The 72,089-nt window shown below is 35.1% G+C and overlaps 5 protein-coding genes across 5 annotated transcripts; 3 read left to right on the top strand and 2 right to left on the bottom strand.

Moving 5' to 3' along the window:
- Window positions 1–16,506: 16,506 nt before the first annotated feature.
- LOC148544075 (uncharacterized) lies at window positions 16,507–18,153 on the bottom strand. The gene has a single exon (XM_088498855.1). It carries the CDS (start codon window positions 18,151–18,153, stop codon window positions 16,507–16,509), a length of 1,647 nt encoding a protein of 548 aa, XP_088354981.1.
- A 6,503-nt stretch (window positions 18,154–24,656) lies between these two features.
- Window positions 24,657–25,419, top strand: LOC148544074 (uncharacterized). Its single transcript, XM_088498854.1, has 2 exons — window positions 24,657–24,707; window positions 24,835–25,419. The coding sequence occupies exons 1-2, from the start codon at window positions 24,657–24,659 to the stop codon at window positions 25,417–25,419; spliced, it is 636 nt and encodes a 211-aa protein (XP_088354980.1).
- Window positions 25,420–40,496: 15,077 nt separating this feature from the next.
- On the top strand, window positions 40,497–43,784 carry NRPB4 (RNA polymerase II, Rpb4, core protein). Its single transcript, XM_016321283.3, has 7 exons — window positions 40,497–40,721; window positions 41,046–41,117; window positions 41,655–41,763; window positions 42,195–42,272; window positions 42,738–42,771; window positions 42,872–42,940; window positions 43,447–43,784. Exons 2-7 carry the CDS (start codon window positions 41,069–41,071, stop codon window positions 43,522–43,524), a joined length of 417 nt encoding a protein of 138 aa, XP_016176769.1. The 5' UTR covers window positions 40,497–40,721; window positions 41,046–41,068; the 3' UTR covers window positions 43,525–43,784.
- Window positions 43,785–51,818: 8,034 nt separating this feature from the next.
- On the bottom strand, window positions 51,819–57,161 carry LOC107618419 (pyruvate dehydrogenase E1 component subunit beta-1, mitochondrial). Its single transcript, XM_016320476.3, has 15 exons — window positions 56,893–57,161; window positions 55,807–55,869; window positions 55,685–55,738; window positions 55,484–55,564; window positions 55,343–55,369; window positions 55,195–55,257; window positions 54,824–54,910; window positions 54,014–54,139; window positions 53,727–53,860; window positions 53,328–53,400; window positions 53,177–53,242; window positions 52,872–52,910; window positions 52,642–52,766; window positions 52,444–52,558; window positions 51,819–52,201 (listed from the first exon to the last, which is right to left on the bottom strand). Exons 2-15 carry the CDS (start codon window positions 55,828–55,830, stop codon window positions 52,133–52,135), a joined length of 1,083 nt encoding a protein of 360 aa, XP_016175962.1. The 5' UTR covers window positions 55,831–55,869; window positions 56,893–57,161; the 3' UTR covers window positions 51,819–52,132.
- Window positions 57,162–66,807: 9,646 nt separating this feature from the next.
- On the top strand, window positions 66,808–68,214 carry LOC107624669 (uncharacterized). Its single transcript, XM_016327124.1, has 3 exons — window positions 66,808–67,449; window positions 67,692–67,796; window positions 68,017–68,214. The coding sequence occupies exons 1-3, from the start codon at window positions 66,808–66,810 to the stop codon at window positions 68,212–68,214; spliced, it is 945 nt and encodes a 314-aa protein (XP_016182610.1).
- Window positions 68,215–72,089: the final 3,875 nt, after the last annotated feature.

Below are 72,089 nucleotides of genomic sequence, written 5' to 3'. Positions count from 1 at the left end.
GTATAATTAGTTTAAAAATTTGTTATGTACCCAGTCAATTATACATTGTCACATAAAAAAGTAATGAGAGACGAAGATAGCAAAGGCAAAGGGGCCAAGGGTAAAACACAGTGAGACTAGTGCAAAATATAAGGAGAAGAGTAGAAGATGGTTTGTGCATAGAGATAAGGAGAGGGGACTTCGGGCTAGGAACTGTGATAATGTGGGCGGAGGGTTGCCTACACGAGTTTCTTTCTGTGACAATGTGGCTGGTGTAAAACTCCTCCACTGTTAGCCATGCACACATCCTTAGATGGCGAAAGGCTTGCTACAGTGTTTGGCAAGCAAGGGGATGTTATACCACCTTAGGTGACCTTCTCATAGGAGGGTAGAGTTGTAGTTTTGAAACCGTATAAGGAGGTTGTTGTAATCACAGTGCTAAAAACACTTTAATTACAGAGCTATAACGCATAAACTCAAAAGTTCTTGGTAGATAAAGGGTGGAGACATCCTAAATTTTAGGTTTGATTAGTTTCTTGTCAAATTTAACGTAATGGAGGATAGGGAGAAGGTCCTACTTGAACGTGAAATTATTCTGCTGGTCCCTATATTTTACCGAATTTTTAATTGAGTCCTTATACTTTTTTCTTTTCAATTAGATCGACTAAAACCCCAAAGTGGTCCCTGAAATTGGGTGAGTTACCCATAATCGTCCTTGACTTCCAAAATTTCCTAAAAGCATCCCTCACATTCAGCTCCTGGACCTATAATTGCCCTGCTACCCTTTCCGACGCACAGTCAGCAAACGGAGTAATGATGTGGCACCTCCCATACCATGTTGGAGCCAAGTGAAACGACTGATAATGAGAATTTGTTGTGATGGTCTAGATTTTCTTCTTAAAGAAGGGAATTACTTCGTTGTAAGCATAGCTCCAAACCAACAAACAACTCTCGCATCAAATTAAAATGTTTTGGTTGTCACAAGTAACAAATCCCAAATAAGAATTAACCGAAGTATTTAGACTCCGGGTCGTCTCACGAGGATAGCAATGAAGTGGTCAATTATTGGATATGAGGGGGATATGGGTTTGATTTGATATTGGCAAGAAAAGTAAATGACAAGAAAGACAAATCAAGTGAGCAATTAAAGAGAGCAAGTAATAAAGAGAGGCATTCATGGCAAGGGTTGAAACCATAGACTTTCTATCCTAGTCATACAATGATTAATTCATCTTGTTTAGTCAACTCCAACGAATGGAAGAAGGTATCATGTTATCTTCACATAGGGAGAAGTCAAACAGGACTAGTCAATCATGCCACAATAATAAACAAGAATTTATCTCATTACGTCATCCTCGACGATGGAAGAAGGTAACATATCATCTTCACACTCGAAGAAAGTCTAACGAGACTAGCTAATCTCAATCCAAAGGTCCTAATCAACCCACTAAGTGAATTAGCAAGAGATTAGAGTTAATGGAAACAATATTAGCTAACAATTCTAGATAGCCAATATGAGTTGGGTTTTTATGACTCAAGATTGCCTAATTACTCTTTCCAAACCAAGAATGTTCAAAGTCTACTCTAAAGACCAACCAAGCATTTTATCAAACACTTGGTGGTTACAAATGGAAAGCATAGTAAAAGTGCAAGAATAATAAATCTATCAACTACCAATTGCAAGAAAAGTAAATCCACAACTCAATTCATCAATGAAAAGAAACATCAACATCAAATTGCATTAAATGTAAACCAAATCCAACATAAGTTCATCATCACAAAGAGAGTAAAAGGGGAATTTAACACTACAAATCATGAGAATAAAAGAGTAGAGGCAAGAATTCATAAAAGAAATAAGATGAAAACATGAAATTGAATCAAGATCCACAAGATATTAAACTAATCCTAAGCTAATTCTAGAGAGAAGAGGGAGCTTCTCTCTATAGAAACTAAACTACATGATGCTAACAACTCAAACAATTGCTCCCCCCTTACTTGGGCTTCAATTCTGCATTAAATACACTCAGAAACAAGTTGGAATTGGGCATGGGTAGCTCAGAAATTGCCCCCAGCGTTTTGCCATTAAGTGAGTCACATGCGAGCATCGGCGCGTACGCGCCATGTGCGCGTGCGCATCGATTGGCTGATTCCTTATCCTCGCGGACGCGTCATGTACGCGTGCGCGTGCCTATGCGAGATCACTTTTGCGCGTGCGCGCCTTGTACACGTGCGCACCCATAGATGCTTTCCCAATTCTTGTTTTCCTCATGCATTCTCCAGTTTGTATGCTTTCCTCCTCATTTCTTCCATCTAATACTTGCCTTATGAACCTGAAATCACTCAACAAACGCATCAAGGTATCGAATGGAATTAAGGTGAGTTAAAACCACCAATTTAAGGTCTAAAAAGCATGTTTTCACACTTAAACACAATTCAAGGGAGAATTACAAAACCATGCTATTTCATTGAATAAATGTGGAAAAAAGGTGATAGAATCCCCTAAAATAAGCATAAGATAAACCATGGAATCGGGGTTTATCAACGACACAGTACGGATTTGGTGCACAATGAAAAGGAAAACGACGCCATTTCTGCATTGGAGCCCTTGAAAACGGTTTGCCTTCACCATATTTATTTGAATACTCTCACACTTCGTCTCCTTTCCTCCACTTTCAGTATTCGTCTTCCCATTCTCTCATCAATGGCACCGCGTTAACTTCGTCTTCCCCATCTCCTCTACTCTCACACTTCGTCTAAAGAGTTTAATGTTCATTTGGAGGCAAGTGGTTTCTCTATCTTCTATGTCGTTGAACTATGTGTTGGTTGAAATAATTTTTTAATTTTTTTCCTGAATCAATATACGATGAAGGTTTATCATTGCATTGTTAGTGTGTTGGGGTTGTCCTAGAGTTTTATGACTGTATTATTTTAAAGGATTTTATTTAAGGATTTTTTTAGAGCAAAGAGTTTGGTGTGTTATCCTCTGTCTTTTGGCAATGAAACAGAGATTTTTTCAATATTGGGTTAATGCACAGTGATGATGAAGAGTTGTGATATTAATTTTTTTTATAGGTTTTTAATATGATGGAGTTGTTGAATGATGTTGCAGTCTTTTGTTATAATTGTGTGTGATCTAATGGTTTTGATTTGTTGGTGCAGATGGATGTGTTGTTGGATATAATGTTTCATCATGGAGGAAACTTTGAGAAAGATGATGAAGGAATATTGAGGTATACCCCTGATAACTTAACTTGTCTAGGTGATTTAGATGAGGATACCTTGGATGTTTTCTTCATAAGGAATTATTACAAGGAGTTAGGCTATGACAAGATGCAACATTATTGGTAGCTAGTACCTGGGAGGACTTTAGAAACTGGATTAAGGAATCTAAACAATGACGACGAGCTAAGGGAGATGTACTTCCTTGCTCACAAGAATAATGGATTGGTGGATGTGTATTTTGAGCAATGGGTGTCATCTCCAGATTATTTACAAGGTCAGGAGAAAAAGGTATGCATGAACAATAAAAGGAGTGGATGTTGCAGAAGGAGAAGGTGCTATGGTCACTCCTAATGACACAACGAGGAACCCCACTAATCAATCCCCCCAAAACAAGCCAAGACCTGTCAACACCATGGACAATCCAAAAGCTCCTATTAATCCAATACCTCCAACTAATCCAACACCTCCAACTAAGCCAAAATCTCTCACTAATCCAAAACCTTCAAGTCAGGAGAAGCCTCCTGCCAATCCAAATGCTTAATCTCAAACAAAGCCTCCTAGTAATCCAAAGCTGAAGCCTCTTACTAATCCAAAGCCAAAGCCTCCTACTAAGACTAATCTCCCTAAAAGTGTGTCAACTGCAACACCCAAACCCACACCAAAGTTTATTGAAACATCCAAATTCACCATCAAGACGAAAACGACAACAACCACCCATAATTTTAGGCCTTATATGAAGAGTGTTGCTAAAGGAAAGGCAGTGATGGAAGCACAACAGGAAGTAGGTCATGAACAATCCTCTGATTCATATGATAGTGCCAAAGATAGTTTGTATAATCCAGGGGTTAAAGATAGTTCCTCTGATGATGATGATTATGCTAATGATGTTTGTGAGACTAAGACTGTTAAAAAAGACATCAGATTTAAGCATGCTCCTGCTGCTGCGTTTGCTACGGATAAAGACTAAGTTATTATTGATGATGATACATTTATTGAAGAGGTCTTAGACGGGTATATGGACCTACGCTTTGTGGGAGGAACAGGGGATGATGCATATTATGCATACGATCCAGGGGCTGACTCAGATGGGGCAAATTCGTGGCATTCTGAGAAAATGAAGACTCCTCCAAATTTTGAGGATGAGGAGACAGATGAGGAGTCTAAAGATGTTTGTCCAGTGTTTAGAGAAGGTATAAGGTTTGGAGAATTACAACTGAAAGTTGGCATCAAATTCAACACAAAATGAGACTTTAAGGAGGCTGTTAGGGAGTTCACAATTCAAGAGGGCAGATGGATTAGGTTCACGAAGAATGACAATATGAGGATGAGGGCTACTTATAAAGTGAAAGGATGTCTATGGGTGGTGTCTACATCAAGGGATCATGAAGATACTTGTTGACAAATAAAGACCTTCGTTAATGATCATACGTGCCCAAAGGAAGATAAGAACAAGGCAGTTATCAGAAATTAGATGGCGAGCAAACTAGTCAAAAAGGTTAGGAAGTACCCAAATTTTAGGCATTGTGATACTGCTACTTACTTCAAGTCAATGTTTGACTTGTCCTTGAACAAGAACTCAATATTAAGGACCCTCTTTGATGCAAGAAATGTGGTGTACGGGGATGAAAAGGAACAATACAAAATGCTGAGAGATTATAGCCTTACACTTTTTAAGACTATTCTTGGATCAACAATTGAAATTTGTTGCACTCCCAACTAAAATCTGATCCAGTGTTTGAGAAAATGTATGTGTGCTTGAATGGATGCAAAAATGGTTTCAAAGCCGAATGCTGACCGTTGATTGGATTGGACAGTATTTTCCTAAAAACTCGATTTGGTGGGCAAATTCTATTAGCAGTGGGGTAGGATGCTAATCACCGTATCTACATCATAGCTTGGGCAATTGTTGGCATAGAAAACAAGGAGAATTGGAAGTAATTTCTTGAGTTGCTATACCAAGACCTTGGAGACTACAAGCAACATGGGTGGTATTTTATCTCTGACATGCAAAAGGTAATTTGTTATTCATGAGTATGTATGAAAAAGGTGCATTATTATTCATGAGTATGCATGAAAATTTAATAAGAATTGATATTCATGCTTAGTTATTTAATTCTTCCATGTGTTGAACATGTATGCTGGATACTCATTAGTATGTATGCAACAAGTATTTTGTTATTCATGCTTATGCTGAATTTTATCACTTAGGATAATGAACGATAGATATAATGGACCTATATGAGTATCGATGGTTAAAGTCAGGGACTATTATGTGTAACTTATCCAAAGTTAGGGACTATTATGGTGAACGAAAACGAGAGTTAGGGACTATTATGCTGATGTTGTATATGGTTTTGTACCCAATTTGTGCCCAGGATTTGTTGCTGGGCAATGGAAGAGGTGATGCCATGTGTGCATCATTGCTTCTGTGTTTGACACTTGTGGAGGAATTTTAACAAACAATGAAAGGATTTACAACTAAGATCATTGCTGTGGGAGTGTGCATGAGCCACCACGTATCAAGAGTTTAAAGACAATATGGACAAGATCAAGCGCATCAACGAGGATGCCTGGGCATATCTATCGCAATGGGGAGGAGAACATTGGACGAGAAGTCAATTCAGTCACAAGCCGAAGTTGGATAGCATATGTAATAATGCATGTGAGGTGTTCAACTTAAAAATTAAAAAGGCCAGGGCCAAGCCAATCATTACTTTACTTGAAGTTGTGAGAATGTTTGTTATGAGAACAATAGCCAAGAACAAGGTTAAATTGGCCAATCATGTAAGTAAGTTGCCACTGGTAATTCACAGTCGATTGGAGAAAGTAAGAAATGAGTCAAAACATTGGCACCCTATATGGACAGGTGATACTGGTTATGTGAAATTTGAAGTACATGGTTACCCGGCTAACCATGTTGTTGATCTAGGAAAGCGCCTTTGCACATGTCAATTTTGGATGCTGACAAGTAGATTTTATTTTGTGAAAAATAACATTTATTCATACATTACTAACATACACTATCTATAACCTGATTCACTGCTGTTTGGATGTAGGAATACCTTATGTGCATGCCTGTGCTGCACTAGCTAGGGTGAACAAAAGTCTAGAGGATTTCTTCCATAAACTAGTTACTATAGAATCATATAGGGAGACATATCAGCATCATATCAATCCCATTCTTGGGTAGACCTTCTGGGAGGTTTCAGAATTTCTTAAGCCCCAACCCCCAAAGATCAAGAGGAAGCCAGAAAAACTACAACAAAAAAGGCGGATGGACACAGATGAAGCTAAAGGTGGCCACAAGAAATCCAAACCCACTTCTACCAAGGACAACACAAACCTAAAGAGGTAGCTGGCACCATTCACATGCAGCTTTTGTGGGGAGAAGGGCCACACAAGGAGGGGTTGTAAAGAGAAAAAATTAGTAGATGTTGCTGCTGCAGAAACAGAAGCTGCCACTGAGAAAACAGGTGAAACTGAAGCTAATATTGTTGAAGATGTTCTAAATACTGTTGAACTTGACCCTAATGCTGAACCTGACCCGAATGCTGCTGACGACACCAATATTATTGAAGATGCTCCAATTGACTCTACAAACACTAATGTCCAAGTAGTTGAAGTTGAGCTTTCTCAACCAATTTACTCTGAACCAGAAGAGTCACAGCAGGTAATCAATTTATTTTTTATCTAATAATAACTTGTAGATTGTTTAGTGCCGTGTAATTATAAAAGCATCTTCTGATATATTACAATTCTTTTAGGCTGCTGAAGTATGTACCATCACTAAGTCAAGACCGGATAAATTGCCACCAAAGAGAAAATCGTCTAAACCGCCAATTTCTGCCCATGTGCCAGTTAATCCCATGCAAGGTGCTAGCTCCAGAACAGCTGCAAGACTTGGTAGTATTCAAGTTCGTTCCCACTCCAGGATTCAAGGCACCTAGGAAGAAAAATTGAAGACTTTTGTATAACATACTTGTTGTGTTGGGAGTTATTTTGTATAGGGCAATTTGAAAGTTTGAAAAAAAAAAACTTATTTCCTTTGTTTATATTATGTGGCCCTTTCTTCTGTTAGGATACCTTTGTGTTTATGACTACTTTGTTACCAGACATATAGTTATGTTTATTTTGTTAGTAGCACCTTGCGTATGGCTTTGTAATCTAGTCAAAACTTATGACTAATTTTGTTGATTCAATTACTATATTTTGCTATTGCTATATATCCAGATTACCTTTAGTAGTACAAAAACATTTAATATCTCTGAAAGGTTGGCTAACATAGTTAGATATTCAACAACTTTTTTTCATTCATAAAAACATTACACATATGATCTCAATTGCATCATTACTCAACATTGAGTTCAAAGTTTACAAAATACCACTAGTAAGAACAATAGCATTACAGAAACAACCAGAAACAACAATTGGATCATAAACTTTTGACTTTTAACATCAGATTCTAATTTTTCTAGCCTCCAACCTTCTGTGATCTTTTGGTCATCATTGTAGTTAACACTTTCTGATTTTGCAGGCACGGCCTCTTGCCCGACATCTGCCCAAACAAACAAACCACACCATCTTTTTTTTACCAATTGTCTGCAATCAATAAATGATTCAATAACCAAATTAGAAGTTGGGGAAGGAATGAAAAATCAGTAAAAACAACAATTACAACTAACATTGTAATTTAGGCACCCAAAAAAGGGGCTTATTTGGGTTGGAATTTGTCCCAGACCACTGGAGAACAGGTCGGCAGCCGTAACCACACCATTCTAGTACACGCACAATCCTGCTATGATTTTGTAGCTTCCCCCTGTATCCATTGCTTGTTAAGCGTATCGAGCTCCCACTAGCTTGCCCTTCACCTCCAAACATCGCTTCAGAGATTTAATGAAATCTCTGTTAAATCACAACGGTGGACCACAATTATGGGACGAAGGAGAAGGGAAGAAGAGATACTGCATACAGTAATGATTCTTAGCTTTTAGGGTTTTAAATGGACCAGGACCACATTGGATAGAAAATAAAGATTTTCCACGTCAACTAGCCGTTGCTGACTCCAGCATGGCATGGGAGGTGCCACATCATTACTCCGTTTGCTGACTGTGCATCGAAAAGGGTAGTAGGGCAACTATAGGTCCCGGAGCTGAATGTGAGGGATGCTTTTAAGGAATTTTAGAAGTCAAGGACGATTATGGGTAACTCACCCAATCTCAAGGACCACTTTGGAGTTTTAGTCCAATTAGATCCCTATACCATTTATTTTTTTTAATTAAGTCCCTAATATAAAAAAAAGTATGAAAGAACAGAATATTCTGTTTAAAAAATGAATATTCTAAAGTTAAGGATAGAAAACCTAATTCAAAACACCTCAATATTTTCTAAATTCCAAAAATACTCTTATCATTCTCCCCAGACTTAGAAACTTCAAACCATTGCTGCATTTTCGTTGAGCTCTAATGCTGGGTGTGGAAACCCTCACCCTCTCTAGCCCCTAACCTGCTTCTTCTTCTTACAAATAACAAACCTGTCGCCTCACTGTGTTTTGCCCTCCTTCCCTCATCCCCACTCTCACCTCCTCTCTCTCCCATAACCCACTCTGTCCATTTTATAGAGTCTGAAGAAGACGACGATAAGCACATACCGACAGAAAGCTTTGTAGAACCAATAGAGACAAGAAGATTTATGGAAAGCGGATGCAAGTGGTGAACCAACGGTGGCAAATATGAAGCAGGCAGTGGTTCAATGACAAAGATGGAGGAACAACCGTCGTGAGGGCGGCTGGGTCTCTCTCTCTCTCTCTCTCTCTCTCTCTCTCTCTCTCTCCATGCACACTAGCCATATTGTGCACTTTCGTCTCCACCTTCCCATTCATGACGGCGTCGTTTCTGGGCGTGCGTCGCGCGCCATCGTCGAGTTGGGTGATTTTGCCGCTGTGGACGTCGTCGTCTTCCTTAGCCGGTTTTGTTTCCAACACGTAAGATCGCCAGCGTTCAGAGCTCGTGTTCCCTATTTAGGTAGGTTGGTTCCTAAATCAGAAGCTCCAATTGCAGATCTGAAATTGTTGTTGTGAGTTGAATTTGTCATGGTTTTGTCGATGAACCTAGAATTTGGAATTTGTATAATTAAATTGTTAATTCTGGATCAGGAATTATTAACTGTAATTTTGTTGATGATTTTTTTATATGAATCTGTTGTTGCCAAAGAGGAATTTGTATACTTAATTGTTCATTCTACTTTTGCTTCATTCTGCTGCTTCTACTTCATTCTATTTTTATTTTTTGCTTAATTTGATTGTGCTGATTATGAGTTCTAATTATATGTTTTGTTTGTAATTATTTTATTTGTAATTAATTGATTATGTTATAGCAAAAATTATGCTTTTGGTTATGCTAGTCTGGATTTGTGTTGATTAGGAAACAAAAATAGAGATTTAACTAATTAGGAAACATGTTGGTATTGGAAGGGTGGTGACGGAGGAGGAGGGTGAAAAGATGGTGGACAAAGTGGAGGGAGTGGTGAACGGTGGTGAAGGTGACAATTATAAGTGTAGGGTATGGTAAATAAGTAAATTCACACTTCACTAATGCTTTTTAGACGTTTAACGTCAGTAGGGACTTAATTTAAAAAAAAAAATAGTATAGGGACCCAATTGAAAAGAAATAAAGTATAGGGACCTAATTAAAAATTCGATAAAATTATAGGAACCTGTAGAGTAATTAAACCTATCTAGATTTATGCAGCAGTGAACCTATGGTCATCAGACTTTTCGACCGTGAAAAATCTTTTGATTCTACACTTGTGTGGATAATGATCTAGGGGCCGAGCATTTATTACTATCATGAAAATGACTATCAAAAAATCCGATCAAGGTTAATCTTGCCACTAAATTGGCGGATAGAGAAAAATATGCTTGAATGTATATAAATTAACTTTAGCATTCTTATAACGCGTAAGTTGGAGGTAGATGCATTCTTGTAAAATATTGAGTACAAAATTTTTATTTTGATAAGTGACAAGTGGAAATGCTTTGGGCACGAATCAAGTAGTTGTAGAGTGAATTGTAACAAGAAAAAGCCAGTCACGATATCAATTCCGATTGAAGAAGTGATGTAAGGAAGAATCAATGAATTAAGATTAAGAGGAAGAAAAAGAGCAAATGCAACATTTCATCCTAAACTGACTCTGCTAGAAAAGATGTTGATGGAGCATCTTCATTTAAACCTCGAGACTCGGACTTGAAGCAAATCAACATGGATCATGCACAGCCGAAGCTTGGTACCAAGCTATGCGCAATACTGAAGATAGAAATTATCTGATAGGATACTGTTACGACCCAGTCCAGCTGAGCAGGGTTACCGCCCGACCCGCAACTGACCGGCCTACATGGCCGGGTCGGTGTTTACAATCCGCCCGGACCCAGGACCCGAACACGCGTCCTGACTGACAGCTGCTTGGCAGCTGGGGGAAGCGAAGCTTCCTGGAAGGTGGCCTCCCCTTGCGGGGACCGTCCTACTGACAGGGTATATAAGGGGAGGGTCCTACCCCTCCCCCAAGGTACGTCATCATAACTTTCCTCTTTTTCCACCTGCACTCCACAATGACTTGGGCGTCGGAGTATCCTTGCAGGTGACACCCCTTTAACCCATCGGGAGCTCGGAAAGTCGGCCGACAGCGCGAACCGTTCCCAGGACTCAAACCAAGGCAGGACCCATCTTCGCATATAAACCGTCCGGTAACTCGACATACCAAACGTTGGCGCCGTCTGTGGGGATCTCCCAACATGGATTTTGTTTTGGTTTCTGGCGAGACCGACGGCGGGGTCGGGACTCGTGGAGAGGGGATAGATCCCCGAGGCAGTGGAGTAGCCGCCAGAGGCCCCGTTTGCGAAGGCAGCAGATCTCCCTTCGACATACAGAGGGACGACCCTTTGGAGGGACAGGTAGCGACAGCGCCAGGATAATACAAAAGCTGCGCCACAGGGTGCAGAAGTTGGAGCGAGAAGTAGCCAACCGTGAAAGTCGTCAGCCCACCCCTAGCCAGGAGCCTTCCCGATCCACTCAAAGGGGAGAAAGGAGTCTCCGGAGGAGTCGCTCCAGGCGCACCTCGACCCCCTTGACAGAATAAAAAAGCCAGGAGAGCAGAGAGGTGCCAAGGAGAAGGCGAGACCCGCTGGTCTACAACCGATCGCCAACGAGAGACACCGAAGAAGAAGACTGGGAAAGCGACAGAGGACGAAGAAGAAGAAGCCGACCACATCAAGTGCACCGCCAAGAAAGGATGAGGAGAGGCCGGCCTAACAGAGAACACAGCAGGGAAAGGCAACCGTTGGTCATGGGGGCAACCCCTTTCCACCACTCGATCCTCAAAGTACGACTATCAAAGCACTTTGACAAGCCGACATATATGAGGTACAACGATACTCAAGATCTCCAGGAACATCTAACGGCCTTCGAAGCCAGGATGAACCTGGAAGGGGTAGGCGACGAAGTGAGATGCCGGGCTTTCCCGGTAACCTTAGCCGGGCCGGCGATTCGCTGGTTTAATGCCCTCCCCCAGGGCTCCATAACCACGTTTGCCGACATCAGTCGTTCTTTCTTGGCCTAGTTCACTACGCGCATCGCCAAAGCAAAACACCCGATTAACCTGCTAGGGGTGACGCAGCGAAACGGCGAACCGACCAGAAAATACATGGACAGATTCAATGATGAGTGCCTCGAGATAGATGGCTTAACTGATTCGGTGGCCAGCTTATGCTTGACCAACAGTTGCTAAATGAGGATTTTCGAAAACACCTCACCACCAAGCCCATCTGGACAATGCAGGAAATTCAGAACGTAGCCAGGGAATATATTAATGATGAAGAGGTAAGTCAGGTCGTGGCAGCTGACGAATAGATTTTTGATGGTATAGAATTTCACAAATGAAATCTCGTTGCAAGTATAGTTTCTAAACCAATCACTAATCCTTTCATACAAAAAGTTGTTTGTCACTAGTACAAACCCCTAAAATTTATAAACCGGAGTATTCAAACCTCGGGTCGTTCTCCCTAGGAATTGTAATGAAGTGTCTTGTTATTGGTTATGAGTTATTTTGGGGTTTTGGATAAGAAGCATGAAAAGTAAATGGCAATGAAAATAAACTAACAACTATAAAAGGCTCTTGGCAAGGTATGAAAATTAGAAGTCCTATCCTAGTTATCCTTCTCAATTGTGATGAGAATTGTTCATTGCTACCACTTAGTTAACCCTTACTAATTAAAGGAAAGTCAAGTGGATGAATTGACTTGAGCCACAAGTCCTAGCCAACTCCCAAGGAAAGACTAGCTTTAGTGCACTCCAAACCAATTAGCAATCTCTCCAATTATCAATCAACAAAGGAATTAGATAACTCAAGTGTCACTAATTACTCTACCTAGGCCAAGAGGAACAAAATCTACACTAAAACTAAAAGAGACATTTCAACAAACACATAGAGTGCAATAGAAGTAAACATTATTAATTGCAAGAATTAAAGGAATCTACAACTACAAAGGCAAGAGATCAACAATAGAGAAGCAAAGAAGAACAATTATTATGAATTACCTCTTATTAAATTGGAAGAAAGTAGAAGGAACAATACTAGATCTACAACAAAATATAAGAACAACATAAAGGAAATTACAATAAAAGAATGGAAGAAGATGAATGTAGCAACAAAGAATTGAGAGATAGAAGGAGATGAAAGCATGAATTAAAACCTAGATCTAAGATTATTGAACTAAACCTAATCCTAATTCTAGAGAGAAGTGAGAGCTTCTCTCTCTAGAAACTAACTCTAAACTAATCCTAATGAGTGTGTATGATTGGAATCCCCTTGCTCTTCAATCCTTGGCTTTAAATAGCATCTTTGGCGCCAAAATTGGTTGGGATTGGGCCCCATAACCCTTGAGAATTCGTTGGTCACGTTTTCATTAAAAAATCATAAACCAGCATCGAGGCGTACGCGCACAGCACGCGTACGCGTCCATGGGGTGATTCGCAGGTGCGCGCAAGCGCCAGGTGTGCGCGCGCGTCCATGGGCGAGTTCAACTTCTTTGACTTTTCATGATTTCTCCACTTTGTATGCTTTCCTCTTCACTCCTTTGATCCGTTCCTAGCCTTTTCAATCTGAAACCACTAACAAATATATCAAGGCATCTTATGGAATCAAAGGTGAATGAAAAACCATCAAATTAAGGGTCTAAAAGCATGTTTTCACATCTAGGTACAAATAAGGAGACAATCACAAAACCATGCTATTTCATTGAATACATGTGGGTAAAAGGTGATAAAATCCCCAAAATCAATACAAGATAAACCGTCAAATTGGGGTTTGTCAACCTCCCCACACTTAAACCAAGCATGTCCTCATGCTTAAACCAAGAATGAAGTAAGGGTATGGCATTTATTCAATGGAAACTAACTAAATGCAATCTACCTATATGCAACTATCTAAATGAATGCAAGTGCTGGGTCAAAATAAATCAATTCCCAAGAAACATATATGCACAAGGGCTAAGGACTAGCAAGTTTAATCCACAATTGAATTGAGTTATTAAATATTTTTACAAACTTGCATGAAGAATGATGATCATGGGTGAAAACATGTAATTGAGCATCAAACCCTCACCGGTGGTGTTTGCACTCTATTCGCTCAAGTGTTTAGGGTTGATTCACTCAATTCTCCTCTATTTCATGCTTTCCAAGATCTGTTTTTCTTCTAACAATCAACATTTATTTCATGCATGCATACAAGTATCATGAGGTCTTTTCATTGGTTGTAATGGGGCTAGGGTCAAGGTAGGATGCATATTTGGTCAAGTGAGCTTGAAATTTGAATCTTTGATAAGCTTAAACTTCCCACCTAACCTATGACATCCTATACAATTAAGTTCTAATCTAGCTACCCATTTTTCACCTTTTCACATACTCATGCATTTTCTTTTCATTTCACAACTCATATGCATTGATCTTATTGAGCTTCACCTTGGGGCATTTTGTCCCCTTTTTATTTCTTTCTTTTTCGTTTTCTTTCTTTTTTCCATTTTTTCTATACTTTTCATATATATTTTTTTTTTGTTTTTCTCATTTTTTCTTTCTTTCAAACTATATACAAGAGTACCAATGCATAAGGTCTATACATTTAATCAATACATGAGCATGTACCCAATTCCCAATATTTACAATAATAATACAAAACTACCCTTTTGTTCACCCAATGTCCCAAGGTTCCCACACTTGAATGATACACACACTTTAGCCTAAGCTAATCAAAGATCCAAATAAGGACATTTATTGTTTTTTTCGCTTTAAGGCTTGTAATGTGCTAAATTAAGAACAAGTGGGTTAATCGTAGGCTCAAATTTGGCTAACAATGGAAGATAAAAGGTAAGGCTATTTGGGTAAGTGAGCTAAATGAAATGATGGCCTCAATCACATAAATGCATGAATACACAAAATAATGGACATAAAGAATCAAACAAATCAAAGATTACAATCATAGAAAGAGAATAATGCACACAAGAAGGAAGAATAAGTGGTTATAAGATGTAACCACACCATTAGGCTCAAATCTCACAAGCTTGTGTTCTTAGCTCATAAATCATGTTCCACAATATATAATTCAAGCAGGTTCTATGAAAAGTTTTCCACTCAAATCAATTGGTGCCCTATAGATAGAAATCCTTGAAAAATTTCATTATTTTGACTAAGCTTATTGTGTATACATATGCAAAAATAAGAAAATGAAAGTAAAAATCCTAAAATAAAATGCAAAAGTGTTGGGATTAGAAATTTGTCACCCAAAATTGCCGACCGGTCGGACGACCTCCCCACACTTAAAAGGTTGCACCATCCTCGGTGCACTCAAAGATGAGCAAGGGGGTACGGCGACTCTCCGGATTGCTATGTGTTCTTTCTTCCGCTTCCATGGTTGCTTGTGGTGCATTTGTTATGAAAAACAAAAATATAACACCATAAAATGAGAAGATATAAAAGCAAAGAAGCATACATTGTTGGAATGAGGTAGATCACTAGAATGAGGTGAGTGAATTAGTGTGACATTAAGAAATATTAGGTGTGTGAATTCTAAATTGCGCGGTTTAGAATACACATTAGCATAAAAGCTATGTCACAAAAGAAGCATGCACTTCACTTATTCTAGTGTGCTTGAGATGCTTTAAGTAAGCTTGTAAGGTAAGACAAGCATTAGAGAAGCATGAAAGCATTCAAGTCAAACATATGGATGGATATAATCATGAAATACAATGCATTAAGGTAAATGCTCAACATTATCCATCAAGAGATTGCCTAATCAAAGAATACAGTTCAAATCACATGGTGGCTAGCTACAACATGCAATTCAAAAGAGTTATAAGCTCGAAGACAATTCTCATCACTTGGTATTTTTCAAAAGGTAAGCATGAAGAACTCAAAACCAAGTAACAAAATATATCCTCAATCATAGAATCCAACAAAGATTATCTAAAAACATTCATGCTAAAATAGCATTTAGGCAATAAGGGATATAGCAATGTATAGTAAATAAAGTCAATACTCCAACACTTATGATGAAAAGAGAGAAAATAAAATGAAAACTAAACTAAAACTAGCTAATCAACTAACCAACTAACTAATTAACTAACTAAAATAAATGGTTATCCATGGTGTTTGGAAGTGTTGGATGAGGGGTAGGAGAAGGGAAGAAGAAAGGAGAAGGAAAGAAATAGAAAGAGGAGAAGAAAAGAATGTGGTGAAGGAAAGAAATCCGCGCGTACGCGCGCATGCCGCGCGCGCGCGGATGGCTTATTTCGAGAGTGACGCGTACGCGTCATGTGCGCGAGCGCGCAAATAGGTTTGTGCCAAAGGCACAACGTTGGCGCGGCGCAGGCACAACTCTCTGGAAAATGTATGGAGGTTGGAACTTCTCAATCCACGCGTACGCATGCATGGCGCGCTCGCGTGGATGGTCCAAAACGCTTGATGCACGCGTACGCACGCAGTGCGCGTACGCGTGGATGGTGCTCTGTTTTTCAAAAATTTTTTCTATGTTTTTGCACCAATCCAAGCATTCTAAACCTCCAAACAGCTACCAAAATACCATAAAACCTTATTTAACATACTAAACTACCAATTAGACTCATTAAAACAATCAAAACAAGAGTTTAAACTAATTCTACCAATATGTACAAAAAGATAAATGAAAAGAAGTTACCATGGTGGGGTGTCTCCCACCTAGCACTTTTGTTTATTGTCCTTAAGTTAGACTTATGGGGAGCTTCTCTCAAGGTGGCTTGTGCTTGTACTCATCTTGGAACTTCCACCAATGCTTGGACTTCCAATAAGCTCCATCATTCAAGATTAATATCTCCAAGCTTTGATGGAGTTCTTCACAAACCATGGGCTCCCAATGTTGATCCTCATGTGTTTTCGGATCCCATATTTTGTCTTCACACCCATCTCTAAGTTGATTATCATTAATCCATGTGGGTGGTGAGCAAGGTGAATTCTCAACAAAGTGACTAAACATCCTTCTAGACCCATGTACTCTAGTTATACACCAACCTTTGCTATCAAGCTTTGGACATGTGACCATAATGAACCTAGAAGGATGCTTCCAACCACTAACCATCTCCTTTTTACTCTTAAAGCCACTAATTTTTCTAAGTTGACCATCCGTCTCAAGCAAACCATATTCAAGGGGAATAACAAAGCTTAAGTATAAGGAATTTACCCACTTGAATGAGAGAATGGATGGTGGTGGCTTGGGGAGAGGTATCTCCAATGTGCTTGCAAGCTCTACTCCCTTGTTTGCTTCCTTGTCAATCTCCACCTCTTCATAAACTTCTTCATTTTCAATCCTTTGTTCATCAACTTCCTCTAACTCTTCAACATCACTCAAGTCATAAATGGGAGGTTGAGAGAAATCTACCTCCACATCACTTTTAAATTCATTGGGAGAAGGTTCTTCAAATTCAAAGGATTCTTCACCAAGAAGATTGGGTGCATGATCTTCATCACCAAGGGAACTCAATTCTTGCTTCATTCTCTCCAAGTCTTCATATAGAATATGCCTTGGAGGTTGTGCACATTCCTCCTCAACATCAAATTTACTCTTCTTGGAGGGATTTTCTTTGATTTTAGCTTCCCATGGAAGTTCCGCATCTCCTAAGTCTTCAACCACTTCTTCCTCTTCTTCAATGGTCATAGGTTCCTCCAATTGTTCTAACACAAAGTAGCCTTCCTCCTTTTCCACCGGAGTTTCCAATCTCTCCTTCATGCTATGCTCTTCTTGAGCCATGGGAGTTCCTTGAGTGTCCAAAAGTTGGGATGCTAACCGGTTTACCACCGCATCCAAGGCGGTCATGAATTGTTGCACATCCCTTGTCATCTCCTCATGTCCTTGAAGAAGAACACCAAGGGTTCCATCCATTAGAGGTTGGAGTGGATAAGAAGGTTCATTGTCTTGGAGAAAGGGTTCATTATAGGAAGGTGGTTCTTCTTGGTGAGGTGGTGGTGTGTATTGAAGTGGTTCTTGGAAGTAGTAATCTTGGAATTGTGGTTCCATGTATGGCTCATATGGTTCAAAAGGAGGTTGGTATGGTAGGTAAGGATCACGGTCATATGGATGTGTTTGTTGAAAATAGGCTTGTGAGTGTGGTTGAGGGTCATGTTGAGGATATGACTCATAGGCATATAGTGGTGGTTCTTGGAAATCACAAGGAGATCCACCATAGCCATTTGATTGATATGCATCAAAGAATGGCTCTTTCTCATAGTGCATTGGTGGGGGTTGTTGCCATGATGATTGATCATAAGCATATGGCTCTTCCCACCTTTGATTGTCCCATCCTTGATACACATCTCCATTATAGTCCTCATCACCTACAACATAGTTGTAATCACACTCATAGCCAAAATGAGAATTCATAATGGAAAGAGAAAACAAAAATCAAAAGATAATGGAAAATAAGAGAAATAAAATTCTACAACTAGCAAATAAAGCAAAAAGCAAGATATTCACACTATTCACATATATACTATAACCAATAACATAACACCATTGCAATTCCCCGGCAACGGCGCCATTTTGACGAATGGATTTTTGATGGTATAGAATTTCACAAATGAAATCTCGTTGCAAGTATAGTTTCTAAACCAATCACTAATCCTTTCATACAAAAAGTTGTTTGTCACTAGTACAAACCCCTAAAATTTATAAACCGAAGTATTCAAACCTCGGGTCGTTCTCCCTAGGAATTGTAATAAAGTGTCTTGTTATTGGTTATGAGTTATTTTGGGGTTTTGGATAAGAAGCATGAAAAGTAAATGGCAATGAAAATAAACTAACAACTATAAAAGGCTCTTGGCAAGGTATGAAAATTAGAAGTCCTATCCTAGTTATCCTTCTCAATTGTGATGAGAATTGTTCATTGCTACCACTTAGTTAACCCTTACTAATTAAAGAAAATTCAAGTGGATGAATTGACTTGAGCCACAAGTCCTAGCCAACTCCCAAGGAAAGACTAGCTTTAGTGCACTCCAAACCAATTAGCAATCTCTCCAATTATCAATCAACAAAGGAATTAGATAACTCAAGTGTCACTAATTACTCTACCTAGGCCAAGAGGAACAAAATCTACACTAAAACTAAAAGAGACATTTCAACAAACACATAGAGTGCAATAGAAGTAAACATTATTAATTGCAAGAATTAAAGGAATCTACAACTACAAAGGCAAGAGATCAACAATAGAGAAGCAAAGAAGAACAATTATTATGAATTACCTCTTATTAAATTGGAAGAAAGTAGAAGGAACAATACTAGATCTACAACAAAATATAAGAACAACATAAAGGAAATTACAATAAAAGAATGGAAGAAGATGAATGTAGCAACAAAGAATTGAGAGATAGAAGGAGATGAAAGCATGAATTAAAACCTAGATCTAAGATTATTGAACTAAACCTAATCCTAATTCTAGAGAGAAGTGAGAGCTTCTCTCTCTAGAAACTAACTCTAAACTAATCCTAATGAGTGTGTATGATTGGAATCCCCTTGCTCTTCAATCCTTGGCTTTAAATAGCATCTTTGGCGCCAAAATTGGTTGGGATTGGGCCCCATAACCCTTGAGAATTCGTTGGTCATGTTTTCATTAAAAAATCATAAACCAGCACCGAGGCGTACGCGCACAGCACGCGTACGCGTCCATGGGGTGATTCGCAGGTGCGCGCAAGCGCCAGGTGTGCGCGCGCGTCCATGGGCGAGTTCAACTTCTTTGACTTTTCATGATTTCTCCACTTTGTATGCTTTCCTCTTCACTCCTTTGATCCGTTCCTAGCCTTTTCAATCTGAAACCACTAACAAATATATCAAGGCATCTTATGGAATCAAAGGTGAATGAAAAACCATCAAATTAAGGGTCTAAAAGCATGTTTTCACATCTAGGTACAAATAAGGAGACAATCACAAAACCATTCTATTTCATTGAATACATGTGGGTAAAAGGTGATAAAATCCCCAAAAATCAATACAAGATAAACCGTCAAATTGGGGTTTGTCAGCAGCCAATAAACGGTAGCCTGCATACCCTAGTGCCCGCCCATCTAGTGGTGGTGAGAGGTCCAAGGAACACTCCAGAGACGGAGGGACGGCCAAGACTTTCAAACCCTTTCCCCGTGTTGGGAAGTTCACCAACTACACCCCCTAGCGGCTCCAATCGTCGAGGTTTATCAGCAAATCACTGACAAGGGCATCTTGTCGAAGCCCCGACAACTCAGGGACAGGACAGGAGGAAACAAGAACCTCTATTGCGATTATCACAAGGGATATGGCCACAAGACCCAAGACTGCTTCGACCTGAAGGACGCCCTGGAGCAGGCCATCCGAGAAGGAAAGCTGGCCGAGTTTGCCCACCTAATAAGGGAACCTAGGAGGAGCGACCGATCAACTGAGGACAAAAGCCATGCCGTATAGCAGAAACGGGAACCCGAGGAGGACACGGAGCGTGCCCTCACCATGGTGAATGTGGTGATTGGAAGGGATGTCCCTCCCAGGTCGAAGTCGTCTAATAAGAAGGACGCCAAGGTTCTAGCTATGTCCTCTGGCCCCGCGCCGACCTCTCGGAGGTTACCCTCGATATCTTTCGGCCCCGAGGATCAAAGGTTTGATGAGGTTGCAGAGAGTCCGCCGATGGTGATCATGGCCAGGGTAGGCACCGGCCTAGTAAAGCGGATCTTGGTGGACACAGGAGCTGATTCCAACATCATGTTTCGCAATGTATTTGATGCCCTGGACCTACGAGACGCTGACCTCATAGGTCACCAGCATGGCGTGGTAGGCCTAGGTGATAACTTCATCAAGCCAGACGGTGTAATTTCCCTCTCGGTCTTCATAGGCGGAGGCAGGGGGAAGAGGTTGCTAATGGCGGAGTTCGTAGTCTTAAGAGACTCGACGGCCTACAACCTCATCCTGGGGAGGAAGACCATCAACGAATTTGGGGCAGTGATATCTACCAAGTTATTGCTAATGAAGTTTGTTGCTGATGATGAATCGGTTGGGACCATCAGGGGAGACCTAGAGACGGCAGTCACATGCGACAACGCCAGCCTCTCCTTGAGAAAGAAATCTAAAGAAGCGTCCGATGTCTTTCTTGCCGACCTAGATGCCAGGGTTGATGACAAACCAGGCCGGAACCAGAGGGAGATCTTAAAAAGTTCAAGGTCGGTGATTCAGATGAGAAGTTTACCTTTGTAACCAGGAATCTGCCCCACAACCTAAAAGAACCCCTCATAGAGATTATTAGAGCCAACGGCGACTTGTTTGCCTGGACGCCGGCCGACATGCCGGGTATAGACCCCCAATTCATGTCACACCATATGGCCGTGAGACCGGAGGCAAAGCCAGTGGCCCAAAGGAGGAGAAAAATGTCCTAAGAAAAGGCGGAAGAGGTGGCCAAACAGACGGCCAGCCTAGTGGAAGCGGGCTTCATTCGGGAACTCGATTATTCGACTTCGCTTGCAAACATGGTCCTGGTTAAAAAGCCTAGCGGGAAATGGAGAATGTGCGTGGATTACTCCGACCTTAACAAAGCATGTCCCAAAGATTCCTTCCCCCTACCGAACATCGATGCTCTTGTCGACGCAGCGGTGGGTTACCGATATCTAAGCTTCATGGATGCCTATTCTAGGTATAATCAGATACCGATGCGCCCGCCAGATGAAGAGAAAACGGCATTCATAATGCCAAGAGGGACATATTGCTACAAAGTCATGCCATTCGGACTGAAGAACGTAGGGCCACATACCAAAGGCTGATGAACAAGGTCTTCAGGGACCTCATCGGCAAGACGGTAAAGGTATACGTAAACGTAGACGATATCTTGGTCAAGACCGCCAGGCTCGAGGCCCTTTTAAGTGACCTGGAAAGTGTCTTCGCATCTCTTCGTCAGCACGGAATGAGGCTCAATCCGCTGAAGTGTGCCTTCGCCATCGAAGCCGGTAAGTTCTTGGGGTTTATGATAACCCAACGAGGGGTGGAGGCCAACCCAGAAAAATGTGATGCAATCCTTTAGATGAAGAGCCCGGGAAGCGTGAAAGATGTCCAAAGGTTGGCGGGCAGGCTCATAGCACTATCCCGTTTCCTCGGCGCATCGACGGCCAAAGCTCTACCTTTCTTTAACCTGATGAAGAAGGGGATTGCGTTCGAGTGGACCCCGGCATGTGAAGAAGCTTTCAAACAATTCAAAGAAATAGTCTCGGCACCACCCGTCCTCACAAGACTTAAGAAGGGAGAAATGCTATATTTGTACTTGGCCGTAATCGACGAGGCCTTGGCAGTACTTTCAAGGACACCAAGTAGTCGTCAGGACGAATCAGGCAATCCGGCAAGTACTCCAGAAACCCGACTTGGCAGGTAGAATGATGACTTGGGTTGTTGAACTCTCCCAGTATGACTTACAGTATGAACCCAGGCACGCGATCAAGGCTAAAGCCATGGCTGATTTCCTGGTAGAAGTAACAGGGGACCCAGATGGGGCGTCGAGCACACGGTGGAAGCTCCATGTTGACGGAGCATCTAACCAAACGTTCGGAGGAGCAGAAATCATCCTGGAGAACCCAGCTGGAGTTATATACGAGCAGTCAGTCAAATTTGATTTTCCGGTGTCAAACAACCAAGCAGAATATGAGGCCCTGTTGGGTGGCTGACGATCGGATTTTTGCTAGTAAAGAATTTTGCAAATAAATTCTCGTTGAAAGTATAGTTTCTAAACCAACAAAGAATCCTTTCGTACAAAAACTTGTTTGTCACTAAAGCAAACCTAATAAAATTTATAACCGAAGTATTTAAACCTTGGGTCGTCTCTCAAGGAATTGCAGGGAAGTGTGTTTATTATTGGTTATGAGATTTTATGAGAAATTTTGGGAGTTGGAGAGTGGAAAAATAAATGATTATAAATTGAAGCAATGTAAATTAAAAGAGATTTATATATTCGGAATAAAAAGCCTTGACCAGGGGAATGATTAATTGGAAGTTCTATCCTTGTTGGATTTTATCAAGTGTAGTATCAAAAGATTGTTATTTTCACTTATTTAACCCTTACTAAATAAAGGAAAGTCAAGTGATTGAGCTAACTCTTATTCGCAAATCCTAGTCCCTTCCTTGGGAAGGACTAGCGTTATTAAATAGAGAATTAGCCAACAACTTCCAATTTAACTAATCACTTAAGCATTCCAACTCAAGGGTCTCATTTTAATCAACCCCCAAGTCAAGTTGGGAGTCTACTCCATCAACATGGATACCATCTTCGTTGTTGGGAGAAGGGAGTAGAAAAGATACATGATAATGGAAATAAAATTGAAAGCAATTAAATAAATAATAAAATTAAATGAAAAGGTATTCCTTGCATTAATAAATTCTAAAAACAATCCAATTGTAACTTTGAACAAAAATTAAGGATATGAAAGAGTAAGAGACAAAGAAAACAAACTAGAATAATGACTTCAACGGAGGTAGCAACTCTTTGTAATATCCAACTCAACAGCATAAAACTAGGAATCCTAAATCCTAGAGAGAGGAGAGAGACTCCCTCTTTAGAAACTACATCTAAAAACCTAAAATTATGTGTATGAAAGTTGTCTGAATGAATGAATTGATTCCTCCACTTTATAGCCTCTAATCTGTGTTTTCTGGGCCGAAAACTGGGTCAAAAGTAGCCCAAAAATTGCCCCCAGCGATTTCTGATACGTCCAGCATGCGGCACTGTCAGGCGTACGCGTCGTCCACACGTGCGTTGCCTAACAGCATGGCAACTATGGCAAATTATATATCATTTCGAAGCCCCGGATGTTAGCTTTCCAACGCAACTGGAACCGCCTCATTTGGAACCGCCTCATATGGTCAGTTAAGTACGAAAAGGTCAGGGCTGACAGCTTTTCAGTTCCTTCAGCTTCGTATATTCTTTCCACTTTTGCATGCTTCCTTTCCATCCTCTGAGCCATTCCTGCCTTGTAATCTCTGAAAACATTTAACACACATATCATGACATCGAATGGTAATAAGAGAGGATTAAAATTAGCTAAATTAAGACCAAAGAAACATGTTTTCAATCATAGCACAAAATCAAGAAAGATAATGTAAAACATGCGAATTATATGAACAAGTATGCAAAGACTTGATAAAAACCACTCAATTGAGCACAAGATAAACCATAAATAGTGGTTTATCAGCGGCCTAGCTCTAGCAAGGGAAGTCGGAGCCACAAGACTGGAAGTGTGTAGTGACTCGCAGGTCGTTACTTCTCAGATCAATGGGACCTACCAAGCCAGAGACTCACTGTTACAGAAGTACCTGGAGAAAGTCAAAGAATTGAGCAAGCAGTTTGAGGAGGTCACGATCCAACACGTTCCGAGAGAAAAGAACACACGGGCAGACCTCCTGTCCAAGCTAGCAAGCACAAAGCCAGGGACTGGCAACCGGTCGCTCATTCAAGGTTTGATGAAAGAAGCAGCAGTGGTGCTACAGCTAACCCAGTTCGAACCTTGTTGGATGGACCCGATCATCGAATTCTTAGAAAAGGCAAGGCTCCCTAGCAACGAGTAGGCGGCCAAAATAATAAGGTGAAAGGCGGCCAAGTATGCAATCATACAGGGCCAGTTGTTTAAAAAAGGACATAGCCAACCACTGCTGAAATGCCTGCGCCCCGACCAAACGGAGTACGTCCTCCGGGAAGTCCATGAAGGATGATGCGGTCACCACATCGGAGGGAAGGCCCTAGCTATGAAGCTCATCAAAGCCGGATACTAATGGCCCTCCCTGATGGCGGACTCTAAGGAGTTCGTGAAAAGGTGCAAGAGATGCCAGAAAAACTCCAGCTTCCACAAAGCGCCAGCAACCAAACTCAGCTTTCTCACGACTTCCCAACCTTTCTCACAATGGGGAATTTACCTATTAGGACCCTTCCCGGTCGGGCCAGGACAAGTCAAGTACCTGATAGTGGCGATTGACTATTATACAAAGTGGATAGAGGCAGAGCCGTTGGCCAGCATATCCTCAGTGAATTGTCGAAAGTTCATCTAGAGACAGATAATAGCAAGATTCGGCATCCCATAGGCCGTCATCTCGGAAAACGAGACGCAGTTTGCCGATAAAAAATTTGGAGAGTTCCTTGCCGGTTTGGGGATAAAGCAAAAGTTTTTGTCAGTAGAGCACCCCCAGACCAATGGACAAGTGGAGGCTGCAAACAAGATCGTCCTGCAGGGCCTCAAGAGGCGACTCGACCAGAAGAAGGGAGCGTTGGCGGATGAACTGGCCTCGGTCCTCTGGTCTTACCGCACAACCCAACAATCGGCCACCGGGAAAATGCCTTTCCGACTCACGTATGGGGTAGAGGCAATAATACCTGTGGAAGTCGGGGAGCCGAGCCCACGACTACTCTTAGGGAGAGTCGAAGAGGCCGTAGAAAAGGACTTGGTGGATGAAGCAAGGGAGATGGCCCATCTATCAGAAATGGCGCTAAAGCATAGAATGGCCCTGCGCTACAATGCCAAGGTGCTCAAAAGAGAATTCGAGCGGGACGACCTGGTCTTAAGGCGCAATGATGTTGGGGTCCTGACACCTGGGGAAGGAAAGCTAACGGCTAACTGGGAAGGTCCTTATAGGGTGAAAGAGGTGATTGTAAGGGCGCCTACAAGTTAGAACGATTAGACGGCAAGGAAATCTCGAGAACATGGAACGTGAGTAACTTGAGAAGATTCTACTCATAGAATAGACTCGCCAATTTAGTAAGAACGCTTTATGACGAATTACTTGTCAATTTTTACTTTCACATTTGCTATCGTGTTACATTCAAATCAGTTACCATTGCTATTCGCCACCCCTTTATTATTATTATTTGCTTTTCACACTGCTTGTTATTAAATAAGGCGCCATAACGAATAAACGGTCTCGGGGCTGATCACCCCAAGGACCACAAAAGCGTCAAACGCCACAATGTGCGGCTGCTAAAATGGTAAAGGCCATAACCCGGCTTCGTGAGTTACCAACTAAATGACGAAACGTTCATGAACAAATAAGTTAATGCCAACAAACGGTAAAGAAAATAAGGAAAAATAAACGCCGACAAGACGGGAAATAAACACTCGTCAAACCAACGGCGAACAAATTCAAACAGTTTCACAAGATTGTAAGGAAAAACTACAAGTCACAAAAGTACATGAGTTACAAAAGTACATAAATCACTTCTTCGGTATATCAATAATTTTGCCATCCCTGATGGTCTTAAAAATGCCAACGGCGGAGGTGTCGAACTCGGGGGCCAGGAGCTTTACTTGTGCCTTTAGAGCCTCCTCGGTCATCAAGATAGCATTCTTTCCCTGCTTAACTGTGTCCTTATACCTCTTCTTGAACTCAACAGCTTCATTATAAGCAGTCTTGGCTGAAGAGAGAGCCTCATCACGCTCCTTCTCTAAGGCGACCACTGCACCCTGAGCAGCATTAAGCTGACTTTCCAAAGTAAGCTCCCGCTCGATGAGACGCGCCACGGAAGCGTCAGCAGTCTTCACCTTTTCCTCGGCACTCTCGGCTTCCTCTTTAGTGGCCTTAGCCTTCTCCTCGGCCGCCTTGGCCCTCTCCTCGGCGGCAATCAGTTGCTCCCGAAGTAGCTTCACTTTGTCCCTATACTTAGAGTTGGCCTTGACTGAAGACTCAAGCTTTGTTTCCAGAGTCTGCGCTCCCACTAAGGCAGATTCTGCCTTCCTCACAATTGCAACACCTCGAAGCAAGCAGCAGTACATCCACCTCACTTGCGAAGCAAGGTCCCCACCGGAGAAAAAGTCCTCCATGCCGGGAAGCAGCTGGGAATCGATAAAGTTCCCGGCATCAAAGTTCTTCTCCATGACGGTAAGAACCCCCTCCGGGCTGGAAGACGACCTCTTGTTCCTTGGCTCCTCAATTATTTCAAATTCGGGGCTGGCGGAAGATTTCCTTTTCTTTGGATTGTCACCTTCCTCCTCAGCCCTGTCAGGTCGTGAGACAGATCCATCCCCCGCCTCCAGCCGAGGACCCGAAGAGGCGTTGGCCTCGGACCCCTCCCCCTGGCCCAACTGGGACTGGACCTCCAGCTCAGTAACATCGTTGGCAGCAGTCTCCTGAGCAGGGGTAGCGGAATCATCATCACTACCGGCCAAAAAAGTGTTGAACAAGCCCTTGAGTCCGGTCACCTCGGCAGACATTGACACTGCAGCGAAACACGGAAAATAACTAACCGTCAAATCGAACAGATAAAGGAAAACAACATGCAAGGGAAAACAAACCGCTAGACAAGCTAGACAATTACTCACGAATATAATTCCTGGCCATATCCTGGTCACCCATGAGAAGATGAGGGTTGACAAGGTTTTTCCCGAAAACAGCCAACAGAACGTCGGCAACCCTCTTGTTTTCGGGAGACAACCCCTTGTATGTTATCTTGGTAAAAGCGTTGGCCCCTGCCCTAAAACTCCAGTACGTTGGTATGCGACGTTCCCCTTCTAGAGTTAACCAAAAGGGGGTGCCGACCTTCGGCTAGGTGGACCTTGAAGTACTTGTCCTTAAAACCATCATAAGAATCTTCAAACACACCAAAGATTCACCAGCCTTGAGCCGCCCGAAAGGACATATAACCTTTTTTAGCCTTCCCCTCCTTCGAGGGGTTTGTCAGATTAAAAAGGAAAAGAAATACTTCAATGGAGATCGGCAGCTCCAAATACTCGCATACCATCTCGAAACAGCGGATGGACGCCCAGCTGTTCGGATGCAGTTGGGATGACGCTACGTCACAATGATTCAGTAGCGCCATCTGAAAAGGGGTGAAGGGAAGGCAAACTCCCAAGCGAGTAAACATGGCTTTATACAACCACATCCAATCGGGAACCTAGGGAGAGTGCATATTTAATTCATATATACGCTCGAAGGCCGCGTAATTAGCTTCCTCGTCGGTTCCTCCGCAAAGATAGCAGGGCTGTCGGAACTCCTCAAGTTCCTCCAGGGACATCTGGTTTGGGGCCTCCTTTACGTCTGACGTCACCCAGGCGTACCGGTCGTATGGGGCCGGCCTCACGACCCTTACGACACGACGCTGATCCATACCTACAGTGAGGGCACCACTCAAAATCAGTCTATAAGGCTGGGAGGTCAGAAGTACTACTAGAAAGCTACGACACTACCAGAAAACTACAGATTTCCTATCCATCAGTCATAATCCTCGAAATAAGAAGGCCGAAAAAATAAAATCCTAAAATGGTAACCCCTCTACAGTACCTACCTAATGCTAAAACACAAGAGGATACGCAATCCGCATCAAGCAATTCATACCAAATGCGCATGCAAAGCCAAAAATAAACACCAGTACTAAGAAAAATGATAGGAAGCTTACCAGGATAAGGATGATAATGGAAAGGGATTAAAGAACTGACAAGAATCTGGATGAAGCAGGGGTCTGCGATAGAGGTTTTTGCAAGAGAGAGGAGAAAGTAATGAAAATGCAGTGGAACTGAGGCAAAACCAAATGGAAACTGTAAAGGAAACCAACCCTGAGAAGCGCGAAAGACAGGGGTATGATGGTCTTTTCTCGCAAGGTTTTAAACTGCCATTAAGAGTATTAAATGCTCGATGCGGTAAACGAGACGACAAAGAACGCACCCCCACAACGAACAGATCTGTGCACGCGTAGGAGGCATGTCCTCACTACGAGAGACTGGCAAGACGACGACTGGCAAAAGGAGAAAGAGAACGCGCCATACACAGCGCTCACATCCGCATTTGGTGCGTTGGGGGCACTATTACGGCCCAGCCCAGCTGAGCAGGGTTACCGCCTGACCCGCAACTGACCGGCCTATACGGCCAGGTCGGTGTTTACAATCCGCTTGGACCCAGGATCCGAACATGCGTCTTGACTGACAGCTGCTTGACAGCTGGGGAAAGCGAAGCTTCTTGGAAGGTGGCCTCCCCTTGCGGGGCCCGCCCTACTGACAGGGTATATAAGAGGAGGGTCCTACCCCTCCTCCAAGGTACGTCATCATAACTTTCTTCTTTTTCCACCTGCACTCCACACTGACTTGGGCGTCGGAGTATCCTTGCAGGTGACACCCCTTCAACCCATCGGGAGTTCGAAAAGTCGGCCGACAGCGCGAACCGTTCCCAGAACTCAAACCAAGGCAGGATCCATCTTCGCATCTAAACCATCCGGTAACCCAACATACCGAATAGGTACCATAGTGGAAAGTCAGGCAACTACATCTCATTTGATGTTGCAAACTCTTTTGTATGGAACTAATAAACAATAGAGGCCAACCTTTCTCAATAATTCTCCAGCGAAAGAGTTTATGTCAGGAAAGGTGCAAAGTTCTGAAAAATCTACCAGGCATAAAGAAGGAGAAGTAAATCCTCTAAGGGCCAGTGTCGCACCTCCAGTGAGGCAATATCATTAATCATAGACTCTTATATATCTCTCTTTTCAAGCAATGGTTTATGGATCATGACAATATTATTGGTTGGAATGTGAGAGATATAACACCGCGAGTTTTTAAAATAATAAATTATTCATGATTTATTATTTTATTTAAAAAAATTATTTTTTAAAAATAATTAAATTAAATTTTATGATACTTTAAGTTTAAAATTTATTAAAATTTTTAAATAATTTTTATTATAATAAAATATTTTAAAAAAGATAAAAGAATTATACTTATTATTATTATTATTATTATTATTATTATTATTATTATTATTATTATTATTATTATTATTATTATTATTATTATTTTCCTGGGCCGATGATAAGGAAAAGCTAGAGCTCTTACATGTAAGTATATATATGTTAGGAATAAATAGTATGATCACAATCTAATTAATCATGTGTCAAATAATTTATTATTGTTATTATATTAAAATGTTAATATAATAAGGTTCTTGATTAAATTTAAAGATTTATCATTGTGATAGTGATCATAATATTGAAAGATGAATCTTTTATAATTTAATCTAAATTGTTCTTGGTCATAAGATTATTAAAAAGGACATTATAATCCGAAAAGATCAATATATATATATATAATAGTCTTCATTGGATGAAGATTAATAGATCTCATTTATTAAATTATATATATAGATTATGCATATAAAGATATGACCATTCAACTGACTCACTTTGAGACAGGGAACCATGAGGGGCACATGCTCCACTGTATTTTTTATTTTTTTTAAAGTATATACATAATATGGCTCATTTTTTATTTTAAATGATCCTACTACAAATAAACTAAATTTAATCGGCCAAAGTCTCAAATTCATTTTTTTATTTTTTTATTATTTTTACTATTATTTAACCTAATCAAATTTAATTTTTCTTATTTTTATATTTTCAATCCTTTTTTTTTCTATTTTTTATCTAATGATAATCTTCTCTTCATCAAAAGGTAAATTTCAAATTCTCCATGTTTTTTTATATAGCTCTCCATGATTCTATGTATATTCCAATTTCATTGTTTCTCTTTTTGATATTTTCAATTGCAAATTTTAATTCAAACAATTATAGTTTAGGTATTAATCTAATGTTTTATTCTATTCATAACTTTATATATTTTATTTTACTCTCAATTTATTCATCTTTATTACTTATTTTTTATTTTTTATTCTATTATATGTACCTATATGTTGCATATAAAATTTTAAAATAAATTGATTAATTTATTAATTTAGAATATATTTTTTATTTTTAAAAATAATAATAAAAAAATATTTTAATTACAATACATAATTAAACAAATGCATAAAAATCTTTCATCTAATATTATATCAAAATTAAATTAAAAAAATATATAACAAATTTGATTATTTTAAAAAGAAAGAAAGAAAAAAATTGTAAATTAAATTTTTATTATTTTATATAAATATACTTTTCATATATAAATTTAATTTTTTTAATATTTATATATAATTCTAGTTTCAAATTATAAATATTAGTGTATTATTAGGTGCTAATGTGCCAATTAATTCAGTCTTTTATTATTAAATGTGCATAAAAAAATTAGTTAGGATAATAGATTATCTATAATTTAATTAAAATACTTTAAGTTCAAGTTTTAGAAATAAAAAATTATGTTTTTATAAATTATATATAATGAATAGTATTTTAAGAAAAAAAAGTGTTCATTAACTATTTTTAATTTTTATATCTCTATATAATTAATAATATTCAACAAAATTTATTTTAGTATATATATTTTTGCCCCACTCCTAAAATTTTTTGGGTTCATTACTGCTTTGAGAATTCCTAATGGTCATAATTACCGCATATTTGTCAATAGGATATTTTCAAAATGAACATAGTAATAAAGTTTCTTTGACTTGCGACTATCATAGTAATTGACAATGTATTTATTATACTTTGATTTCAGATACCTAATACCCTAGGGTGCTAGTTGAATGGACATTGGGTATGATTTAAATACTTGTAGAATTAATGATTAGTCAATAAAGAATCCATCAACTCTCAATAAAGAGTTTGAGCTCTATAATTATAATGACTAAGATGAATAAAACCTGGGTCAAGGGGATTGAATGAATGAAGAAATGAGTTTCTTAAGTCATTCACAGTTCATTATAATAATATAACAAGTTAGAGTTTGACAATTAAACCATATTCTAAGGGTTAATCAAGAGTTGGAAAGATGGAAGGAATTATACTTTGTTCTTCTAAGGTTCTTAGTAAAAATATATTACTTCATACTATTGAGTCGTTGAGGAGTGTTGCTAGACGCCAATCTTGATTAATAAATTTAGTATGACTAATTTACTACCCGCTTAGTATTGAACATATGGGGTCACACACTAACGAGTGTTTTAATTTTTGCTATAGAATTATTTAATTATTATTTTGATTTGATCAAATAAATAATTATATTAATTTAAAATAGAATATTATTATATTCTTTACTAGCACCAAAAATATAATAATAGTATGATAATTGAGAATATTAAATGAGATTTGAGAATAATATTATATATATTTATATATCTCCTCTTTTAGCTCTTTCCTAAAAATATTGGTATATAATTAATGTAGATAACATATAAACTGAGCAAGTATCTCTATTGAATTAATTATAAAGGTTAATAAAATATATTGGCTAATTATTAACGTCTATAATTAATGTGAGTGTATATATATAATGAGTAATAGTAAATTTTTATAATTATTTATTATTTAGAGAATTTATATTTATTATTTTTACGATTCTATCAATAGTATTATCTATGGTAGATTATGTGATGAAAAAAATTTGGAAAATAAAGGCAAAAATTATAAGGTTATGAAAAGTCTCATCTAAATTTGACAAGAGCAAGACGACTTATATAGAAATAGTTCTAATGGATGTTAAAGTTAGTTGATTATTTTTCATAATTCTTTCAACTAATGCTAGATCCAATTTATAAATATTTTTTTTCATATTTTAAATTTGTTTGATAAGTAAACCCTTGCAATCAAAGACAATACCATTTAATAGGTTTATAAGTGCTAATAGCTTTTATATTTAATTTGTTTTACAATGTGATAAAATTCATTGTTCAATCAAAAATTATTTAGTAAAGATGTTTGAGAATGAACTGATTGAGGGGTAGGTCTATGTCTTCTCAGATTTTGTGATTGAGGAATCAAGCGGAATTTATCTTCCGACTGCACACGTGTATAGAATAACTTTTAAGAAGGAGTCACGTATAATAAATACGGTCGATGATCATAAAATTCCTGACAATCATTTCAATTTTCTTGCTCATGCTAATATATTGAAACAAACAAATGAACAATCCAACTTATTTGGTACGTAGTTAATTTGTATTAATCTACATAAAAAAATTTTTATTTTAATTTTTGCCAAAAAATTATATAATAGCATCATTTTATCGATAACATAAATTTTAATAGTTTATTTATGCAAACGTTTAAAATTGTATTGCGACTTTTTTAAAGGTATATCCTTTTATTACTATATTGTTATTTTTATCGTTTAATATAAAATAAATTGGTAAAAATTTTTTCATTTATAAGTAATTTATTATGTTATTCATTTATTTGTCCTTAATTTGACACTTTTAATTTTTTTTTAATTAGATGTTATTGGACTCTTAACTGAAAAAGAAGAGCTTATATCATGATAAAAAACAGGAAGAAGTGACCATTATATTGTGGTTGATCTTCATGATTTGGAGTATGTGAAATTTTAATATTTCACAATGAGATTTTATTTTGTAACAATTATCTATACATATGCAAAATATTTTATCTTTTTCATTATATATTACTACTTATTTTTCTTAATTCTTGCTTTTATTTAGAAATAAAGAAAAATAAGGTGCATACTGTGAGATCAATTTACAACCCAATTATTCAATTATCTATGTGATCACCAAACAACCGAATACGTACTTATTCTCCAATTTGCAAAATTTAACAAAGGCATTAGTAAGCATATTTGTTTACCTTTTATTTAACAAATTTGTTTATGTTATATTTGTAATCATATTATATCTATTTTTACGAATATATCTTTTTAGAACATACTCTTAGTATTAGCATATGGTGTATTAAATAAATATTGGTGGTTTTAAATTATACAAATGTTTAAAATTGTATTGCGATTTTTTTATCGTTTAATATAAAATAAATTGGTAAAATTTCTTTAATTTATAAGTAATTTATTATGTTATTCATTTATTTATTCTTAATTTGATAATTTTAATTCTTTTTTTTTTCAATTAGATGTTATTGGACTCTTGACTGGAAAAGAAAAGTCTATATCATAATCAAAAATAGGAAGAAGTGACCATTACATTGTGGTTGATCTTCATAATTTGGAGCATAGTTATCAGAACCGAACCGGTAATTGACCCGGTCATATGACTGGGTCACTGGATAACTGGTTCAACCAATAAATCACTGATTTACCCAGTTGACCTGGTCATAATTAAATAAAATTATAAAATTATAAAATTAAAATTTAATACATATTTTTAAAAATATATTAATAATAATTAAATATCAATTCTTAGATATAATTCATACTGTAAAAAAAGATAATAAATTAGTCACTAGTACAAAATATTTTTTAATTTAAATGAACAAGAAAAAAATAAAAAATAACACAATCAATATCAATATATTTATATATACTATGTGTTGTTACTTGTTTGGTATTTACGTGATTCATTGGATGAAGATTAATAGATCTCATTTATTAAATTATATATATATATATATGGTGCATATAGAGATATGACCATTGAACTGACTCACTTTGAGAATTCCTAATGGTTATAATTATCACATATTTGTCAATAGGATATTCTCAAAATGAACATAGTAATAGAGTTCCTTTGACTTGTAACTATCATAGTAATTGATAATGTATTTATTATACTTTGATTCCGGACACCTAATACCCTAGGGTGCTAGTTGAATGGACATTGGGTATGATTTAAATACTTGTAAAATTAATTATTAGTCAGTAAAGAATCCGTCAACTCTCGGTAAAGAATTTGAGCTCTATGATTATAATGAATGAGATGAATAAAATCTTGACCAAGGGGATTGAATGAATGAAGAAATGAGTTTCTTAAGTCATTCACAGTTCATTATAATAATGGTAATAAGTTAGAGTTTGACAATTAAACCATACTCTAAGGGTTAACCAAGAGCTAGAAAGATGGAAGAAATTATACTTTGTTCTTCTAAGGTTCTTAGTAAAAAATATATTACTTCATACTATCGGGTCGTTGAGGAGTGTTGCTAGACGCCAACCTTAATTAGTAAATTTAGTATGACTAATTTACCACCCGCTTAGTATTGAACTTATGGGGTCACACACTAACAAGTGCCTTAATCTTTGCTATAGAATTATTTAATTATTATTTTAATTTAATCAAATAAATAATTATATTAATTCAAAATAGAATATTATTATATTCTTTGCTAGTACTAAGAATATAATAATAGTATGATAATTGAGAATATTAAATGAGATTTGAAAATAATTAGTTATTCTATTTCTAAATTTGAATTCTAAATTTGAATGAGATCCTAACTGATTTTGTTTCAAATTGAGTTATGATATAATTCATAAATATGAAAGATTCAAGTTTAGAATAGTAAGATATGATTCAAATTTAAATTGAGATTCAAACTTAAAATCAGTAACAAATTTCATACTATATATATGTGTATGTCAAGAGTAGAGGAATAACAGATGAGAATAAAACACAAGAATTTTATTCCTTTACCTCTACACATATAAACGTATGTAAGCCTAATTCTTGGAGAAGAATTTTATGGTGCAAAGAGTTGCAAGAGGTTTCTCAATTTAGATAAGATGTCCTTTGGTCAAGGAGTTGACAGCAAAGGTTGGTCTCGAGCGCCTTCGTACCATCGAAGGAGAAAGTGATTTTATTGGAATAAAGTTTAAATACAAAATAGATCTTTAAGATTACTTTTTTTTCTTCCATTGTGTGTTATAAACACATGATAATCTTTCAAAATATATATATATATATATATATATATGTAAAGCATAACACATGTTTCTTTATATCTATAACTAATGACAACTAAGCTTCCTTATTTCATTAATCACAATCATTCATCTTCATCAACGAAGATGAACTTCCAAAGGAAAGAAAGAAAACTAAGAGAGAGAGAGCGTGAATTTTTTGGAAACATAAACTTCCAACTTCGATTTCTTGCGATCCGTAACTCTAATAAAAAAATATAATCCGGTAAAAGTGTTTATATCTTCCTCCTTTACACGATGGTATCACTTTTGTTCGGTAGAAGTTGACGGTGACGTAACTCCTCTTCCTCTTGAGTTCAGCCAATTGGAGTTCTAGGAGGCACAGGCGATTTCTGAAGCTTTCCTCTTCAGCAGTTCGGTTAGAAAGTTTCGAAGCTTTCGTTGATTTTAATTTCATACGAAGGTAGGGGTTTTAGTTTAAAATTAAGAATTTTTATTTAAGAATACCCAAAAGTATAGTACATAATTTCAAATATGTTAATAATTATACTATTCTTGAGTTCGGATTTTGGCTGTGAACACTTGGCTGTGACTATGATTGAATTGTTGGTTGTGAATGTTGGTGATATTGGTGTTGCTTGTTAAATTAAAATATGAATTGAGTTTTATGAGTTGAGTTTGAGTTGTGGCTGTGCTTGCTGCTAAGGATTAATGATTTATTATATGCTCGACTGATGATGATTAAAGATTTATTATGTGTTGGAATGATGATGAGTGTATATAAAAAATTATGTTTGACATAGTGCAGAAAAGTAAAGGTTTGGTTATGTTTAAGTACTTGAAATTATGGTAAAATGTTGATTCTGGGTACCTGGGCTGTGTTGGCTGTGAAGACAACTTTGAATGACTAAACAGGGGGTTAAACGTATGATTTTGGGAAGGGTTATAAGTTTAAAAATGGATTTTGGTATGTGAAGTTGTTGAAAATGCTTAAGGCAGAATTTTTGCATAATTGACAGTAGAAAGAATCGATTTTCAGGAGCAGTCCAAGTCATAATTTTGAATAAAACTATTTTCTGATAAAACTTTAATAGTTTAATGTGTTTTGAACGTCTCACAAAAATTTCGAAAATTATTGATGAGTGGTTTGAGAGAAATGAATTTTTAAAAATTGATGATTTTTGTAGAAAATTTTGTTTCTTTATTGCAGAAGTACCAACTTCCAACCCACTTAATTTTTAATTCTGGTGAGTATTTGAGCTGAAACCAATTGTCATTTTAAGCTTTGTGTGTCCACAATCTTTAGTTTAAATTTCGTATCAAAACTCTTTTTAACCAATTAGATATGTTGCGAAGAGTGTGGGTAGCTCACTGGACTTTGAAAACAGAATTCTAAAAGGCAGGGTTGTGTTTCTAACCTCATAACTTTTTTATATGACATTGTAATAATCTGAAATTTGATTTGTCAGAAAGCTAGTAGAGTCTTGTTTGAGATCATAAATTTTGAAAGGCAATGGGTGAAAATTGGATTTTTAATGGATTTATCAAACTCACTGCTCCCTGCTATTTTCTTACATTTTCTTAGAAAACCATAACAGAATTTTAAGGGAAATGGTGCAAGATTTAATTGTGGCCAAGTTAACTCAACACCAAGTCCTGGTTTCTAAAATCAGTAGTACTATAACAACCAAGAAAGGTTTAAAGTTAATTGGTGATGCGGAGGTATGTGTAGATAAGTGGTGATGAGGAGGTATGTCTAATAATGCGGTGATGCAGAGGTACGTGTATGTAATTGGTGATGTGGAGGCCTAATAAGGAAAAAGACAATGAGAAGCCATGTATAAAAGTGATAACTGAAACAGATAATAAATCATGAAAATTTTATGTCGAATGGGTTTTGTGCCAAAGTGCTAATGCGAAAGTGCCCGCTTGACTGATAGCCTAAGATTGCTAATGCGGGAATGTCCGTCTAACTGATAGCATATGGAATGTGAATGGGCCTTGTGCCAAATTGCTAATGCGAAAAGGCTCGCCTGACTCATAGCCCGAAATTGCTAATGTGGGAATGTTCGCCTAACTGATAGGTTGTTTCTACCGTGATGCCAAGATATCCTAACTGACATACCCATGATGATAATTGTGCCTAACTGACACAGTAAAAAAATCATATTTAGAGTTCGCTCCGAGTAACGTCAGGTTGCGGGTAGACAATCGACGCATGAGCTCATGTCCTGTTTAGGATAGACATGCATCATATTGTTTGCGCATTTGTATTTGATTGTATTTTACTTGTTATATTTTCTCTGTGATTGTGTTATTTACTTGTGTTGTTTGCCTTGGTGACTTGCTTATATGTTTAATTAGTTATTTTGTTATGCTGCAAACATTAGTAAAGTGATTTAAAGAACGTGACTTCAAACGGCTTTAATTAAGGCTTATGAGGAATTTTAAGGAGTTAATAAAGAAAACTATTTTCTTAGAGACATGAGTTACTATTTGTATTTTATTCTATATTTTTATGCCATTCACTTTCCCTACTGAGAACATGCGAGGACGACGTTCTCACTCTCTACAGATCTTCTGTTTTTAGCAATAGGTCCGGGAATCCTTGGCGAAGAGCCGCGACCGATCTACAAAGTTTTGTAAATATATGTATTTGTATTCCCTGTATTTAGTTTAGTCCTAGAATTTATTCTCCCTCACTGTTTATTGTTTTGACTTTTAGAGGGGCAGGACTTGTAATTAAGAGTTTTTGAATAAGTTTATGTATATAAAACTATGTGAATATATATTTTTGTGGTTAAGAGTTATAAAATAAAGTCTCCTTTAGATTTTTTATTTAAAATTTTGATTCGTATTCGTAAGGGCTTGATTTTAAATAAAGATAATATAAAATAAAAAGATTTAGACTTGAGTAACGCTCGAACTCTTAGTACGATCATGAGGTGCTAAAAATTAGAATATTACAAGAGGAGATCGTAGCTAATTGGCTCATGCTTATCTAAAATAATTGGTAACAAATTTTAAATCCTCTATTTTTATTGTTTTAGAAACTCATTGTTCTTTCCAAAAGTTGCAATTATTCTGGTACAGACTAAAATATTTTTCTGTTCATATTGAAAAAGTACAAGAGCACACTAGTAGTATTTGGATGTTATCTCTTTGGTAGAAAATCTCATATACTATTATTGATTCTTGTTCTCAGGTTATTTGTGTTGAGTTCTCACATGGTAATTTTTGTTGGGTTTGTGTGATGGTTTATGCTAGCCTGGTCCCTAGTAGAAGAGAATAGGCTTGAAAATTCTTAGGTAATTTTTCCAATGTTTACCTTAATTTTTGGATGGCTATTGGTTAGGAAATTATTTTAATTTTTTAATTTGTTTGTGGACAATATATATATTAATTGTAATCACAAATTATGCTATTTCAAATTAAATGACTTATATAATTATGATTTCATTTATTGTTATAAATGCTCATTGAATAAGTTATTATTACTTTTGATTTAGAATTAAATGAGAATAAAACCAGATATTATCTTTTGTTCCTTAGATAGTTATCTTTTTGGATTTTAGATATATTATCTTTTGGGCTTTAGATACTATTTTATTTGGGCTCAAGGGTTTAATGGGTGTCGTACTCAAATATAAATAGGCCTACAGGATTTCGGTCCCAATATACCAAAGTCGTCTTTGTTACTCTTTCCCCATCAAAAGAGTCACAATTCAGCCGCCTAGGATACGGAAGACTTTAGTTGAGAAAGATCAAAAGAACCACGAAATCCAAACTTTTCCAATAATTTTTTACTTTTATAAATAAAGGTACGTTTTCACATTATGATATATTTTTTGGTGATTCAATATGGATAATTTAGATTATTGAAATTAATTTATTCCAACAAATTCTACTCTCACTAGAAATAAAAGAAGGGAATTTCTTATACCAAAAGACAGAGATGATGTGGAAGTGCGATCTTTTACACTCGAGTGTTATGAGCTTTCAATTCACATGGTTTAAACATATTCAAAGATAGTTTTTCTAATTATTATATTCTGTTACTTCACTGTGAGAGTCTAAAAAAGGTTAAAGGTAATAGGCTTGTATAGTTTTAACCAGTTTGGATATCTCATCCCCTCTCTTAAAAAGTGTTTAAAAGACTTGAGAGAAAGGTAAGTCGAATACTACCCACTGTATGGCTGAACGTCGAGAAGTTATTATTCTTTTTAACAAGGTGTTTGGGAATATTTTTAATGAAAAATGAGTTTTAAAATAGAATATTAATTTAATTTTCTGACACAACAAATAGAACGAGTTAATGCTCTCTTCCTTAAAAAAAAAAATAAAGAATTTCAGTGCAGGATAAACTCTTTTAATTTTAGAAGTAATTTTAAAAAAATTAATAATTTTTTTTATATGCAACTCGTTATTTGTACGAAATAAAATAAAACAAATAAACTTTTCTTAAAAAATAAGAGTTAGAATACAAATAAAAAATAATTAAAAGTAAAGAGAAGTAATTTTTACAAAATTTTTTTGGATAGTCGAATCTATAGTTTTTAATAATACGAGGGATCAATTACTTTCTCAATTTAAGTAAAAAAAATAAAAAATAAATTAAAACAAATATTTATTTTCTAAAATCAATAAAACATACTAAATATCGTTTTTTTTTTTTTGGTGAGAAACACCCATGTCCATGTGTAGTATTTTCACTATTTTGTTATGTTTTTTTAAACATTTGTTATTATCCATTTATATTAGTTTTTAGTAATTAGATTTTAACGATTATTAGAAAGTATTTTAATAAAAATAGTTTAATATAATTTGATTAAAATTTAAAATTAATAATTTTTTTAATATTTAATTAGTTAACATTATTTTATATTTAAAATTCTAAAACAGTATTTGATTTAAACTAATAAAATGTTAAATTTCAATATAAATATTAAAATTAAATATGAGGTCATTTTATTCAAATTGGATCAATTTATTATTTTAAAAAATTAAATAAAATTAATAAACAAATAATTAATAAAGAGATAAATATTAAATCGATACCAAAAAATTGTATCGATGACAAGATAATAGATTATTTTAAATTGATTTTTAATAAAAATATTTTTTTTAAAATGTCTCAAATAAATTTTAAATTAAATATAAATATTTTAATAAAAAAATCTTTTCTATTAAAAAAGTCAATCTAAATTAGCACGATATCTGACCCCTCAAATCAAATTGATAAAGAAAATTGCTTCAAGAACACCGACGTTCCCCCCCCCCCCCCCAATCCTTATTTAATCCTCTCTCTCTCTCTCACACACACACACACCGAGGCCTCTCTCCAGTTTCGCCGCCAACACCCTTCTTTCGCCGCCGCTCTGACCTCCCCGGCGCCGGTGTGTTCTCTCTCGTGCCGCTAGGGCATCCTCTTGCGCTCTCTCAACTTGCTCCTTCAGGGTTCGCTTCTTCCTTGGATCCCCTATCTTTTTCTACTTCGACTCCAATATTTAAAGCCATTTGTTTACAATTCAATCACCGTTTTTTCAATTTAACGCCAATATATTGCATATCCATCTCTGGAATACCATAGATTAGAAGTTTTTAATCACCTGCACTTTGTATTAGGTTTGAGTTTAAGAAGTTATTATTGTTGTACTGGTTATGGCGTGGTGGGTTTTGAACACGGCATTGCGTTTGTTTATTTATTTCTTGAATTTTTGGAACTGATTACATACTCTATGATTTAATTGCTTAAACTTGTTTGTATTCTCACTTGAGCAGGGAATCAGTTTTTTGCCTGAAACATGTCTGGGGAAGAGGAAGAAAATGCTGCCGAACTGAAAATTGGAGATGGTAATCGTGTCCTTTCTTATTTTCTTATTATATATTTTTTAATGAGATGTGATTTGAACTTGAGCTAGAGGAGACAAGTAAGATACGGTTAAGATTAGAAGAATGCTGTGCGATTCTTGTGTGAAAATGATGTAAATAGGAAATTATGAATTACTCAACAAGATACAAAAAAGGATAGTAAGTGGTAACCAAGACAGGAGTTAGAACATGTGATGCATGATCTGTAGGTTTCAAAGATGGGAAAGAGTACGTGCAGGCTTATACGGTGTAGGAAAGGTTGACCAAAGACTTGGAACAAGTCAAAGCAATAAAGATGAAAATAATACAGTTTTGGTATCAAGGCAAACTATCAAAAGAGGATGAGATAGTTATTAGTTATTTTAACAAATTGTTAATGGTGATAACTACTTGCGGAAATTTGATTGGTTCTTCTAATGCTTTTATGTGTTATTGCATGAACATTTTTGGTTGATATATATGGTATGTATCATAGCATAAATTTCATTCTGATAAAATAGGTTTTTTTTTTTCCTCCAGATTTTTTGAAGGCGAAGTGTTTGATGAATTGTGAAGTTTCGTTGATTCTTGAGCATAAGTACGAGCAGCTTCAACAGACTTCTGATGATCCCATGAATCAAGTTTCTCAGTGAGTGAAATCCTTTATCTTGCTGATGGATGGGTTCAGCATAAAGATTGGTTATGTAGTTCCCTTTTAGGGTCTTGGAACTGTCACGGCATTTACTGTTGGAACTCCGCTATGAATAGACTGGATGTTAGACGCTCAAGTTTTTATTTGTAAAGAAAAACAACACTACCTCGTGATTTGTTGCGAAAACAAAATAGCAGATGGCCTATGATTTTTATTAATCACCAATTTAACTATTGGAATTAGAGCACTTAATTGCTCCATACCATTACAAAGCACTTTATTTTGACTCTTCCTTTTTCAATAATTTCCCTGTACAAAATTGATATCTTGCCAGTATAGACTTGACAAAATTGAAATAGAAAAGGAACAAAGTTGTTTTAAGATATTTGGCATCATATGGTATTAATTTTCTTTTTTGACATTTTCAGGGTATTTGAAAAATCATTGCAGTATGTGAAGCGCTTTAGCCGCTACAAAAATCCTGATGCTGTTAGACAAGTCCGAGAGTATCCTTCAAAACTGAGTTGAAAAGCCTGCGTGCTGTTTCTTCCTTAATATATACATTCAATCACATTATGTTGTTCATCTTGTGTTTGTTAATGATGATTGACCTAATTTTGTTTCATAATTCATATATTGACTGAACTTTTTTATTATCTTTCTTGATTTTGAATTTTCCTTAGAGTAGTATCATTTTATTTCTTTTCAGCTTTAGTCTTTCTAAAAACAAAAATTATTTTATTATAATTTTTGTAAGAGGAATTGTGTTCATTGTTTGATAAATTAAGGACTACTGTATTTTAGTTAGTACACCTTACAGAAGAGTTTAGTGTATAATCCATTTTGTGGAGTTGAGAACTAAGCTTGAAACTTTAAAAGCATTGCATGAGGATTGTGAATTTGTGACGTGTTTGGTGTGTGTGTGTGTGTGGATTGTGGTATTGTGAATTTGTGATCTTAACTACGTACAGAATTCTTGCACGATATCAATTGGCTGAATTTGAGGTAATATCTCTGTTCCCTTAATGAAGTCTGTTTAGGAACCAAGTTTCACATTTTGCACCTCATGATATATGAAATCTGTGTTTACTTGAATTTGTTGTAGCTGTGTGTCCTTGGTAATCTCTGCCCAGAAACTGTGGAGGAAGCTATTGCTATGGTTCCATCTATAAAGGTAGTAGTCATTTGTTCCATCTATAATCATATTATAAATATATCTTCTTCTATCGATATCTTAACTTTAAAATTCTATTTTGATAAGAAAAGTTAGAATACCAATAGGCATACTATTATGGCTTAGTTCGGTTTACAAAAGTACCGAAACTCCTTTGGGTAATCGGAAATATCCTACCTTTTCTCTTCCTCCTTTCATAGTCATCCCTCTAAACACAGTCCATCGGATAAATTGTTCCGTCTTAGTTGCTAAGGAATTACAAGCATCAAATATTTGTCCCATTGGACATGGCTTACATCTATTTCCTGTTATGCAGAATTAATAATCCGTGGTTATTGATTTTTCTCCTCTCAAATGTGTGTTGATATAAGGTTTTTATGCATTTGTTGAAGATAAAAATAGGCCAAATAGTTGATTGAAAAATTATAAGCTTGCTTAATTGTGTTTCATGAAGATGCTAAGCATGTTTCATCAACCTAAAAGCAATTGTTACGTTAATGTTGCAGACTAGAGGAAGGGCGCAGGATGATGAAGCCATTGAGAAAATGTTAAATGACCTATCGTTGATTAAGAAATTTGAATGAAAATTTGTTCCAATTGGCAATAGATCTCGGTTACCCCCTTGTCAATGCACAATGTTGATCATGGCGTAGTTTTGCTGTTACTGCATATGGTATCACTTGACCTATGTCGAGCAAACTTTTTGTAATTTACATTATGAAACTCATCACTAGTAATTATAGGCTATAGCTATTTTGTTTTTACCGTGGATCCTAATCCTATGGTAAGTGGAGTGATTGAATGACCCTTTTATAATATATATAGATTGCCCCACTTTGTGTAATTCGTTCCTGATTCTCGTCTTATAGAACTTCGTTTCGATGTCACGTTACTAAAGTTGACCCTTAATATTTACAGATTTGTCTCGCATACTTTTAATTTCTGCATACCTCATTTCAAAGCTTAATTTCAATCACAGTTGCTATCGAGATGATCCTTTTATTTTCAACTCTCATGCTTCATGAAACACCAGAAACTAATTGGCTGTATCGAATAAATAAAAGGGTATACAAAAAATGCATCCAATTATTTTGGCACTTGTACAAAAATGTTCCGATTTTTATTATCGATAAAAATGTATTCAAATAATTTAAAAATGTGTCAAAATACTATGATAAAAAGACTTGTTTTGTTAATGGTACTTATGTTTGAGGCTCTTTTATAATGTAGAAAGTTTTGTTTGTCACGTCACTTTTTTTGTTACGTAAAAACGTTTTGATTTACGAACGTGTATTTTTGTTATATTTTTAAATAATTTAAAGATATTTTTGTTGTTAACAAAATTTAGAGACATTTTTGTCACCAATAAAATAATTTGAGTGTATTTTAAGTGTTACAAAATTAATAATAGTCATAATTATAATTAAATTTCGTAATACAATCAAATTATATTCACATTTATAATTACAATATGATTTAAGAATAAAGTATTATTTTTGTCCCCAACGTTTGGGGTAAGTCTCAAGTTGTCCCTAACGTTTTAATCGACCTATTTAAGTCCCTAATGTTTCAAAATTGATTCAATGTTGTCCTGCCGTTAGAGATCCGTTAACAGAATTGACTGCGGGACAAAATTGAAACAATTTTGAAACGTTAGGGACTTAAATATGACGAAAACGTTGGAGACAAAAATGATACATAAAAATAATTTTTAATTCAATTTTGTCTTTCAATAATATCAATTTTTTACTGTACATAGTATTCAATTATTTTTTAATTACATTTAAGTAAATTACACTTAATCACATTATTTTATTTTAAATAAAATTATTTTTTTATAATTTTAAAAAATTTTGATACATTAGAGACAAAAGATATAATTTTTATTTTATTGTATATATATTATTTTTTTCTTTTCCACAAGTTTATATACTAATTATTCTACAAATATTTCATGATAACTAAATTTTTAAGAGTAAAATTATAAAAAAATTAATTTATTTAAAATGAAAGTAATATGATTAAGTGTAATTTACTTAGATATGATTAAAAAATAATTGAATACTGTGTATAGTAAAAAATTGATATTATTGAAGGATAAAATTAAAATTTATTTCTATGTATCATTTTTGTCCCCAACATTTTCATCCTATTTAAGTCCCTAACGTTTCAAAATCGTCTCAATTTTGTCCTGTCGCCAATTCTGTTAACGGATCCCTAACTTTAGGACAACATTGAGTCAATTTTGAAACGTTAGGGACTTAAATAGGACGATTGAAACGTTAGGGACAACTTTGGGACTTACCTCAAACGTTGAGGACAAAAACAATACTTTACTCATGATTTAAATAGTAATAACTTATTAAGTATGATTTAAATTTTTTTAAATTTATTAATATTTAGTCTAATATAAATAAAAGTTCAGTCCAATTTAAATATTAATGATTTTTAATATCTAAAAAGTAATAATATTAAAAATTAAAAAAAAATATTATTATTAATATTTTTAATTAAATAAAATTTTTTAAATTCCATAAAATATATTCTTTTTCTTTTTGTGATGGTCTTTCTTGATTCATTTTGTATTAATTCTCTCTATTTCAACTGCTACAAAAACAAAATAAAAGATGAATTTTTTGTTAATTGTCTTTTAATTACATTGAAAAAAATTGCTAAAAATTTTGACGCAGATTCTATTATCGATGAATTTTATGATACGAAGAATCGACCACTTCGTTAGTAAAAAATACACATGTTTTATATTTTAAAATATATTCTCTATGGTATATTTTTGTAATACATCTTATATTATATAATTTTTTATATAATTTTTTAATATTATATATATTAATTGACGCATAATAATATTTTTAGATCCATCTCTGTATACGTGTGTGCATGGACGAACGTGTGCGCTAATTAATTCTTATTATTCATATAAGATTTTTGTATTTCCAATGTACTACTTTCATTTTAACCTTATCATATTTCCTAGAAGCTCACATAAGAAAAAGAATAAAAAAGATGATGTTTGGTAATTTTTATCTTTTTGAATCCAGAAATGATTCTGCCTTTAAATGCACATTTAGGAGAAATTAAAATTTGTAACTTATTTTATCTTTATAGTTGCTGATTATCCTTAGAAAATTAGGTAAAAATTTTATTTTTTTTTACTAATCCTATCATTCTTTTTCTTTTATAAAAAAAATACTAATAATTATTACTTTAAGAGTAGTTCTTTGTAGTTATTCCTATTTCTTCATAGTTTTTCATTTCAATTTTTATTCATAAAAAAAAGTAATAACAAATTGAATATTTTAATTTTTTTTTTCATTTCAATCATTAACAAATTGAATATTTTAATTTTTTATTATTTTTAGTGCTTATTTTTATATTTTAATTTTTATATTTTTATTTATATGATAAATATTTTTATATTATTTGTGTAGTATTCTGATTTCTCATGCTATGTTTTTATATGAGTTTTTTTATCATTTACTATACTATTTTTTATATGTATATTTTTTATGATTTTTTTTGTTTGGCTTTGTTCATATAATTTTTTATTTATTTTATTGTATTTCTTTTATTTATATGACAAATGTTGTTAACTTTTTTTTTATTTTTTATAGGCTCTGATTTTTCAAGTATTTTATTATTTTTTATGATATTTTTATTATTTTTTATTCATATAAATTCTTTTTTTCTATCCTTTATTGAATTGTATTTATGTTGTGGATGAAATTTTTTATTTTTTATTTGATTTTATTTATATGAATTTTATTCACTTTTTATTGTATTTATTTCTTCATATGATATATGTTGTTGGTTTTATGAATTTTTATTATTTTTTATTTGTATGATTTTTTTTCTATTCTTTGATGTACTCTATTTTTGTTTTGTATTAATTTTTTTTATTTTTTATTCTGACTTTGTAAAATTTGTAATTGTAATTCTTATATTTATATACTACGTTTATTATAAAAAATTTGTATAATATAAATTATGATCCTATACAAAAAAGGACAAAATAAATAAAAAATTAATTATAAGTAACAATAGAGTCATAAATAATAAAAATTTATAATCCAAAATAATACTAAATTAAAGAGTACTCACCGTATTAAAAAAAATTATAGAATGTTTTTTTTGTTTGACATTATAAAATTTATAGTATTCTTTTTATATTTTTATTTTTTATTGTATTTATTTTATTTATATGATAAACATATTTTATATTATTTTTATTAGTGTTCTGATTTTGCATGTATATAAAAAAATGATCTAAATTGATGTCTCTTTTAATAATTCTTCATCTAAAAATGATTTTGAGTAGTATAATCCAAACAATATTTATTTTACTATAATTAATTTTAATATAAAAATTGCCAAATATAAATCACGTTAACCCAAACTTACTTTTCATCAAAATCAATTTTACAAAATCAATTTTATGCAAACTCCTTACAAATTGTAATCCAAACACATACACTCAAGTCCCATCCTAAAGAATTATGTTATGTTATTATGTTGAAATATGTTTTTATTTTATTTTATTTTAAAATATTATTTTTCATAATGAACATATTATGAATTATGTTGAATTGATTATTTCATGATGATTATATTATATTTTTATTGGTTAAGTTTCTTTTACACAAAAATTAAAAGAATATATAAATATGTGCGGGTATCTATTTTTCTAATGGGATATCTAAAGAGAATTCGAGAGGAAGATGGAAAGGAGAGGAGAGATATTTTTTTTAAATAGAAATGAGGAACATAAAAGGAGTATCTGTCACACTCTTATAAGTACCCATTACTCTGTCTATAACTGGCATAGGAGATCTAATTAGAGCTAATTTAAGAGCGAATACGTGGACTTTGTCCAAATTTTTTGTGGTGACTGAACTTTGTCCAAATTAAGAATCCTGATCAGATTTGAGACTCTCACATTAAGTTTAAGCTAATGTTACTTGCTTGGATCTATTTAAGTATATTATAAATTAGTGTTATAACTTTTAAGTCATTACTATAATAAATACTATACTATTAAATATTATAACTATTTAATATATATAAAAATTTGGATATACTTACAAAAAAAATTTTAATTTAAGTTAAAAAAATTTTAATTATTTTTTCTCTTTTAGTTTAAAATATTAATTATTAATATAATAAAAAATAAAAATAACAATAACAATAATCATTCACATCATTAAAATAGATCATATTACTACATTCATGATATTATATATATCTAAGATTATTATATATGATAAATGATTATTTTGATACTTTTGTAATAATCATATAGTTAATTTATATATAAATCATCTAATCTTTATAACATATAATATATTGTATAATTTTTTTTCTTTTCGTATAGATATATTAAGATATCATTAATATTATTTTGCATACCAAATAAACAACTTAAATCATTATATAAGATAATAAATATAATATGCTAATTTTTTTTAATTGTATTAGTACTAAAAAATATTTAAATAGTATGAACTAAATTTTTTGGTAGAAAATAAAGCAATAATAAAGTTATTAACTAAGTTAATTATATAATTAAAAAATTATGAATCATTTTTTAAATAATAAAAATACTATTTTTACATGCTACAAATTTTATGGAAATAATTTTAAATAATAAATTAATTCTCAATAAATTACATATCAAATATTATTATATAAGTATTAATTATTTTAAATTAAATTAATTTATATTCATACCAAAGAATATTTATTTAGGATTATAATTTAAATTCCTGTACAAGACACGGAAAATGAAACTAGTTATAAAAATTAAAAGTGAGTAAATTTTATAATTATAATTATTGTTAATGGACAAACCACTCTCTAAATTTTTACTTTAAATAACTTAATTTACGGTAGGTCAATTTTATCATATTTTAAAATTTTTCGAAAAAATAACAAAAATTAGATATCATCTTATCAACGACAAAATTTTTTAAATATGGAATTGATATTTACCTCTTTTAAAAAGAAGAGTTATTCGAATCAAGCACATATTATATTCTATGGTAACAGGTTATATAAAAATTATGTAGTATCTTCAATTAGTTGGTATAAAGTTTATGTGATGTATATATAATTCAGCAATATATATATATATATATATATATTATACAAAGGAATATGAGATGTATGTGTTTAAAGGAAAAAACTATTTTTAAATACAAGATTGCTTTTTAAATAAAAAAGTCAGTTTTTATATAAAAAAATAATTATTTTTTAAATTGATTTTTATTTTTATGATCGGTTTATTAATTCTATAATTTGATAATAATTATTTTTATTATTTAAAATTAGTTGGATTTATTAACTTAATTCAAATTTCTAATGAATCAAAAGTCAGGTTTTTTTTTGTTGACTAATCAAAAGTCAGGTTTGATCCTTAATTTATGTTTACTGTTTAAAAAGAGATTTCAGATTCACTTTAAAATAGCGGTAGATAAAATTAAGGAAAAATTAAACGGATATGGATAAATTAGTTGCTTTTGATTAGATTTGATACAAATTAATTTTTTATTTTAACTTAATTTTGACTTTGATTTTGTTGGACTAAAATTAATTTTATCTTTAAAACAACAACAAAAAAATTTATACGATCATTAAATTATATTTAAGAATATAAGAATAAAATATTTTTATCACTATCAAATAAAAAATATTATCTATGAATATTTTGATTAAATATGTAGCATATTAAATTTTAACTGAACTCTTTTTAAAAAATCATAATTTAAAATCTGATCTACAGAATTAATTTATAAAACTAATAACTATTTAAAATTTTTTTAGATATATTTTAAGAAAGATAAAAGTTTTTACTTTATTTCATTTATATTTTGACACATCATTAATTTAAAAAAAAAAGTTGATTTAAAAAATACTTTTAAATTGCCAATGAGTTATAACTCAAATGGCATAATCTCCCCATACTCAATTAAGAGGTTGCGGGTTCGAGCCTCTTATCTTTGATAAAAAAAAAAATACTTTTAAAATTTAGAAAATTTAATCTTAAAAGATAAAAATAACGTATATTATTACTAATGTACATAATATGAATAAAACAGAACAAATCTTTTAGCACTTTTAAATTTAATTCCTTACCACATGGATTAAATTAAAATAAGATAAGATAAAACACTATGCTTTCTCTTTTTTCTACTCGTTACGTGCCTTTATAAACCATTGTTTGCTTCCCAAATTCCCATCATTAACAAAGTATCTGATCTTCTTAATATTTTCTCTGGACTCATACATATATATATATATATATTAATATCATCACAAGGCTCTTATTCTTTTCTATCAATCCACCGTTACACCAATGGCCATGCGAAAGATTTATGCATCTCTCCCTGCTGTAGCTGCCGGAGTTGGATTCTTCTTCTATAATGCGAAGGTAAGAAAAAGATATTTATTTATTTATGTTCATATAAAATGTTATATAATTCCAAAAAGTAACATCAAGATTTCTATAAACGCAGAAACTTACAAAAGGAATTTCAGCATCTGATCAAGAAACAATGTCTACAAAAAGAGTAGTGGAAGAACAAACCAAGGCCATTAGGAAACCAAGTGTGGCACCACAGTTTGATGGTTTGCATTGTTTTGAAACCTTTGTTATGAATTAAATTTTCGGAAAGATGTACAACTGAACTGATTCTATGATATAGATAAAATAGTAGAAGAATTTATATTTGTTCGTTTAAATAATTTGTCTCAATTTATTTCAAATCATTCATAATAGATATAGAATTTGTTTGGTAAAATTTTAACTTTTTTAAAATAGTTTAAGAAAACTGTCTTTTAAAAGACAACTTTTTTGTAGTGTATTTAGTCTTGTGTTGAAGAAGAGAGAAGCCTCATTTGAATCTCTTCAATGCTTTATTTTTATGTTTGTCAACTTTTTTTTATTCTCTAACCGCAAAAGTAATTTCTACCTTTTAACTCACGTTTATCAAAAATTACCAATTTTAGCTTTTACATTCATTTTTTTCACGTTGGACTAAAATTTATTTTCTATGTACCATATTTTCTATGTACCAATTATGTCCTTTATTATTCATATGTTTATTTTTTTATAATATTTTTTTCAATGTTCTCTTATGCATATTATTATTTTTTATAAAACTTCTATTATAGAATATTTTGCTTGAGATTTTACCATTATTGTTTTTTTTTTTTTTATGAAATATTTTGTTTGCTTTGTATTACGATTCTATTAATTCTATTAGAATACTAAAGAGCATGAGAGTACTAAAAAAATATTAAAATTTATTTAAATATCTAAAATAAAATTATAAGATAATATAAAATAATTATTTAAATTTGTTATTTTTTATAATTTTTAATCTAAAAATGATTTTGAATAATATAATCCAAACAATATTTAGTTTACTATAATCTATTTTGAATAAAAATTACCAACTATAAACCACGTTAATACCAACTCACTTCTGATCAAAATCAATTTTACAAAATCAATTCTATATAAACATCCGTTTACGAACGTTAATCCAAACACATACTAAGAGTTTCGGATGCATTTCTTTTTTCTTTTGTAAAATTGAGCTTCTAAATGTATCATGTTTAATTAAATTGGTAAAACTCTGTTCCCATCAATAGTCTCTGCTCTGAGTTAAAAGATTTTAGCATATGAAGAATAAGGATGCATTAGGAACATTATCAAAACTTGCAACTTTAAGGGTAAGCAATAAAATATCTCAAGACTAGCTTCGATCGTAAAGGAAGCAGGGAAACAACCAATTGCAGTGGTTCTGTTAGCATGCCATTGCCAATTTGCCATTCCCCAAATTTTACAGAAAATATAGAATGAACTCAGGAAACTTAATTCGAGCAGTTGATTTCTTCTGTTATTGCCAATTACAAAATGACACAGAAAACTTTCCGCCTTGTGTCATTGTTATAAATGAAATTTACAGAAAATATATAGCATCTGTAACTCCCGAAAATTTAGGCTGCAGTACTACGCATACTGAAACCAGCATTCTCTGGTTGCAATTTCTTTCTGCTGTTTTATGGTGAAAAATGGAGCAAAAAATGTTTTAGGTAATATCTAGGATTACCGAAGAATTAACCATAACCGGGAGATCAAAATAAAATAAAATTATCTGGTACTTTATAAACTCAAGCTGTTGCAGCCAAGGGCACAGATCTGTGACATGCTCTCTTTGCAGCACGAACAATATCTTCAACCTACACATCGGCATACAGAACAAACCAAATTTAACCAATACACATGTACCAAAGCTTTCAGTAAATTAACACTGATTTCCATGACATACTTGTGTCATACCAAGCCAATCATCTCAACACTATTAGGTTAGAAAATATATAATACTTATTTGCTTTATTGAATCAATATGCATAACAGAATGAGTCATCCAAATCAGGGTGGCAAATTCACTGAAAATAAAATTTAACTTTAGAAGAATCACCTGTGGGACAGCCATTCTCTCTAAATTGGCAGCATAAGGCATAGGAACATCAGCCCCGGCAATTCTCTCAACCGGTGCATCGAGATAACCAAAACTCTCCTCAACTACAGATGTGCTGCTCAAGAGATGCAAGAAGGTTAGTTTATTTCCAACAATTAACAAGTTTAACAGCTAAAAGGTCAATGCAAAGAGCTAAACCAAATTTCAGCGCCAACACCATGCTGAGGAAAACCTTCTTCAACTGTCACCAATCTGTTGGTTTTCCTGACTGAAGCATTAATTGTGGTTCTATCAAGTGGCCGAATTGAACGCAAATTTATAACCTATGCAGACAAATCCTTGACTCAGTATTTTTATCATAACAGAAACACAGGTTTCATTGGGAGAAGACTTTCAAAGTTTCAATCACAAACCATGGCAAAGCTTACCTCAGCACTGACTCCTTCCTTCGCCAGTATCTCTGCAGCCTAAGGACCAAGCAAGAGAGTTATTTATATCCAAAATCTTCTTTGTGTGTGAAAAAGATTCTGAATCTTTTACAAAAAATAAAAAATGAAGGAAAGAATAAAGATTCTAATGTTCTTAAAAAGTTCGTATAACACCACATAACAGACCAGTGCCTTCCAAAATTTACAATACCTGTTAGTGCAAGGAACCCTATTATCTTATCATATTCCTCAGCAAATAGTAATAATAAATTGGATATAAAAGCAAACAATACATATCTAGATACCTTAAGAGCATAGCCAACCATTTTTGAATAGGCTGTAATAGTAACATCTTTTCCTTCTCTCTCAATCTGTTAATAAAATGCATTATGAAAAACAAGGATTCAGAGTCTATAGACAGGTATTTCATATATTATAGTTTATAGATAATATTACCTTTGCTTTTCCAATGGGAAGACAAAAACTGGAATCAAGAACTTCGGCTGAAACAGGGAATGACTCACCATATCTAAAGGGGAAATACACAAATTCATTTTCAGTTTCACATACTCCCTCCATTCCTTTATATACGTCACTTTATTTGAATGGAATTATTAAGAAACTTAAAATCAAGTGTAATGTAAAGATAAATTATTAAGCAACCCTTAATAAATGAGGAAAGAGATAGTAGAATAATTTTGAACACTTATATAGATCAAGGTTTAATTAATAATTCAACAAAAAATGCTGCATAGACAATAGAATAATAGATATTGTGGAATGGAAAATATAAGCTAAGGTGAGAGGGTAAAAAAAAAAGAACAAAGGCATTATTAATCAAGAAGCACAACTTACAACAACTCATTTTCAAGAAAAACAACAGGATCAGGGTCCCTTATAGCGGCTTTAAGCAAGCCACGAGCATCTTCAGATGAATATGGTGCCAATACCTTCAACCCAGGGCACGAGGCATACCAAGCTGCATAACACTGCATAAAAAGTAAAGTTGTTGGATATACAATAAAAAATAAAAACCATGATATCTGTGCTCAACAGGTTGTAACCAGAGCATACTCAACAGGAAACACAAAACTAGTTGAGGAAAGTTTATACATAAAGGTAGAAAGCCTAGAGGTCCATACTTGAGAGTGCTGAGCACCAACACCAGCAGCAGCTCCATTGGGTCCTCTGAAGACGATAGGTACAGATATTTGCCCAGCAGACATGTAGTTTGATTTTGCAGCAGAATTAATGATGTGATCTATTGCCTATGGACAAATTAAAATACAGCAAGCAGTTAAATTATAAACCTAATGAAGAAGCTAGTAAGGTGATCTTTCATTACATGTGTTGATGCAACATTTTTTCTCAACATTGCTGTCATGCAGAGAAAAGAAACTTCACATTCTAACATAATATGTTCTGAGAAATTAAGAATTGTGGCTAAAACAGAGGACAGAATTAAGAAGCAAAAAAAATTCAAAAAATGAGGCCCAACATCTATGAAGCCTGGTTAATGCATATGGAGCTTCAGTGACACTAAAACTGCAAGTCAAACACCACACAGTAACTTGAATATATTGTTTATGATTAGTACAGCCAACAGTAACTTGAATACATTGTTCCAATATAGAGAGAGGTCAACAGTTTGCCTCCGATCACAAAGGCAAAATTTATATATGTAATCAAGACTCAAATGTGAACTCAATAATGTCCATATAATGTGACCCAGATATTCAAATCACAAAGAACTTGATTCTTTTCATTGTCTTAAGTATATTCTTCTTTTATCCCCAAAAATAAAAAAATAAAAAAAGCATCAGGCAAGAAGAATTTGACCAACTTCAAAAGACATCACAGTACTTTAATTAAATAGGTGCTTTAATAAAAATGTAAAATAACACACTTAACTTCACACTTTGTTCAAGGATTTAATCAAGTTAAACTCTAACCTGCATGGAGAAGTTAAAAGTCATAAACTCCACAACAGGCCTTAGACCATAGTAAGCAGCACCGACTCCAATCCCAGCAAAGCCAGCCTGCAATATATTTAGCAAACAAATTAGTCTCCTCACTAAAATAGTAAAATAAAACAGAAGCAGTGACAATGATGGATAGGGTTTATCCCTTATGTGATAATTCGGATTCTGTTTTATTTGTTCTTGTTGGCATTAAACTTTTCCCTTTCTGTTGCAGTCAGTCTTATTTAGGATAGATAAGTTATATACATGTAAACATTTGAGAGGAGGTGCAGAATGACAGAATTAAGATCTTGCGAATAAGTGCCTGAACAAATATCAACGAGTAAGGAAGTGTTTGTTACCTCAGTAATTGGAGTATCAAGAACCCTCTCAGGGCCATACTTGTCCAGCAGCCCCTTAGAAATCTACACGTAAGAAGAAGTAGAAGTTAAACAGATGATAGCAAAACAAATTCACAAATGCACAGCCACCAAGAAACCCATAACTAACCTTATATGCACCCTGGTATTCTCCGACCTGCAGTTAAATACACCCAAAACTATCATAAGAAACAGAAAATAGTAAAGAGACCAGCAAGAATTCATTTTCGAAAATAAAAATATGATGGTATGAATGAGGCACCTAAATTACCTCTTCACCCATCAAGAACACTTTAGGATCAGCAGACATTTCCTCATCAAGAGCAGAGTTCAGAGCCTCTCTCACTGTCATCTGTTATGTTATATCATAGATTAGAATATGTTAGAAACATATTTTGTTTCGAAAACATAAAACATGCATTAAGTTAGGCGTGAAATGAAAGGTGAGATAAACTAAAGGAAGAAAGCATACCTCTTTAGCTGCAGAAGCGAAAGCTCTAAATGCACCGAAGGCAGGGCAGATACTCTGCAAAGCAAAAGTGTGTCAGATGCTTCCAAGCACCGAATCAGACAAAAGTAGGAAATGGTACCTACCTTATGCCTTATAGCACGCAACATCTTGCTTTACTCGAAACCTTGAACTCAAACAAAGCAAACCTAGTCACAAGAACCATAATCATCAACAAACAACATTCTTTACAAATTACATAACGAAGTAATCTAAAAGCCACACATAGAACCAGATACTGAAATCATATCTTCACACATATATAGCATATCCAAAGGGGAAAAAAAACAGAGAAATGGTAGGCATTGGCTAATCTAGCGAATTATATATTTCATCAGTACCTTTTTTAAAAGTGTCTATGCAAATTTCATGATAGTCCATATTTATGTCAAATTTTTTCAAACTACATAATTTAATAAAACACCCTCTATTCCATATAAAAAACCTATTTCACCCTTCCCCAACTAAAGCTGCTATTCCGTTTACACACTTCCTTTACAAATTTTATGTGATTCATATCCCCTCCTGCTTTTATTGAACCACCTTCTTTATTCACACTAACAGCAAAAGCTGCTTTTCTATTTTTCAGTGGTCCAATCAAGCCGCTTTTTAACATTTGCAACCAAAAATATTTTTTAAAATCTCTATTCAAATCATTAATTGGTGTAAGTTTAGAATAAAGCTTAAAAAGAGAGAGTTATCCCCAAAAAAAGGAGTTTAGAAGTGACGTACTTTCCAATGCATTTCTTAATTTTGTCTTAATAATTTAGAATTATAATTGTTAAACATGTCTTCATGGTATAAAACAAATAGTATTAAATTTTACACGCATTCTACTAGTATAGAATAGTGATGGCCTCCATAACCGTTTTATATATACTTGAATATCACTGAATCTTCCTATTTTCAATATCTAATTATTAGTTACTTATACGTCAAGTGGATTTAGAAGGTAAAAGATTTAACATACTAGTTGATCGGTGATACTTAAAGCATGAAATCAAATCCATTATAGTTTTGAATCTTTTCCACTACGCAATCGGAGCGCAATTTATACTATACAGCCGCAACAGAAACAACTAAATCAGAGCAAAAATTATGAAATTTCAGAAATATATATTGAACCAAGGAATTGGGGAAAAGCAAATAGAATTTGGGGGAAAATAACTCACGTGGTGAAAGGCAGAGACAGAGAAGGGTCGAGAGTTGTACGGATCGTGTTATGGAAGCGATGGGAGGTAGAAAGCAGCTTCAACGAACGACTGTGTGGCTTGTCAGAGAATGGAGATTCAGAGAAAATGGAGACGGGAGATTGGCTTTGTTTTCTGTTAAAGTTGCCAACCCTTCATAAAAAGTATGCGACCAACACCAACCTACCTACCCAAAAACCGGGAGATATACATATGCTAATCAAATTTTGTATTTTTGTTTATAAGAGATTAAGTTGATCTAGAAATGTTAAGAGATAAATATTTTTGTGAAAAAATAAATGAGAAAGTCTAGGGTCAGCAACTTTTGTATTTTGTGGCCAGCACTTAACCATCAAAAGAAAAGTGAGTGATCTCCCATAATTAGATGTAATCTCATACCATTAAAAATATTATTGATGGTCAATTGATGGTTATAAAACACAAAAATTCTTGGCTCCTTAACACTCCTCTAAATAAAAATATAAAAACATTGATTTTTTGGTGTCTTAAAATTTTGTTTATTTATTATTTATATTATTTTAATGAATTTAATTTTAATATACTGACAGTGTAAAGTAATTTTATACGTACATTCAATTACATTAGGTCACATCAACAAAAATAACTACCTTTCATATTGATCCTATGAATTGTTATCTAAAAGAACGGATATGATTACACGATTGTGTAAAATGTTTTACACTCCATCAAAATTAAACTCTATTTTAATATCTTTAAAATGAAAATTATAGAATGTGTAAAAAAGATTAATTTAGTTTATAATTATAAAAGCAACCATTCTCAGTTTTCACAATAAATTTAAATGATTAAATAAATTATTTATATAAAATAATAAATATATATAAATATAAAATATATTAAAAAAATTAAACTATATATTTAGGTATAAATATATAATAGCTATTTTAGTGATTAACTTTTTGTATAACTATAATATTTTTAATTCGAAAAGTTAGGAACGAAATTTGTTGAAAGGATTAATGGTTGTAAAATTTAAGACCAAATTGATTCTTTGAAAAAGCTTAAGAATTTAATTGATTTGTGAATGAAAACCAAAGCTACATTAATTGTCTAAGCTCTTTTAGTAGTTAAATGTGTTAAGATAGGTTCTATAAATAATAAATATGAATCATATCAAAACCTAAACATGAATTAAATCAACCTACAAAAACTACTTTGATTTTATGAAAACTAAAATAATTTATCGCATATCAAATTAAAAATTACCCTTCAAAGAAAAGTACTTGCTAGGGCTGTTGGAATTTGAATGCGTACTTATTCTCCATTTGTAATAGTGTAGCACGTCATCTATGTGGGTTGTAGAGGATAATAAATATAGAGATGATATATGGATTTTTTATTTTAATAAATAAATTAATTATAATAATTACTGAAATAAATAATTTAAAAAATTATTACCGAAATAAATATTTTTTTATCTCCTTTACACTGTAAACGAGATAAATTTTGTACGTATCTCGTTTATAGTGTAAACGAGTTTATAGTGTAAACGAGATACGATGGAACAAATTTTCAACAGTTATAAAAAAGATGTGTAATCCTTGACATTCTCCACACATATTTCGTATCTTTTTTTATCACGTTTTTCTCACAAAAATAAGGCAACATTGGCTAGTAACCTCGTTTACATAGTTGTGTGTTTACCCCAATTGTCATATGAGAAATGACGACAACGGGATGATATTTGAGTGTGACAATCCAATAGTGTTGCAAACTCAGCGTGTAAGTACGTTGTCCGAGTTGAAGAGTTTGATATTGAGCAACCTCGGTGGTACAGAAACGAGGGAGGCCGAAAGGGTGGGGTATAGGTTGCTGGCACCCATGGGTAATGGAGTTTTCCGGTTTCGACTATTTCGACTTCTAGGGGACGAGCATGTGCGGCTCATGTTCGACATCCATGGGAGAATCATGGCGGAACAAGTGATGGAGCTTTCCGCCGAAGTTGGAGATGTTGGTCGTGGTGATTCTGTACACTCGACCTACGTACAAGACAACAGACCTCTCGCACACCCATTCATGCGCCATTCCAGTAGAAAAGGTGGAGGAGGGTGATGAAGAGTCAGATGAAGAATACGTGGCAGATAGTGCCGATAGTAATTCTTCTGAAGGGGGCGAGGAGGAGGAGTTTGTACCGGAGACGCCCGCTGAGACTGCGGCGCGCCATGTCTTGCCTCCACCCTACTCAATTCGGCACTATCAGCAGTACCAAGTCACTATCATAGTCTGGATCTGGACACCATACATGAGAGGACTCCGTTTTCCAACATGGGGGATGAGGATTACAATCTAAACGGTGGGGTAGAGTTTCAGGTTGGTCACAGGTTCAAATGCCGAGATGCAGTGCTGCAGAGTATGAAGAACTAAAGTATTCACAGGTCTGCTGAGTACCGGGTGATCGAGTCGAACCGGTTAAAGTACCATGTGCAATGTCATCAAGCAGTGACGGACTCAAAAAATTTTAGGAGTGGGGGCAAAAATATGTATACTAACATAAATTTTGTTAAACATTATTAATGATATAAAAATATAAAAAATAAAAAGAATTGGTGTACACTTTTATTTTTAAAATACTATTCATTATATATAATTTATAAAAAAATATTTTTTTATTTCTAAAACTTGAACTTAAAATATTTTAATTAAATTACAGATAATTTATTATCCTAACTAATTTTTTTATACACATTTAATAATAAAAGACTAAATCAATTGGTACATCACCAAGACAACCTAAATCCACATCCTTCGACTGGCAGAATAGGCGTTCATAAAAAGATTCAGCTTCCCTTCTAAGGACTTCCGGATCCGTTTTCCACACCCCATCTTGAAGAAAGAGACCATGAATCTTATGATGCTTTTTCCGAACAAAAATTTGGATATAAAAGAACTTGGTATTTCTATCCCCGAATTTTACTCACTGCTCTCTAGATTTTTGAAACCATAGAAGTTCCTCCTTCACAAGTGTTTTATTAAATTTCTCAATGAACTGTTGTTCTTTTTGTCGCATAAACAAATCCTCCATTACTTCCAGTCGCTTCTGAAGGAAATTAATCTACCTCTTCAATTCACATTTCCTAACGAAAATGTTGCCGAACACTTTAGAATTAAATTCTAGAGAGTTCTTCTACACTTTTGAAAGCTTGCCATGCACCTCTCTGTAGCCAGCTCGCCATGACTGGTTCACAATATCTCTGTATCCCGGATGAGTTGCCCAAGCGCAATAAACTGAAAAGGTCTATTCTTTTTTGGTTGGAGACGACTTGTACAGCGCACTAGAATAGGACAATGATCATACTAAAGACTATTTAAAATTTTTGCGTAAGCCTCTGGAAAGAGATATAACCATCCACTGTTGATACAGACTCGGTCAAGTTTTTTCACCACCTCAACACCATTTTTAACTCTTCTGTACTAAAAAAATCATCTCCTAATAGTCTTCAAGTCAAACAGATCACTATCTCCTAGAGAGGGCAGTAAGCCGATCTGCATGGCAACTCGAGAAGAGGTAACCCTTAGATTCGTGAGAGAATAGTACTTCATTAAAATCACCAAGAACAATCAATGGCCTGCAGAAAGACGAGGACTGAGTAACAAGATAATCCCATAGCAGAACTCTAGTATTAAACTAAGGACTACTATAGAAACCAATGCACTTTCAAATCACATTATTTATGTGAACCTCAACTGTAACATACTAATTGAAATCATCTACCCATTTGCAGTGAACCCTATATTGCAGAAAGGAACCAGATACTCTCCTATGTCCTGATGCTTCCACTATAACAATAGAGTGATAACCAAGTCTTTTCCAGAACAGCTTCAAGTGTTGAAAAGACAGTGAATTTCAACAACAATAAAAATTACAAGTTTAAATTTCCTAATCAGCTCTTTACAATTCACTTGGGCTAACTTATCAGAAGCATCCCTAATATTTCAAGCTATTATATTTAAACTATCCATAATATAAAATATAAAAATATAAAACAAGGGAATGAAAGTGCTTCACCAACCTCAAACCGAGGCTTGTCCAGTGGGAGTGACTCCTGTGACCTTTATGTTTGCTGGATCTCCATGGAATATCTCCTCATTCCCACTTACCGACGCAGCAACAGCCAGCAACATGCCTTCCTTCTCCAATGGAACCACCACGATAACACTCTCCTTCACGACTGCAAGAGCACATGATGCTTCCACCGCGTGCCTCCTTTTTTCTCAACCGGCGAGCTCTCTAGGGACGTCGACCTTGGTCGTTTCCGGAGAGAGGAGCCGCGAGGCACTGGGGTGTGTCGGGTTAAGGAGATTGATGTATCACCATCACGGGAAGCGCTGTGCCCGACCTTGACCCGACCCTGGTGCGATAGGAGCTGGAACCATCCATGTGAGGGAAGTGGATAGTGGGCCTGGTTACCCTACCCAAACCGGTTTTGGATTGAGTTTCTCTTTGGGCCTTGTTAGATTGCTTCTGACCCAGTTTGGTTTTACCTTTCCTCACAACTTGCTCCCAGCCCGGTTCATCATGCATGCAAGCCTCCTCAAAGTTATTTCCATGCAAATTATTAGCCGCTAAATCCTCTTGCAAATTCAGTGCAGGATTCTCGCCAGTAACGCCGCCTACCACATCAGATTCTACTTCATTTGAATTTTGAATTTTGGGATCAGGATTTGGCACCGCCGTTGTCCTGTCTTAGGGTTTGGTGGCATCGAAATCAGCACTATTTCCTTCCTTGGAGTCTCTACCCAAGCATTGTGCGATATCATGGCCATAACGTGCACAAGAATTACAAATTAAATTTAAACTTTCATACTCTACTGCATGAGTTACGCCTTCCACAATGATATGATTGATCACCAACAGTCCTAAATTTATTTGAACACATGCTCGGACATATCGTCCTCTCTCAGCTAATTTAGTGGCTAGGTCCACTTTAATGGGGACTCCTATTGCAGAAGCAATATGCATTATAGCCTGTTCTTGATAGTACTAGATTGGGAGTCCCAAAATCCGAAACCATACAAGCGTAGACCCAAAGGATTGCTTACATGGCTAGAAATCTATATCCTACGATTTTACAGCAGCATAGTGCCCCTCAATTAACCACGGGCCACCAAGTATGACCTTCTCACAATCCTCAGCTGCATCGAATTTTACCATAAAATATCCAAACCCCACATCAAGCAGATCAAAGCCACCTTTGATGCGCCAGACCATCCGAAGCTTGTATGAAAGCGCTATGTAACTATAATTTTTATCAAGGATCTTGATCACCAAAGTTTTTCGATAAGGCTCTGCCAAACAAAGTTTCGTTTCTTCAGTGAAGTTTACACACGGAGGTTGGGGATCGCCCGACAGTGGCGGTCTTTGATTGGGTTCTTAATGGCCTAATCGAAATGAGTTCAACTAAGCAATTTTGAAACACTTATTTGATTATAAGAAGAATGAACAAAAATATACATTGATAGATGTATATTTTAATTTTTTAATGAGTCATGTGTACACACTAATATCAAATTTTTGTTGGTCATTTCTATCCTTCTGTCACTTGAATAATTTTTCGACAGTAATAATTGCTAGATGACACGTTATTTGCCATGGTGACTCTGTGCATTATGTGACATGAATTTAACAAATAAAAATAAAAAAAATATGAGATTAAAGTAAAATCCCCTTTCTAAACCTTCTTCACATTTCTCATATCAGGGATTTGTAAACCCTAATATACCAAAATGTCACAATATCAACGACGGAAAAACATATCCCATGTTTATGCGAGTGGTTGTGATAGCTTTTCTTCTGCGTCGAAGAATAGAAAGAAGAATAAGAAGAAGTTCGACTACAACAATGTCAAGTGTCTACATGAACTTAACGTAGTGGTGCTTGAGTCTGCGACAGAGTAGAACCCAGGGAGATTGTTTTTTTGTTATCCGTTGTGGGAGATATGTGATTTCTTATTTTATTTATGATGATAAATGCTATGTAACTTATGTGAAATAGTTGAAATTATCCTTAAATTCATGAATGAAAAAAAGTTGAATTGATGTGTAATTATTTTTGTTTGGGTTGATGAAGTTGTTGATGCTGAAAAAATTGGGAGATTCAAGAGTAGAATGAAAAAAGTAAATAGAGGTTTGTAGAAGAAAACAAATGGAAGGTAAAAAAAAAGGAAAAAGATGTTGCAGATAACTAATAAAATTAATCAAGAATTGAAGAGTATTAGAAAATGAGTGCAGTAACTAATAGCCACATTGAACTTTTTTGTAATGAATAGAGCCATCATGGTAGATAAAGTGTCACCTGACAACCACTATTATTGGAAAAAGGGAAAGTATGAGGAGCCAATGGAATATTTATACAATGTGTATAATAGAGGTTTAGGGAGTATTAGAGATATAATCATTAGTGTTACTTTTTCCCATCGGCTGAAGCTTTTGGGATGAGTGGTATCATTGCATGGTATCTAGAGCGTTAGATCCAAAAGGTCAAGAGTTTGATCTTTAGTGAACCCCAAAATTAGTTTAAACTTTTGGGAAGATGTTTATTATCACTAGTACTCGGATGGTTATTCTAGATAGTATGGAAATGTTCATTTTGTAACTCAATAGCTCATTGTACAAATAGTCCATTGTCTCCTTGTAAAAATTATTCAAGTGATAGAAAGATATAAATGATCAATTAAACTTAATATTAGTGTATATACATAACTTATTAAAATATTAGAGTGTACATCTGTTTACCTTGTAAAAATTTATATATATTTTTGTTTATTTTTTTATTATATTAAAATTTAAATTACGTTATTTTATCATTGTCAAATAAATATTTTAACACTATATCAATACTGTATTAATAGTAGTTAAATTAAGGACGAACTAAGAATCATAATTTATAAACTTAAGGATCAGTTTCGTTATTTTCAAAAGTTATAAACTATTTAGATGAGTGTTAAAAATATCATAAAACAAATTTGACATTATCTCATGAATAAACTAGTATTTTTTAACCATGAAAAAATGAGCAATAATAATTTTAACCGTGAAAGATATAACTCACTTGATAATTCTTAAATATTAAGTCCAAGAGAAAAACTTAGACATTGGTAATTTTGTCGAATGAATTCATCTAAACATCTTCCTAGAATACATCTATATATGTCAAATTAACTAATATTTTTCACAATTACAATTCTCGGAACTCAAATTTTTTAACATTAGAAATGATAATTCATTCTAATACCATGTTATATTATTAGAGTTGGGAGTGACCAAGTCTACTTGTGATCAATTCAAATTTGATTCATTAATAATTTGATAAATTAGACTTGTGAGTGAAGTTTGAGCTCGTATATCAAAAACTCCAACTCGAGTTTGATAAGGTCAATAAATTAGCTCGTAATTTGACTTGATTTTATAAGTATAAATATATTTTTTTAAAAAATTATATTCATACTATTTAAACTCATTCTTAGATTTAAATAAGTGCTATATTATTACCATTGAAAATAACCAAGTAGACTTGTAATTAGTTTAAATTTGACTCAGTAATAGTTCGAGTAACTAAGTTTATGAGCTCGTGAGTCTATTTTAACTCATATATTAAATAATCAAACTTGAAATTAGATAGAATCAATAAATTAACTCATAAATTTACTTAATTTATGTGTATATGAATTTTTTTTGTTAGTTATTAAGCACACGATACTCAAGAGAAGATGAATTAAGTATCAAAAGATAATAATAAATTTTTACAGAATTTAAATGAACTTGAAGTAAAATGCATAAATAGATTTGTACTAGTATTTTTCCAAGAACTTAATTCATTTCTTAAGTACTTACAAGAAGATTTTACTTTTTACACCACTTAACAAAATATAAATAACAATAAATATAAAAGATTAAGTTTAGAGAGGAGTGGTAAGCTTGAAATTGAATTATCTAGAACGCTTGAGGCAGGTCTCTGTAGAATAAAAAAGAAAGTGCAGTAGAAGAAAGTAGAGGATATGAACCCGCTGGAAACGACTGTGGAGGAGGCTGACCAGCTACAGAGGAGCAAGAAAAAGCTTTGAAATGATGGGGACACTTATATCGGAGAGACTTCTAGGATTTCCAGAAAGGAGGATTGGATGTATGATAAGACCACTTTTGTGGGAGCCAACGGAAGAAGAAGAACATATGCAGACCTGGTAATCCATGGTAGCACAGAGAACAATGAGGACTCTGAAGACTCGGATGAGGAAATGACCAATGAAGGGGAGTCTTCTGATGAAGAGGAATCGGGGATGATGGAAGAAATGTTGGAGTGGAGCCAAGCACAGAGAGAAGCTTACAGGAGGGCACGAAAGGAGGAGAGAGCAATCCCTTCCATCACTGTAAACCGTTTACAGAATGACATTTTCAACATCCAGGTAAATAAAGCTGAGAAGAAAAGACTAGAAAGGCCGTGGAAACACACCTTGATTATCAAGCTGCTGGGAAGGAGTATTTCTTACGGGGTACTTAAGAGAAGGCTCGACACAATGTGGGCGAAATCTCGAGGGCTAGATTTGATTGATCTAGGAAACGATTTCTTTGTGGTTAGGCTATTCAATGAAGATGACTACTGGTATGTTCTAGAAGGAGGACCATGGATGCTGTTTGATCATTACCTTACTATCCGCCGATGGACGCCAGACTTTAATCCCTTCGGTGTGTCGATTAATAAGATAGCGGCATGGGTCCGTCTTCCTGACTTGCCCATTGAGTACTATGATAAGAGATTTCTGGGGACAGTTGGAGACCAGATAGGGAAAACCCTCAAAGTTGATATGAACACGGCCAATCAATCAAGAGAAAAATTCGCAAAACTGTGTATGAAGATTGATCTGAACAAGCCTCTAGATGCCAAGTATTTAGTGAATGGCCAGAACTATTTCATTGAATATGAGGGTTTACATATGGTTTGCTTCAAGTGCGGTAAATTTGGGCATGTTAATGAAGGCTGTATGCAAGCGGGGCCAACGACTTCAGCCCAAACAGAGAAGGAGAATGCACAGGTAGGAGCTCAGGCGAGACAGGAGGAATCAGGGAGGAAAGAGGTTGATAAGGGCAAAAAAGTCATTAATGAGAATCCTAATTTTGGTGCATGGATGATAATACAAAAACAAAAAAGGACAAGAAAATATGCTGCCAAGGAGAGTGGAGATAGTGGCCATAAGGATCGTGGGGAGAAGAATAATATGGAAAAGATGGCGAATACGACAAGATACGAGGTTCTGGCACAAGGTACGGATTATGAGCAGGCCAGAGGCGACAATGAGAATGGTCCTCATCAGCAAGTGCCCTCATGCAACGTGATCCCAAACGGCGTACCAAAGGAGTTTCTTAATGGGAGTCAAATGAGGAAAACTAAAGCGTCCACGGCAGGCACAGTTGTGGAGCCAATCCCTTTGGCCCAAGGTAATCCAACCCAGACACCAAAGAGAAAAATGAGTAACCAGCATGAGGGTAGCAACTCTGAGCTTGTTTCAATCTCTCGGGCCAATCAACTAAAAGAAACCTTGGCCCACTTTTCTCCCATGCCTTCCTCAAACATACCCAACCCTTTTCAAACCCAACCCACTCTCTCAATTGAAACAGTGATAGAGGAGACCCCTATGAACCAAATCCTTAACCTAAAACCTCAGGACCCAACTGTTCCGTGCTTTTCTGGATCAGACTTAGATGAAGTCTTGGCAGAAGGCACTTTGACTGTGATGGAATGGGATAAAAGAGATGCTACTCCCGTAGGAGAGGATATGAACTTGGCCTAAATGGGCCTATATGTTCTCAGAGTACATCTTTGAACACTGAAACCTTAAACTTCCTTCTTTTCTTGCTATAGTGATGATTATTTTCTCATGGAATGCTAGAGGGGCTGCCAGCCCAAATTTCACTAGAGTTTTGAAAGAGTATGTGTCTCAATACAAGCCGAACTTAGTTGCGATCCAGGAGACGAGGTGCAGTGGTACAGTTGCACAAAAGGCTATTAAAAAAACAGGTTTTAACTTCAATTTGGTGATTGATGCTCAGGGGTTTTCAGGAGGAATATGGCTCATGTGGAATAATCCCAATCTTTCTATTCAAGAGATAAGTAGAAACGAACAAGCTTTGCACATCTCGGTTTCATACAATCTGAGGAAATGGTTCCTTACTATCGTCTATGCTAATCCAAATGAAGAAAGGAAAAGGGAGTTGAGAAATTATATTGCTAATCTGGTCCCTACGATGAATTGTCCTTGGATGCTCTGCAGGGACTTCAATGATATCAGTAACATAAGTGAAAAAAAAGGAGGAGCACCTCCCAACTTAGCTCGGATAAGGTGTTTTAGGGACTGCATGGACTCGTGTGGGTTCATGGATTTGGGTTTCCAAGGTACACGCTTTACCTGGAGAGGTCCGATTTGGCAGGGCAGAGAAAGAGTCTTCAAGCGTTTGGATAAGGCCATATCCAATCCTGATTGGAGGATATGTTTTCAAGAGGCCTGTGTAGAGACGCTACTGCGGATAAAATCTAATCCCCATCCCATTTTGATTAAGTGTACAAGTAACAATCATGTTCTGAAAAACAAGCCATTTCAGTTCGAATACATGTGGATGCACACAAAGAGTTTCAACCCTTTCTCAAGAATAATTGGAATAGAGATTTAGCCCTTGATCAATATATAAAGGTGTTTGTGGTGAAAGTAAAGTAGTGGAACCATAACACTTTTGGAAATATCTTCAATCAGAAGAGGATATTACTCAGCAAGTTGAAGGGGATTCAGAATTCTCCTAAATATGGGAGAAGCGAGTTCCTAGACAATCTGGAGGAAGATCTTAACAAAGAACTAGAGGTGATATTGGATAGAGAACAAATGTTCTGGATACAAAAATCCAGAGAGACTTGTATGGTTGAAGGAGATCGTAATACAAGATATTATCACACCAAATCCATTATTTGCCGAAGAAGAAACAAGATTTTCAAGCTAAGAGACTCTTGGTGGTAGCTGGATAGATAACTTAAACAGTCTCAAAGTTCATGTCTGTTCCTATGAATTCAAGCATCTGTTCCAGGAAACCAATTCCAATAGAGATTGTAATCTTCACACGCAGACTATCTATCCAACGATGAAACCAGGTTACATGCTCAAAATGAAAAGAGTTGTAGAGGCGGATGAAATAGAACAAGCCATATTTTCCATGGGTCTCTCAAGGCCCCTGGTGAAGATGGATTACCAGCGGGATTCTATAAAGCTAATTGGGAACTGGTAGGTAGCAGTTTAAAGAGTTTCATCATGAATTGCTGGTCCAACCCTAGTAATATTAAGGAGGTCAATAACACTTTCCTTGCTTTGATCCCCAAGAATGATCAACCAGAATTTGTTACTCAGTTCAGGCCTATTTCCTTATGTAACGTTTCTAACAAAACGATTACAAAGGTAATTGCTAATAGGCATAAATCTGTCCTTGATAAAAGAATTTCTCCCACTCAATCGAGCTTTATTCCAGGTAGAAGAATACAAGATAATATAGTGATTGCCCAAGAGATTATTCACAGTATGAGAAGATCCAATGCGAGAAAAGGGTCCATGGCTATAAAGATAGACCTAGAGAAGGCTTATGACCATCTTAATTGGAATTTTGTTGAAAAATGCCTTATGGAATTCAGCCTGCCTCCAGAAATGATTCACATTATTATGCAATGTATTCGGACAACTAGTTTCTAGGTTTTATGGAATGGGGAGCCTTCAGAGAAGTTTGCACCGTCCTGTGGTATTAGGCAAGGGGACTGACGTTGGCATTTTTGCCAGTAAAGAATTTTATAAAAATAGTCGCGTTGTAGATACAATCTCTAAACCAACAGAAATCCCTTCGTACAAACATTTGGTTGTCACAAGTAACAAACCCCTTTAAATTTGATAACCGAGTATTTAAACTGTAATACCCGGTCTAACCGAAATTAATTAAATAATAAGTTAAATAGGAGCGAATATGGTTGGAAGATTTGGCAATTGGAATTTGATAATTTAAATATGATATTTAGATTCAGTGAATTTTTCCGAGTTGGAAAACATAGTTTTCTGCGTAAAAGCGCGCAGTAGAATTTTGACCGGCAGTACCGGCTAAGATCTGTCTGGTACTACAGTTGAGGAAATTGATTATGAGTAAATAAGATTAAGAAATGAGGAATTATAATTAGGGGAGGTAGAAATTTTTAAAGTGCGATTTAGAGCGCTAATCTTAAAGGGTTTTGGCCCAAAATTGGGTCAACGGACAAAAATAAGTGAACCGGGCCTAAGTGGCCCAAGACCCAACATATATAAACATTAGTTATGAGTATTTCAGCTCATTTTACCCTAAAAGGAAGGGTTGGGGCGCTGATTTGGGAAGAGAGAAGAGAAGAGAGAAAACCTAACTCTCTTTGATCTTCAAACCATCATAACTTGAGCTACGGAGCTCCGATTGACGAGCCGTTTGCAGCCACACGTCGCTCTTCTCATCCTCTACAATTCTATCTAAGTTTTGTGGTGAGTATTCCATTCATCTCTACCCAGTTTTCGAAATTCCCCACTGTTATACGTTTTTGGGTAGTTAGTGTTGAAATCTTGTTATTTTGGGTGTTTAGGGATACTCCAACATGGATTCTAAGCGGGTTCTATCCCTACTTCATATGGGCTGAGATAAGAAGTGCTCAAACCCTTGTGATTTGTCATTTTTATGAGCCCTAGGTTGATGTATGTATGTGATATTAGTTATGTTAGTGTATTTGGTGATGTTGGTGTACAATTGGGAGATTGGTATTGCTTGAGGAGCTTTGGTGAGGCTTGGAGCTAAGGTTGGTGAAGACTTCCAAAGAAGAGGCTCAATTGGTTTGGCTACAAGAGGTACGGTTTAAGTTTCATTTAAGTACCGTGTGGTGTGATGAGAATTCCTAGGCTAGATACCCCTAGGATTAAGTTTGGATTGTATAAATGGTTGGTGCTAATATGCATAGTTGGTATGTAATGTGAATTAATGATTGGGTTGAGAATTGTGTGGCATTGTATGCTTGGTGTATTGAAAATTTGATGTATTGGGTAATGAGTATTGATTTGTGGTTTATGCATTTAAATTGTGAAATTGGGTCGGAGGCCGTGAATTTTGGGCCAGAGGTCGGAAAGAGGTAAGGAAGGTAAGTTGACGTGTGCATTGTATGATGACACAAGTGATTGGATGAATTTTAGATAATGAATATATGAATGATTGGGTTGGTTATTGAATAATAAGGTTTGAGGAGTTGAAGTGTGGAATTTGGTAATTTTGGGTGAAATTATGTAGATGAAGTATGTTTGGTTTTGGTTGAGATATATTATGTGGTCATATATGTGATTATGATTATTGATGCCTTGATGGCATGATGATGCATGAGAGATATGTATGTTGTGATATATGCTTAAGGAATGATTAAGGTTGATTTGTGGGTGAAACCACGTGATAGTGAGTATGATATTGATTACGTATAATGATGGTTGATTGGAAATAGTATTGTTGGAAATTGGGATGAGGAAGGATGTATGACATGTTAATGTGTTTGTAATTTAGCCATTTGTTTGAAATGGGTAAAAATGGTTATATGGCAGTTTTGTAAATTGTGGTAAGGTGTTAATGTATGAGTTGAGGAGGCTTGATGTTGATTTTGGTATATTTTGATTGATTTCAAAAAAGGAAGAAATTGGCATGTTTTGGTTGATTTTGAAAAGAGTTGAAAATGGCTTGTTTTGAAAATGGCACTTTGTGGTTTTGTGTGAAAACATAGTTTTTGGGCATGCTTTGATGGGACATAACTTGGACTGCGGATTTTTATTTTGTGCCAAACTTGTTTAGAAGTGAAATTGGATCTGGGATGTCCATGTCGTTCAAAGAACGGGCAAAAAACGATTTAAAATGAGAAAGTTATGTCCGTCGGGAGATTGGGGGTTGAATCTGTGAATTCTGCAGCTTTTAACTTAGAAAATTTTTAGCAGAATGACCCTCCACGCGTAGGCGCACTTGGCGCGTACGCGTCGTTCTTCAAGAAGGCACCATCCACGCGTGCGCGTGGTGTGCGTAGGCGCGTCGATGCGCTGCACCAAATGCCCAGCCATTTTCCCGAGAGTTGTGCCAGAGTTGTGCCAGTTTTGTGCCTGGGACCAAGTGCACCCACGCGTACGCGTGGCCGACGCATACGCGCCGTTTGGCTATTTTTTAATCCGCGTGTCCGCGCGTATGACGCTTGCGCGTCGATGAGTTTTGTGGCCATCCATGCGTGCACGTACGCGTGGCCCTGTTTTCATGCCAAAGTTGATTTTTGAGTTTTAAAAGTCAAATCTCATGCTTCTAAGCCTCCGATCTCACCCCTTATGTATTAAATTATTATGATATGCCTAGAAATAAGAAAGGAGCTAGGGGATGTGGTAACTTGCGAGTGAAGCAAGGGGAAAAGTTATGATCAATGATGATCAAAGATGATTATATGAGATATGAAGGATGACGGTGGAAGTACCGTGTATGCCATGAGTCGAAGGGCTATATTTATTGATAAATGGATGGTTCTTGATTGAACCATGAGCCGGATGGCTGAGTTATTGCTGAGTTATGGCAAAGCCATTATTGGTTATGGCTGAGTATAAAAGCATATATGATTAATGAATGAATGTGTTAAATGGATAATAATGGAAAATGTTGAAATGTGATGTATGACCCCGGGTAGTAGGCAGTGGCATTGTCCACTTGCTCCGGGTATGAGACGGGAAATGATGTTTATGATAAATGAGTTTAATTATGAAGTTTTGAATAAATGTGTATTTGTGATACCTGGGTAGTAGTAAGGGTGGTGGTTCATCCCGCTTACTCCAGGTTAATGTTTGAGATTTGATAATAATGATGATTGCTTTTAAACTGAACGAATATATGTTTTGAGATCCTGGGCAGTAGCAAGGGTTGTGGTTCGTCCCACTTGCTCCATGTCAGAGATTGTGACGCCTGGGTAGTAGCGGCAGTAGTGGTGAATCCACTCGCTCCAGGTTGAGCTTTTAAACACCCGCCTGGGTAGTAGCCGCAGTAGTGGTTATTTCACTGGCTCTGGGTTGAGCGGGCATTAGCAAAGGGGTTGTAACTCAAACCTACTT

Source organism: Arachis ipaensis, chromosome B9, assembly GCF_059453495.1.
Source record: "Arachis ipaensis isolate K30076 ecotype BB chromosome B9, ASM5945349v1, whole genome shotgun sequence".
In the NCBI taxonomy this organism is placed as follows: Eukaryota; Viridiplantae; Streptophyta; class Magnoliopsida; order Fabales; family Fabaceae; genus Arachis; species Arachis ipaensis.
The sequence above is the reverse complement of the archived record's forward strand: the minus strand, read 5'-3'. Positions and strand labels throughout refer to the sequence as shown.

Coding starts and splice junctions, on each gene's coding strand:
- LOC148544075 (XM_088498855.1), bottom strand. CDS start 18,153: ATGAATTCTCATTTTGGCTATGAGTGTGATTACAACTATGTTGTAGGT.
- LOC148544074 (XM_088498854.1), top strand. CDS start 24,657: ATGGGGAATTTACCTATTAGGACCCTTCCCGGTCGGGCCAGGACAAGT. Junction 24,708..24,834: donor GTCGGGCCAGGACAAGTCAA/GTACCTGATAGT, acceptor GGCATCCCATAG/GCCGTCATCTCGGAAAACGA.
- NRPB4 (XM_016321283.3), top strand. CDS start 41,069: ATGTCTGGGGAAGAGGAAGAAAATGCTGCCGAACTGAAAATTGGAGAT. Junction 41,118..41,654: donor CGAACTGAAAATTGGAGATG/GTAATCGTGTCC, acceptor TTTTTCCTCCAG/ATTTTTTGAAGGCGAAGTGT. Junction 42,772..42,871: donor ATCAATTGGCTGAATTTGAG/GTAATATCTCTG, acceptor AATTTGTTGTAG/CTGTGTGTCCTTGGTAATCT.
- LOC107618419 (XM_016320476.3), bottom strand. CDS start 55,830: ATGTTGCGTGCTATAAGGCATAAG. Junction 54,140..54,823: donor CTTTTAACTTCTCCATGCAG/GTTAGAGTTTAA, acceptor ATTTGTCCATAG/GCAATAGATCACATCATTAA. Junction 53,401..53,726: donor TTTCTTGAAAATGAGTTGTT/GTAAGTTGTGCT, acceptor TTTCCCCTTTAG/ATATGGTGAGTCATTCCCTG.
- LOC107624669 (XM_016327124.1), top strand. CDS start 66,808: ATGATTATTTTCTCATGGAATGCTAGAGGGGCTGCCAGCCCAAATTTC. Junction 67,450..67,691: donor TATGTTTTCAAGAGGCCTGT/GTAGAGACGCTA, acceptor ATCTTCAATCAG/AAGAGGATATTACTCAGCAA. Junction 67,797..68,016: donor ATCTTAACAAAGAACTAGAG/GTGATATTGGAT, acceptor CATCTGTTCCAG/GAAACCAATTCCAATAGAGA.